Source organism: Helianthus annuus, chromosome 16 (assembly GCF_002127325.2).
Source record: "Helianthus annuus cultivar XRQ/B chromosome 16, HanXRQr2.0-SUNRISE, whole genome shotgun sequence".
NCBI classification, from domain to species: Eukaryota; Viridiplantae; Streptophyta; class Magnoliopsida; order Asterales; family Asteraceae; genus Helianthus; species Helianthus annuus.
Genome location: NC_035448.2, coordinates 203,954,293 through 204,026,381, shown reverse-complemented (window position 1 = coordinate 204,026,381; position 72,089 = coordinate 203,954,293). Strand labels below are relative to the sequence as shown.

At 36.9% G+C, this 72,089-nt stretch overlaps 1 long non-coding RNA gene across 1 annotated transcript; it reads right to left on the bottom strand.

The window, feature by feature from the left end:
• Positions 1 to 27,025: 27,025 nt before the first annotated feature.
• On the bottom strand, positions 27,026 to 30,177 carry LOC110915651. The gene is made up of 3 exons (XR_002579143.2): positions 29,902 to 30,177; positions 28,127 to 28,211; positions 27,026 to 27,423 (listed from the first exon to the last, which is right to left on the bottom strand). It is a non-coding gene; the product is annotated as an uncharacterized LOC110915651 (long non-coding RNA).
• Between the last annotated feature and the right edge of the window lie 41,912 nt (positions 30,178 to 72,089).

Below are 72,089 nucleotides of genomic sequence, written 5' to 3'. Positions count from 1 at the left end.
TTGAGGGGTTTAACTTTATGGTTTAGTTTTTATCATTTAAATTGGGTGGGGGTGGGGGTAGGTTTTTAGGGGTGGGTTAGGTTTTTTTAGGTTTTTTTTTTGGGTTGGGGGGGGGGGGGGTGGGGGGGCTAGGTTTTTTGGGGGTTTAGCTTTATAGTTTAGTTTTTAGCATTTAGCTTGGGTGGGTGGGGGGAGGGGGAGGAGGGATTAGGTTCTTTTAGGTTTTTGGGCGGTGGGGGGGGGATTAGGGTTTTTAGTTTTTTTGGGGGTGGCGGGGGGTGGGGGGTAGGTTTTTTTAGGTTTTGGGTGGTGTGGTGGGTTTATTTTGTTGTGTTCACATTGGTTCTTGTGGTTCTCGCAATAAAGGTGGTTCTCACATGAACCCTACCATATATATATATATACACATATATAGGGGAGGGTTATCTTTAGAACAATAATATTACGAGAATCGTGAGAACGAATGAAAAAACCAATTAAAACCAATTTTTTAATACAAACTTCATTGTAATTAAAGTACATCAAAAAAAAAAAAAAGAATTAACAACATCAAATAATTCATTTCTCCTCTCAAAATCACGTTTAGTAGATTTTTTACACATGTGTAAATATAACAAATTTACACATGTATAAATGGCAAACTTACACAGGTGTAAATTTTCATTATTTATGAATTCACGTAAATTTAAATGTGTAAATTAAATTTCAAACATTGTCTTCGAATAACAATGATAAGTGAAAAAAAATGAATTTGATTTGTTTTTGACAAATTTCTCGTTGTTTTTTTCATTTGTTCTCACGGTTTTCGCAATATTTAGTGTTCTCATTTAAATCTTTCCATATATATATATATATAGAAACGGGATCAGGAGAAAACGCCCAAAAGTGTGAGAACGGTGAGGATGCATCCTGACCCAACACGTGGCGCGCGATATAATTAGGGGGTATGGGCTTTTTTGTCATTTTATCTTCCGCTTTCCCAATTCCGCTTTTCACAATATTGATTTATTTTTGGGGTTTAAGATTTTTTGGCATTAACCAAATTCAATAATTAATGGCGTTTTAATGGTTTCATTATATTAACATTTTGGCCTTTATGGCGTTTTTTCAAATCATATGCCATTGGAACCCCAAGGGATCAGAATATCTCTCTGAATGGCGTTTTTCAAGGCGTTTTAGACAAGATGGCCTATTGTTCTATTATTTTTTATATACATTTTGGCATTTGTGGTATCTTGGCGTTTTACAATTGTAAAATTATATTACAACCACAGGGAAAAAATAGAAGCGAAAAAAATAAATTAAAAATCCTAATCGGATCTCTCTTCACAATCTTCACTGTCATCAGTCTCTCTCTTCTTTAATACTACAAGAACTGTCACCAAATATATGGCGTTTTATGTAAAACTTAACACGGTTTGATTATTTTGCCTGCTCGTCTGTTGAAGTGGCTTTTGTGGATGTTTGGGGACATAGATCTATGACGTGTGGGTGGGTTTTTCGCTTTTTCTTCATCTTGATCTTCATCTTTATAATCATCCCACTCTTCAGTGTCATTGATCTCTTCTCTTCATCCAAGCCTTCTTCAAGAACAAAGAACACAAAATGACATATGACTGTAATCAGTATCTTTTTCTTAAAGATTTGTCCATCTCATGTAGGAAAATCTTACTGAGTTACTCTCCTCACCTAACAATCCATTCAGTGAAACTTCACGAAGAACAATACTGAATATCCAAGAAAGCATATTAGCTATCTTTGATTTTTTTTTTAAATTTTTTGGCCTTTTTACAGTGATTGGTATTTAGTAGTATTGGCGTTTGTTTTTTTTTTAGTTTGATTAAATGGAAGTTGCTGAGAGGTATCATTTTATAGGATGTCTTTTTGGCGTGTAGGTTAGGCGGTGCATTATTATAATAAAGTATTCGTCGTTTCAGTTACTGTTTGTAATTATTGTTTTTGATAAGCTTTTATCTCTGAAGTCTGTAACACGTCCTATCTTTCAAGTTTGGCGTTTTGGACTCTAATATAATAAATTTTCCGTCTCTTCAGTTTTACTATTTTTGTAGTTACCCTTTTCAAGTTTGGTTTTTATTTATTTTCATTTTGGGTTTTTTATAATACTTGTCCAAAGTAATTTTATTATAGTTTGGTAGTTTTTGGGGCCTTTTATGGCATGATGGTGTTTTGATAAGCATTTTGGTTGTGTGGCGTTTTTATTATATATGGCGTTGTTATTATATAACAATCAACTGAAAAAGAAAATAAAAAAATTATAAACAATTGATCTTCCAAATCTTCACTGTCATCAGTCTCTTTCTTCTTTTTTGAATCATCTTAACTGGCTGTTTCGACTTTCGTATGATTCATTTTGTTTTTTTGTTTTTGAAGTAGTTTTTTGTCGCTGTTTGGAAGCACAAAGTCTGAAATCAGCCTCTTTTTCTTGAAGATTTGTCCATCTCATGCAACAAAATGTTATTCAGTTTACATCCTTCAGCCCACAATCTTGAATTTCCAATGAACGATGTTTGATTTTTTAACTTTTTGGCGTTTTACCAAGAAAAATAACGCCACTAAATAAAAGTACCTTAAACCTCTAAATTTGATCATGCTAAAATCAATAATGGTTTTCTGTATGAGATGGACAACATTGTTAATCCTCAGGTAAGAAAGATGTCTGACAATGTTTTCCACCCCATACAGCTAAACTTTATTGACAACAAACCTCAATAATGTTTTTGTATTTTTTGGTGTTATAAATTGGATGGAAGTTGAGGATAAAGTCAATAAGATTTTACTCAATGAAATAGACAATATTCTCACTTAAGGATTTTGTCCATTACATTGAGCGAAACCTTACCGACAACCAAAGTGAATTTCAAATAAACGTTTTGGTTTAGAGGATATTTGATGTTTGGGTTTTTTGGCGTTTCTAAGACGAATGGTATATATTAAATATGGTGTTTGAGTTTTTGTGTGTTTTAATGGAAGGTCTGAAATATTGTATATATAGGATGTTTTTTGGCGGTTTTTTAGGCGGGATTATATTATAATTGAGTTTGGCGTTTTATATCTAATGACGTTTTTAGATTTAGGATGGTGTGTGCTATTGTAGGGTTAAGGCGATAATTTTAATGGCATTTTGTGTAGAGAAGTCAAACGACTTTTTTACCCTTAATGAAGAGCGCCACAATAATAAAAGTGATGTTATTTACGAAAACGCCACCACGTCATCTAGTCCATAGATTGTTTTAATCTGACGATCCATAACCGTTCTCACACTTCTCGCCATTTTCTCTAAATCATGACCCTCTATATATATATATATATATATATATATATATATATATCTGTGTGTGTGTGTGTGTGATTAGGTTCAAGAGTGAACACTAGTGTATTTGCGAACTGAGCGAACTAATCCTAGCCATACACGTGTGTAAATCAATGGTCAGGATTTGTTCACTCAGTTCGCAAATACACTAGTGTTCACTCTAGAATATATATATATATATATGTATATATATATATATATATGTAAGGTTCATGCGAGAACTACCTTTATTGCGAGAACCGCAAGAACCATTGTGAACACAACCTAAAATAGCTAAAAAAACCCTAAAAAAAACCTAACCCCCACCCCCCCCCCAAAAAAAAAAAAAAAAAAAAAAACCCAACCCCCCCCCAAGCTAAATGCTAAAAACTAAAACCCCAAAAAACCTAAAAACAATCTAACCCCCCCCCCCCAAGCTAAAATGCTAAAAACTAAACCCCCCAAAAAACCTAAAAAAATCTAAAAAAATCAAAAAAAATCTAAAAATTTTTATGTTAAAATCGCTACTTTTAGTAACCAAATTTTTTTTTTGCTACTAAAAGTAGCGATTTTTTTATAAAAATATTAAAAAAATTGTGTTTTTTTAGCTATTTTTAGTCATTTTTTGTTGTGTTCACATTGGTTCTCGCGGTTCTCGCAATAAAGGGTGGTTCATAACGGATCTTTGTCCTATATATATATATATATAGATAAATAGTGAAAGTGTAAAATACAATATCCCTTAACGTACAATACGTACGATATAGTGAAATCGCATGTTATAAAAAAGCATGTTGGTTTTTTGATGAAATCGCATGTTTTTTTGTAGCAATTTCGCATGTTGGTAAATATGATGAAATCGCATGTTGGTATATAAAGCAATCTCGCATGTTGGTTTTTCAGCATAAATCGCATGTTCAAAATTGAATTCCCACCAAATCGGACGACTGAGATGAGCGCGTACATAATGTACGATAAGAGCTATTGTACGTTAATCTAACTCTATAAATATATACTAGGTTATAATCCTGTGTAGTACATGGGTCGAATAAATGAATTTTATATACTAAATAATACAACAATAGTGGAGAGTTCAAATGAGAAGAATTAAAAATTAAGAATACAAAGAATAAAGGATACAAAGGTAATTTGAACAAATCATTTAATGAGTCTATTATTTATTTTTGTTATTCAAATTAATGAACTCTAATAATTTAATAAGCTTATCTTATAAAATAGTTGTGCACCTTACACAATAAAAACAATACTGCACATGATCTTACATTTTCAACGTTTCCTACACCAATAAAACAATATTTTGGTGTAGGATACAGAATGTGTAGGACTCAAATACTTTTAAATAATTTTCTGACTCATAACAAAATATGTGTAGGACACAAAATTTTTAAATAATTTTGTCAGTTCTAAGGGTGCACGGGGTGCCTTCGGCAACCCCATGCGGTGAACATATATACCGATTAGGGGGGGGGGGATGCCAACCTTTAGGTGAGTTAGAGAGAGGGAGTGAAATGGGTGAGTGGCTGCCGAAGAGAGGGGAGGAGAGAGGGAGAGCTTGACCAATCAAAAGTTTCCTTTTTTTTTTAAAAAAAAAAAACCAATTCATCTAAGAGGGGAGTGCCGCCATCAATTTAGGGTGTTAGGGGAGTTTAAGAGGGGAGTTGACGTGGCACACGAGGATTGGTTTGGCGTAAGAGAGGGGACTCACATATTAGGTGAGCACCCCTTACACCCTAATAAAATTTGTGTATGAGCCAATACATTAATGATGGTGAAGGAGAAATTTATGATGGCATTAATAAGAATTGAGTAACTCTTCAAAATATTTATTAATATTCTACATCAAAATGTCTATACTACCCTTAGTAATTAAAAGTTGACAAAATGATATCTTGATTAACAACCATTGATCAAAAAAATATATGGTCTAGATTAATTCATTTTTTCTTCTTTTAAGAAGATTCTTCTCAAATGAACCTCCCCCTACAACAATATATCTTTAAAAACCTCATTTATTGCACGGGTTGAATAAATATAATTTTATATATTAAATAATAAAAAGTTATATCTATAAGAACTATATTGTACGGGTTGAATAAATTTAATTTTATATACCAAATAAAAAAGTTATATCTTTAAAACCACGTGTATTACACGGGTTGGATAATATAATATTGTTTACCAAATAATAAAATAATACATCTTTAAAAAACCTCATTTATTACACGGGTTGAATAAATATAATTTTTTATACTAAATAATAAAAAATATATAATTTTTTAGCAATGAAAAAAAATATTTCATATATTAATACAAAGTTTGGTTTTCGTGATAAATAATCTGTTTTATTTAATAAAATCTTAAATTAACAATTTAAATTTTAGAATAATATTTTAAATTTAATCTTTTATTTAAAACTTGTAAATGTAGCGAAATCTCAATAAATTTAACCATTTATTTAAAACTTGTAAATGTAGAAATGATACCAAACTAAACAAAAGGTTCAAATATATAGCTAATATCAAGAGTAAATTACGATTTTGGCCCATGTGGTTATATCACTTTTACCCTTTTAGCCAAAAAATGAATCTTTTACTCTTTTATCCCCAAACACTAACCCCATCCATTTACTTTTAGGAGCCAAAAGGGTTAGGAAAAAAGACGTTGGGGTTCAAAAGGGTTAGAAAAATAGACGTTGAGGGCTCAGATGTTAAAAAATTCCTTTTTTGGGCTAAAAGGGTAAAAGTGATATAACCACAGGGGCCAAAATCGTAATTTACCCGAATATCAAATTAGATAACTAAGTTTGAGTTTGAAGTAAATAGATAAATATAAAAGTAAAAATTAAACTAAATAATATTTAGCAGGAGAATTATCTATAATTAATTAGAAAAGATTAAATTAAAATATTAATTATCCATAAGACATGAGCTAATATGATGACACGTGTCCCAAAGTTGGTTTCTTTTATTATAGTAGACTAGCGGTAAGACCCGTGTGCAAACACGGGTCGTTTCTTAGAAAACCATGCATAGCCCATATTGACAGAGAGTAAAAAAATAATTAGCGCAGACTTATAAAATTGATATACACTAATGGTCAATAGGTTTATTCAATAGCAATTCCATTATGTTAATAGCAAACTACTGGTGTCTATTAACTGTTAAAAACCTCTGTTGCTTTCCAACAGACTTTCCTAAAAAATGTTATCCATTATCTCCAATAGAACTTGCCTGATGGATAGATATTAAACAGATATGCATGTTAGTCAACCTATGTTAAAAAGGTCAGTCAACAGAAATTAAAAAGGTTAGTAAACAGATGTTAAGAGAATAATGTTATTAACAAAGAATTTACTACTCTCATTAAAAATGAGAGCTGCAAACACGAGTCGTTTCTTAGACAAACATGCATAACACATATTAATAGAACATATAGATACGTGCATAGATATTGTACCAAAACGTTTTATCTATTATAGCTAAAAGACAAAAATAAACATAGAATTTCGGTTAATATATCAATTACATACAATTTAACTGTTTACCTAAAAAGAAAATATAAACTGTTTATAGACATACGTACTTCATAGAATTTGAATACAACTTAAAGTTCAAGAAACGTTAACTACAAAAACACAATCACCTGCCTCAACAACTTTCAATAAAACTAAATCAAGGAATCAGCAGATTTTAGAAATCAGCAAATCTTTATTCTCTCATCAACATTTCCGGGATTTGCCCTTTGAATTGGAGCTCAAAATCCAAGGAATCAGTATCATCTTCATCCCTATCAAGCTGAAGGTTAAAAAGATCTTGAAGGTCAACTGGATTCAGACCAAGTGCGTTCTCCCTTGATATCTTTTCAACACTACCATCAGACTTGATCAAAGTCAATTCATGGGTCTGTTTGTCAGACTTCCACATTAGTATTTTTGGATCTGATTGGTTTCTTGGGAGAAGTTTTATTTGAGAGGAGTTTGGCGATTGAGGCCTGCTTGCCAACTTCTGAAGTGTTTGAGCAACTTGAGCTTGTAATTGCAACGAAGCATCATCCAATCCATATCGTAACTGATTTCTGATAGACTTTTTTCTGTACTCAGCATACCTATTTTCATCTTCCTTATCCATCAGTTGTTGTCTTTTTCTTTGGTTCAAGGCAGCAATGGATACATCTGCTGCTGAGAACAGCTTTTTAGATGTAACGGTCTGTCGATGTTTAACAGTCGTTTCATCTTTGTATACTGGCTTTTTAGGAAGGGATGGATCTGTCTTTCTTCTCTCTTCTAACCTACTGTAAGCTAGATCAATAGACTGCTTAGTCCATTTTCCAATTTTTCTAGCAGTCCTAACCTAAGCTGCTACAAGTTCTGCCTTCATTCTCTTATACTTCAACACTTCATCCACTTCAACCTTTTTGTATTGTTTCCAGTTAGGAGCAGATTTTGGCATTTGAGGATCTTTATTCATCTTTTCAATTCTATTAACTTCCTCATTAAGAGCCTCAAGGGGCCAGTCTTTGAAATCAGATCTGTAGGCTTCGTAAGGCTTCGTTTCCATGATAGCGTTGAAGAAATCATTTCTTAATGTCTTTTCAAGCTCAACATTTGGTGACAGATTTGACATATTCTTACTCAGGTCTCTAGCAAAATCTTCCAACTTCTTGACTTCACCAAGCCAATGTTGCATGCGAGCTGATAAATTAATGTCTCCTAGCCCTTTACACTCTTCATTTGCCTTATCTTCTGCTTGCTTGCCCTTTAGCTTCAAATATTCATAAATATTCTTTGGAGTTTCAAATCCCTGAAGAGATGGGAAGGTTCTTTTCGATGGATCATCCTCTATGTAAAATTGAGTCATTTCATCTTGAACTGCAAGCAGTTCCAGAGGGAAAGTTACTCCCACTGATTTGATCTTTGTTGATGGAGGTAGGACGAATGGTTTAGGTGAAGTTTGAATGAACGGAGTAGCTGATAACGAAATTGGTGCGGGTATATCTTTTTCTTTCTTCTCTTCTTCATGCACCATGAATTTTCTCTTTCTTGTATAAACAGATTTTAGAGAAGGAGGAGTTGGAAGAAAAAGTTGCCATGACTGTAAGGGTTGATTGTGATGGAAATTGAAATTGGATAGGATCAGTGGATTGACTAACAACTGTTGAAACAACTGGTGTCTCAACCACTGTTGTCTTAACATATGCTGAAACATTTGTTGCATCAACAATTGTTTCAGTCGAGGTTGGCAGTGGTGATGAGGATTTTGTATTCTGCTTTTTGACAGGTGGTTTTTCTGGTGAGAGTTTTGTTTTAGGTGTATCAGAATCTGACTTCTTAGGTTCAGCAGTGGTTTTGAGTTTCGCAACGGTGGTTGGTTTTTCCGGTGGTGATTCGTTATCTTTCTGTGATTTTCTACTATTTGAAGTTCCAATGTTAAGAACTTCATCTTCCTCTTTTGTATGTTTCCTCTTCTGTTTTCGTTCAATCTCCTTATCTGTCTGTTTGTTAACGGAATCATCAATTCCCTTTTTCTTACCAGTATCAGATTTTCCAGGAGATTTTGCAGAAGTTTGCTTGGAAGGCTTTGAATTTTGTTTTGGCTGATTCCTTGGTGTTGGTTTGCCAAAGTTTTTCATGGAATCCTTTTTCCCTCTTTTCAGCATCGTCTTCATCGTCTTTTTCAAACACAGGTGTAGGGGTAGTACCAGTTAACTTTGCAATGCATTCTTTTATGCTCTTGATGTCAACCTGTGTGTCTTTGTATCTTGCTTCAACCATAACTCTAATTAGCTTCATGTGGGAATTAAGTTGAATCTCAGCCAGTTCCCTTTGAGCTGCAAGAATGGGTTGTACCGAATTCCAAAGCTCTTGGCATAACTGCTGATGAGAAGGTCGACTTTTGAAAACATCCACCAACTGCTTCAATTGATCTTTCATATCAGCAACAGTTGTTTCCAAGTTAGATATCCTGTCCGTCAAATCCTGGTATTTTAATCCATCACCTAACTTAATAGGATCATCTGAATTCCCACCAGAGGTGGTTGTATCTGCTTTTGAAAGAGGAGGTATCTCCAAATTTTCATTAGCAGATGCCCCTTGTTCTTGGTTCTGGGGACTTCCCTCTGCATCAGTGGTTACCTTAGTGATCTCACCCGTGGTTAACTTGAACTCACCAGTGGATACCTTGATAGACACAGCAGTGGTTGCCTTCAAGGGAGTCTGACTGATGAAACTACTGTCCAAATGTAAATCAGTGGATTTGACATTTGTAGTAGCTGCTCCACTTGAAAAACCATCAAGAATTTGCTGAAATTCAAGAGGTGTGGCCTCCTCAACTATTTCGGGGTTAGGTAATTGAAAAGGTTTAGACATAGCTATTGTTGAAGTTAAACTCTCAGTAAAGTGTTCGTGAGAGGGATTCCTATCACTCTGAATGTCAATAGCTTGAAGCAGTGTTACAAACTTTGGTGGAATGGAAGATGAAGGGATTGCTGTTGAAAGAGAAATCTGTGTTGTTGTAACACCTCGAAATTTTGTGTCCAATAATGTGTTGACACGTGTCATGAGTTTACACGTGGCATTAACTATTAAATAAAGGACTAAAGTTGACAAACCTTGAAAGTATGTAAATTCGAGGGTTATATATGTCAACGAAGGGTAAATATACTGTATAGTAACCCTAAACGATGCTCGTACCTTCAAACGAATAAATCATGGATCGTACGGAGCGAAACGCAGAAGAAAGTGAGAGGTTACAAGCTACAGGGGTTAATTGTGTCAACATGTTTAATTTATACCTATGAGTGACCCTTTGACGAACCCGAGGCTTTGTAACAGTAAAATACGCTCACTAGAATATACGATATAAATTTCACGAAGTTTCGTTTTTCAACGAGAAAGTTATGATCAAATTCGTATGAGAGGGGTTAAAAGCGTCAACAATAAAAGTTAAGGCTTTTCGGATAGTAATTAAACTAACCGGGGACTTAACAATGCGGGAAAAAGGCACGAGGCCCTTCGTGGTAAATAATCGAGGGCCAAATCGCAAAGTTACCCCTTCGAAACCGAAAGGTCAAGTTAATCATTACAAAAGATTTGAAAATCTTGGAAATCAGGTCTAATGCGGGCCGCGTTAAGGTTTTGGGTGATTTAATGCGGGCCGCGAGCCAGCTGTTGATTCGTTTTCTGACATTAGGGTTCATGCGGCCAGCGTCCGAGTTGCTGAATCCTAATGCGGGCCGCGTACGAGTCCCAGATGCAGAAACTTTGGACAGATTCAATGTTTGAGCTTGTGAACGATCATTTGAGCATCAATTGAAGTATGGGCGCCCTCTACATGTCCCCTAGCACCTTAGGACACCTGCTGATCATCCATGAGCAATCCCAGAGTGAGTTGTAATGATCTTGAGCAAAGTTTTTCACTATAAAAGGCATGTAGTGTTCCATTGTGAAACACACCTCAAACCTGCCTTCTGATCATTTCTGGAGCTCTCAAGCCTTCTCCTAACATTCTTAGTCGTGCACCAAGCTTCTGTAAGTGTGTCTACCCTTTTGTGGCTTAGTTTTTGCATAGTTTAGCTTAAAAGTCAATCCGTCGTAATTAACGACTGACTTTGCGATAAATCACAAATGGTCCAGTGGTTTGTCAAATCAAAGATAGTTATATGATGGTAATCATGTGGGCTTTAAACCCCTAAAAGGGCACCCTCTGATTCCCACTCTAACTAGTCCAAATGTCGAGTCAAACGTGCTTAGAAAAAGTCAACAGAAATGATATTTTGCGATTTCTTGCATAATCGGTAATGTAGATGATATGTAACCTATTGAAACACTCATAAAACATGATAATAAGTATATTAACTTGTCTAAGCTTGTTTGATCCGACCATTTACTGTTTTGACCCGGTTCGGAGCCGAAAGTCGCAAAAGCTTTGACTTTTACTTTGACTTCAGTTCTGACCCGTTAAAGTTTGATGTAGATATGCCTTAGGACTCTCATAGGACCAGGTTACATGATGGTATAACCCTCTGTAACCGGTTCGTTGTTTGTCCGAGTCTTTTACACATTTCCGTTAAATGCTTAAAAGTTGACCGTAACGCCCTTTTTATATTAAAACGAGAATTTCGGACATGTGAAAGAATCATAACCTTAGTTACTGATTGCTAAGCATGTCCCTAAAATTTCACGTCAATCCGAGGTCCAGAATAGGAGTTATGCTAAATAGCGCAAATTACGGAAACTTTAGTAATTTAATAGCGCAATTAGCATAACGCCTATCTAACCCGGATTTCGACACCAAACCTTTTACTCACTGATGTAAAATAATATTTTGGGATTTTTAAAGATTTTTAATTATTTTTAACCTGCTCATAACCTGCGGTTATGGCAACGGTTCGGTAAATACCGAATATACCCTTTTCGGCCATAACTTGAGTTCTACAAGGTCTTTTGACCCGATTCCAGTTGCTACTGGTTTTAAATAATAAATAAAGTGTTTTAGACTTTATAAACTGTTCGGGAAACTCAGATTTCCTGTAGAACTCAGAAACCTCTTTTATAATCTTTAAAAAGACCGAAATACCCCTACGGGGCATAATATGAACTTAAACTTGTTACGGGCATTATGGAAGGTATTGTACTGATACCACAACCTCTTTAAAGCATATTGACTTAGAAAACCAGTGTAGGACCCTTACGGTTACCCGTTACGCCATTTGCGCGCACGGTTCGGCTTATGTAACTAGTTTACATAAACTAGCCGAAACGGGTCAAACCATATTGTTTTGACCCCAAAATCCAGAGTATGATTATTATACCCATATAAAACGAGTCTTCAAACTTGTTGGGTCAAAATCACACTCCGTTCACGGTTTTCGCCTCTCACGCGATTAAACCGTAACTATCCGTTGAAACTGACCGGTCTAAGCTACGGCTAAATTAAAGACCCGTTAGGATTCTAATAGGTTATATTAAACCTTCGTTCCAGAATAGGAGACCAGTAAAAGCTATCTGCAATTTATTTCGAATAAGGACTTATACTTGCAAAGGTAAATACTTTTAACTTATTTTCCGTTATACGGGCTTAGGTTACGGTACATAGTATACCGCTTGATCGAGCATCAAATTCTCCACCGATTGAGTGGGTAATTGAATAAATTTGATCGGCTCGTTTAAACAGTCTTGTTACTTAAAAGCCTTTGGGGGGTTAATGACCATGTCCCGGATATCCCTGGCATCATTTTACAAAATGGCCATGACCTAAGCGCGGAGTGTAGGCGTACACTCGTCAGTGCATAAATAGTCGATATGGTGTGTCTATTGATCTTTAACCCGGACTTGATCCGGGCTACTGAACGCATAAGGAACATGTAATTCGTTCACAAGATTATATATTTAAATAATTCTCCCAAGTTATAAAAGAGTTTGTGCCTTGTGCATTCAAATCAATTTTAAATAAACATTTTTCAAAAGTGTCGGTTGAATGTATTTACCAGTGTAAACTGACGTATTTTCCCAAAAAGACTAAAAGCAGGTACTATGCGTAATTGGCTGGATATTCTCCTTAGCATCATAAAGAGTCTCGCAAGCTTAAGATGCCTTCGCCTGTTGACAAAACTTATATTTTTATTTGATCCCCTGTGGATACATTTTCGACTATTCGTAATACTTTGATATTGCACACAATGGTTGAAATATAATTATCTTTATGCTTCCGCTGTGCATTCATATATTGTGTGGTTTGACTATATTGTTGCCAACTACGTCACGATAATCCCCCACCGGGCCCACCGGTGAGACACGTGGAAATCGGGGTGTGACAGGTTGGTATCAGAGCCAACACTGAGTGAATTAAACACTAGCCTTTGTGTTTAATCTCAGTTACACAATTGCACATACTTGAGTCTAGACAAGAACATAGGACAAATTCGAATTGTTATTCCAGATTGTCTTTTTATTGTTTGTTGTTATTTAAAGTTTTGAAAGCAGGAAATATGCCACCAGCAATCAGACGAGGAAGAGGAGGAAGAGGCAAAGGGACGATCATTACTCACAATGATTACGAGGCTGGTCCTTCGAACATGCGAGCTCCTTCCAGTACAAGAAGTTAGGAACCACAGAGACGAAGAAGAAACCTCTTTGAACCTGCGAGACATTCCACCTCGCACAGTTCGACACCCTCATACCGTCATTCATTTGGACCAGATTCGGAAAACAATCCCAATAACCCTCAACCATCCTTTATACCTCTCCAGCGATCTGCTTCGCACCGTTCTTATGGCGATCCTTCACCTTTCTTCGTAGGACAGTTTAACCCGGCGGATTATGTCCAAGAGCCAATAGGGTACAACCCTTTAGGACCAGAGGATCACTTTTCTGAAGATAATGCAGTGGATATGGACGAGGATACAGACCCCGTCGAGCCTGCAAGGGGTACTCCCAACCATCCAATCGAGATTTCTGATGGGTCATCCTTTCATGGAACACCCTATCAAGGTCCCGACAGTTACCAGGCGAGGTTTGACCAATGTAATTGGTACTTTACACCTTCACATCATTTCTCGCCTCATGACCAACAGCAACAACAGGATCCTTCTGAGGATTCGCGGTTTGTGGCAGTTACGCCACCACCACCGCCACCGGTTCAACCAGTAATTCCAGATCCGCCAAGGCGTAGAAGATCAGGCGCACGGATGTCTACCCGAGGAGGGGAATTCCATTTTAGCACCCCTCGCCACTCGAGTGCGAGTCACTTTCCGTCAGTACCTGAAGAAGAACCACAATTAGGGGAACCTTCTGGTCACCCTGCAGAGGTGAATTCTGCACCAGTTGCACCACCTCCGCCACCTTTCGGATATGACAATCCGATACCAGCGTACGGAGCTTCCACCGCGTACAATCCGTTTGAGCAGCCGACTCACACGCACTACAATTATAACTATGATGCTGATCCATATGTGGTAGCGGCTAATTACAATGCCCTCCATGGAACCTCTTGGAAACCAGATTACTCAGCTCATGGGTATCCAATACCTCCTAGACCTCCGGTTCAGCAACCGTCGCAGCAGCCACGTTCTTCTCCACCGGAGCAAGAAGAAATACTCCACCGTTTAAACCGTGTGGAACGAGACTTCGAACAAGAACGAAAGAGTAATCGTGGATTTCTCAAGGGCCTAGCAAACCTACTAACAGGGAGGAAGAAACGAGATCATTAGTCTTCTTATGTATTGTTGTATTTGCAATTTAGTCCCTGCGTGGACATTTATCGTATTTCAGTCCCTACGCGGACTTATCTTTTAGTCCCTGCGCGGACATCTATCTTGTATTGGTCCCTGCGTGGACTTGTTTTTCTATAAACCTCTGCGTAGGTATTTATTTATTTAAAAGTCCCGTTTAGGGCAGCGTGTAATCATATTTGAAGTTTATGGAATGTTATGTTATAAATTTCATTTTTGTTATTACTATATATGAAATAAATCAAAAATCATTCCTTTTAAATTTAAATCTGCCTAAATAAAGAATCTTAAGAGTGAAACCTAGCCAGGTGTCTTTATAAAATCCGGCCAAGATGGTAAGACCTGATTAAAAGATTCAGATTTCCTGTTAACCTCTGTCATCATGTTTACGTTCATGGCAGATGTGATTCGTTAAAATCGCAGGCGTCATTCTTGTATAAGAATCCTTCTAAGGATTCCAAAGCCCAAATTAATGATTTATAAATAATGGGTTAAATCATCAATAAAGATGATCATTTATTAAACATCCATTAGCGATGTAGTGCCTACGGGCCAAACTTATTAAACATCCATTAGCGATGTAGTGCCTACGGGCCAAATTATAAAACATCCATTAGTGATGTCGTGCCTACGGGCCATAATTATTGTCATATAAGACAAAAGGCAGTGGTAGTCTATGACTCCTTGTCAGAAAAGGTAAAAGGACTACGGTTCAAACCTTCATGCCTTGATTCTCTGTAATCCCGGCTAATATTATAAAAACGTCCTCGTGACTAGGCTTTTATGCCACTAACAATATTGTTTGTAATTAGGATAGGTTATGTTCAAATCCTAAATAAAAGTGAGTAACAAATTAACCAGATATGGTCTCTGTTTACCATGGTTAATGAATTGCCATAAAAGACAATTCCATAATAAACTCCTAAATAAAATTTTTCGTTATCTTCTATAGCAGATTCAAGTTACCATGGCTGATCCTAGTGGGGAGAATAGTCATTCGAAAGAAGACGAATACGACAACACCCAGGTTCATTTGACGGGCGCAGAATTGAAAGCTCTTGTCGACAATGCTGTTAAGGCAGCCCTGGATCGACAATACGAGGAGTATACTGAATCCCGGAGCAGAACCATATCTAAACTACACTCAAAGCCAAAAACCCACTCAAAATCTCACAGCAAACCACCGTCCAAGCCTAAAAAGGACGATGATAATCACTCGTCCAATGAAAACAGTGTCCATCCAGAAAAAGTGTATACTGATGCATCTCGCGCCAGGGGCTGCACCTACAAGTATTTCGTATCATGCAAACCCCGAGACTTCACTGGGGAGAAAGGCGCGGTCGATTGTATGACGTGGCTAGACGAGATGGACACCGTGGTGGACATCAGTGGGTGCGCAGAGAAAGATGTGGTAAAGTTTGTGTCACAATCATTCAAGGGCGAGGCCCTGGCTTGGTGGAGGTCTCTGGTTCAGGCCTCGGGGAAGTCTGTTCTATACAGCATGACATGGGAGGAATTCATTTCTCTCATCAAGGAAAATTACTGCCCTAAACATGAGGTTGAAAAGATCGAGAGCGACTTTCTATCGTTGGTTATGACGAACCTTGACTGTCAAGCTTACCTCACGAGCTTCAACACGATGTCCCGGTTGGTTCCGTATCTGGTGACCCCGGAGCCAAAAAGAATAGCTCGTTTTATCGGTGGTTTAGCCCCCGAGATAAAGGCAAGCGTAAAGGCCTCTCGGCCAGCGACCTTTAGATCTGTAGCCGACATATCTTTGTCCCTTACTCTTGATGCGGTCCGACAAAGATCGATGAGGAACAAAGAGGCTGAGAAGAGAAAGCGTGAAGATGATACTTCACGAAGGTCGAGCAAGAAACTCCGTGGAAACGGTGACAACAAGAGAGGGTCTGAGTCGAGGAAGGATGGGCAACAGTCTAGTGAGAAGCCCAAGTGCAAGAATTGCAAGAGACATCACTTTGGAAAGTGTAGACTCGAATCAAACTCGCAGACTCAGTCGAAGTCGTATGCTTGCGGGTTATGCAAGTCCAAGGACCACAAGTCCGTGGATTGCAAAAAGATAAAGGATGCAACTTGCTACAGTTGCAACGAGAAGGGGCACATTCGAACCAACTGCCCTAAAAACGCCAAGAAGCCGGAAGAGGCCAAGAAGACCAATGCAAGAGTCTTCAGGATGGTGGCGAAAGAAGCAGTGCTAGATGATAACGTGATCACAGGTACTTTTCTCGTAAATGATATCTTTGCAAGAGTACTTTTTGAGTCGGGCGCTGATAAGTCTTTCGTAGATCATAAATTTTGCAAATTGCTGAATATGCCTGTCAAAACCATAAATGTGAATTACGAGGTAGAGCTAGCAGATGGCACCATAGAAACCGTCTCCACTGTGTTAGATGGATGTGTGATATCCATTAAGAACCACTCTTTTCCTCTATCTCTACTTCCCTTTAAATTGGCCGGTTTTGACCTAGTATTGGGTATGGACTGGTTATCTCACAACCAGGCTCAAATCGTCTGCAACAGAAAGCAAGTGGTGATAAAGACTCCGTCTGATGAATCGCTTACCATTCGGGGGGATACCCAGTACGGATTGCCTGAGCAAGTGACTATGCTCAAGGCTTCAAAATGTCTAAAGAAGGGTTGTGTCATTTACATGGCACATGTGATTTTTGATGAGCCTAAACCGAAGTTAGAAGACATTCCCGTCATTTCGGAATATCCAGAAGTTTTCCCTGAAGATCTACCTGGTTTGCCACCGGATAGGCAAGTGGAATTCAGGATTGATATCATCCCTGGAGCAGCACCTATTGCTAGAGCACCTTACAGGCTAGCACCAACCGAAATGAAGGAGTTGAGGACCCAGCTGGATGAACTGCTAGCTAAAGGTTTCATCAAACCTAGCTCGTCTCCCTGGGGAGCGCCAGTCCTGTTTGTCAGGAAGAAGGACGGATCGATGCGTTTGTGCATCGATTATCGCGAGCTTAATAAGGTCACGATAAAGAATAGATATCCCTTGCCGAGGATCGACGATTTGTTCGATCAGTTACAAGGGGCAAGTTATTTCTCGAAGATCGATTTGAGGTCAGGCTACCATCAACTGAAAGTCAGAGATGAAGACGTACATAAAACCGCATTTAGGACTCGTTATGGTCACTATGAGTTCCTAGTGATGCCTTTTGGGCTTACTAATGCACCGGTTGCGTTCATGGATCTCATGAATCGCGTCTGCAAGCCATACTTAGACAAATTCATCATCGTCTTCATCGACGATATTCTTATCTACTTGAAGAACCGAGCTGACCATGAGAAACACCTTCGTTGTATTCTCAAACTCCTGCATCATGAGAAACTCTATGCCAAATTCTCTAAGTGCGAATTCTGGCTTCGAGAAGTCCAATTTCTAGGACACGTTGTCAGCGAACGTGGTATCCAGGTGGATCCCGCTAAAGTTGAAGCTGTCATGAATTGGCAAGAGCCAAAGACGCCTACAGAGATTCGTAGTTTCCTAGGGTTAGCAGGATATTACAGGCGATTCATTGAAAATTTTTCAAGGATTGCTGCGCCCTTAACTTCCTTAACCAAGAAGAAAGTAAAGTTCGTTTGGGGCCCTAAGCAGCAAGAGTCCTTTGATATTCTGAAGCAAAAGCTGAGCAACGCTCCTGTGCTGACATTACCTTAAGGTACCGAAGAGTTTGTAGTTAACTGCGACGCGTCACACACTGGCATGGGATGCGTACTTATGCAGAAAGGCAAGGTTATTGCCTATGCTTCGAGACAGTTAAAGGTGCACGAAAAGAATTACACCACCCATGACTTGGAGCTGGGTGCCGTTGTGTTCGCACTAAAACTGTGGAGGCATTATCTGTATGGCATCAAGTTTGTGATCTATTCTGATCATAAGAGCCTTCAACATCTGTTTAATCAGAAGGAGCTAAACATGAGGCAACGCCGTTGGATGGAGACTTTAAATGATTATGATTGTGAAATCAGATATCATCCCGGCAAAGCGAATGTAGTCGCTGATGCCCTGAGCCGAAAGGAAAGGGTGAAACCCATCCGAATCAATGCCAAGAGCATTGAGGTGAAGAATAATCTGATTGAAAGGTTGTTAGCTGCACATAGGGAAGCTGTGTTGGAAGCTAACTATCATAAAGAAAAGTTAGGAGTAACTGAGGAGCTGTTAACTCTTAGCAAGGACGGAATTTTACGATTAAATGGACGAATATGGGTTCCAATTTATGGAGGACTACGAGATGTTATCCTCCAGGAAGCCCATAGTTCCAAATATTCTGTTCACCCGGGAGCTGATAAGATGTATCAGGATCTAAAGGCAAATTATTGGTGGATAGGCTTGAAAAAGTCTGTAGCCGCTTATGTAGCAAAATGCTTGACTTGTGCGCAAGTCAAAGCTGAGCATCAAAAGCCGTCAGGCTTGCTACAACAGCCTGAACTCCCCGAATGGAAGTGGGAATGTGTAACTATGGATTTTATTACCAAGTTACCCAAGACAAGGAAAGGAAATGACACAATATGGGTTATAGTCGATAGACTGACTAAGTCAGCTCATTTCTTACCCATCAAGGAGACTTATAGCTCCGACATGTTGGCCCAGTTATACGTTGATAAGATTGTAGCCTTGCATGGCATACCTGTATCTATTATCTCTGACCGGGATACTAGATACACGTCGCATTTCTGGAAAAGTTTCCAGCAATCCTTGGGCACACGTTTGAATTTTAGTATGGCTTACCATCCTCAGACAGACGGTCAGAGTGAGCGTACTATTCAGACGTTGGAAGACATGCTACGTGCATGTGCTATCGATTTGGGTGGTAGTTGGGATAAGAACCTACCATTAATCGAATTCTCCTACAACAATAGCTACCATACCAGCATAAAGGCTGCGCCTTTCGAGGCATTATACAGTAGAAAGTGTAGATCGCCTGTTTGTTGGGCGGAAGTTGGAGATGTCCAATTATCAGGACCAGAGATAGTCTTCGAAACGACGGACAAGATTGTCCAGATTCGAGACCGTCTCAAAGCTGCCCGAGATAGGCAGAAGAGTTACGCGGATCCAAAGCGTAAAGATTTTCACTTCGAAGTAGGTGAAAAAGTGTTACTTAAAGTATCACCCTGGAAAGGGGTGATGCGTTTCGGTAAGAAAGGCAAACTAAGCCCGAGATACATAGGACCTTTCGAGGTTATCGAATGTGTCGGGTCAGTTGCCTATAAATTAAACTTACCGGAGGAGCTCAATGGAATTCACAATGTATTCCACATCTGCAATCTGAAAAAGTGATTCGTCAGAATTCACAATGTATTCCACATCTGCAATCTGAAAAAGTGCTTCGCTGACGAATCACTGGTAATACCCCATACAGATGTGCATATAGATGAGAGCTTGAAATTTGTGGAGAAACCTTTGTCGATTGAAGATCGACAGGTAAAGAAGCTTCGAAGGAAGCACGTACCTATAGTAAAGGTCAAGTGGGATGCCCGTAGAGGTCCCGAATTCACGTGGGAAGTTGAATCCATGATGAAAGAGAAATACCCTTATTTATTTCAGTAAATCTCGGGTCGAGATTTATTTCAAGGGGGGCGAGGATGTAACACCTCGAAATTTTGTGTCCAATAATGTGTTGACACGTGTCATGAGTTTACACGTGGCATTAACTATTAAATAAAGGACTAAAGTTGACAAACCTTGAAAGTATGTAAATTCGAGGGTTATAAATGTCAACGAAGGGTAAATATACTGTATAGTAACCCTAAACGATGCTCGTACCTTCAAACGAATAAATCATGGATCGTACGGAGCGAAACGCGGAAGAAAGTGAGAGGTTACAAGCTACAGGGGTTAATTGTGTCAACAAGTTTAATTTATACCTCTGAGTGACCCTTTGACGAACCCGAGGCTTTGTAACAGTAAAATACGCTCACTAGAATATACGATATAAATTTCTCGACGTTCCGTTTTTAAACGAGAAAGTTATGATCAAATTCGTATGAGAGGGGTTAAAAGCGTCAACAATAAAAGTTAAGGCTTTTCGGATAGTAATTAAACTAACCGGGGACTTAACAATGCGGGAAAAAGGCACGAGGCCCTTCGTGGTAAATAATCGAGGGCCAAATCGCAAAGTTACCCCTTCGAAACCGAAAGGTCAGGTTAATCATTACAAAAGATTTGAAAATCTTGGAAATCAGGTCTAATGCGGGTCGCGTTAAGGTTTTGGGTGATTTAATGCGGGCCGCGAGCCAGCTGCTGATTCGTTTTCTGACATTAGGGTTCATGCGGCCCGCGTCCGAGTTGCTGAATCCTAATGCGGGCCGCGTACGAGTCCCAGATGCAGAAACTTTGGACAGATTCAATGTTTGAGCTTGTGAACGATCATTTGAGCATTAATTGAAGTATGGGCGCCCTCTACATGTCCCCTATCTCCTTAGGACACCTGCTGATCATCCATGAGCAATCCTAGAGTGAGTTGTAATGATCTTGAGCCAAGTTTTTCACTATAAAAGGCATGGTAGTGTTCCATTGTGAAATACACCTCAAACCTGCCTTCTGATCATTTCTGGAGCTCTCAAGCCTTCTCCTAACATTCTTAGTCGTGCACCAAGCTTCTGTAAGTGTGTCTACCCTTTTGTGGCTTAGTTTTTGCATAGTTTAGCTTAAAAGTCAATCCGTCGTAATTAACGACTGACTTTGCGATACATCACAAATGGTCCAGTGGTTTGTCGAATCAAAGATAGTTATATGATGGTAATCATGTGGGCTTTAAACCCCTAAAAGGGCACCCTCTGATTCCCACTCTAACTAGTCCAAATGTCGAGTCAAACGTGCTTAGAAAAAGTCAACAGAAATGCTATTTTGCGAATTCTTGCATAATCGGTAATGTAGATGATATGTAACCTGTTTAAACACTCATAAAACATGATAATAAGTATATTAACTTGTCTAAGCTTGTTTGATCCGACCATTTACTGTTTTAACCCGGTTCGGAGCCGAAAGTCGCAAAAGCTTTGACTTTTACTTTGACTTCAGTTCTGACCCGTTAAAGTTTGATTTAGATATGCCTTAGGACTCTCATAGGACCAGGTTACATGATGGTATAACCCTCTGTAACCGGTTCGTTGTTTGTCCGAGTCTTTTACACATTTCCGTTAAATGCTTAAAAGTTGACCGTAACGCCCTTTTTAATTTAAAACGAGAATTTCGGACATGTGAAAGAATCATAACCTTAGTTACTGATTGCTAAGCATGTCCCTAAAATTTCACGTCAATCCGAGGTCCAGAATAGGAGTTATGCTAAATAGCGCAAATTACGGAAACTTTAGTAATTTAATAGCGCAATTAGCATAACGCCTATCTAACCCGGATTTCGACACCAAAACTTTTACTCACTGATGTAAAATAATATTTTGGGATTTTTAAAGATTTTTAATTATTTTTAACCTGCTCATAACCTGCGGTTATGGCAACGGTTCGGTAAATACCGAATATACCCTTTTCGGCCATAACTTGAGTTCTACAAGGTCTTTTGACCCGATTCCAGTTGCTACTGGTTTTAATTAATAAATAAAGTGTTTTAGACTTTATAAACTGTTCGGGAAACTCAGATTTCCTGTAGAACTCAGAAACCTCTTTTATAATCTTTAAAAAGACCGAAATACCCCTACGGGGCATAATATGAACTTAAACTTGTTACAGGCATTATGGAAGGTATCCTACGGATACCACAACCTCTTTAAAGCATATTGACTTAGGAGACCAGTGTAGGACCCATACGGTTACCCGTTACGCCATTTGCGCGCACGGTTCGGCTTATGTAACTAGTTTACATAAACTAGCCGAAACGGGTCAAACCATATTGTTTTGACCCCAAAATCCAGAGTATGATTATTATACCCATATAAAACGAGTCTTCAAACTTGTTGGGTCAAAATCACACTCCATTCACGGTTTTCGCCTCTCACGCGATTAAAGCGTAACTATCCGTTGAAACTGACCGGTCTAAGCTACGGCTAAATTAAAGACCCGTTAGGATTCTAATAGGTTATATTAAACCTTCGTTCCAGAATAGAAGACCAGTAAAAGCTATCTGCAATTTATTTCGAATAAGGACTTATACTTGCAAAGGTAAATACTTTTAACTTATTTTCCGTTATACGGGCTTGGGTTACGGTACAAAGTATACCGCTTGATCGAGCATCAAATTCTCCATCGATTGAGTGGGTAATTGAATAAATTTGATCGGCTCGTTTAAACAGTCTTGTTACTTAAAAGCCTTTGGGGGGTAAATGACCATGTCCCGGATATCCCTGGCATCATTTTACGAGATGGCCATGACCTAAGCGCGGAGTGTAGGCGTACACTCGTCAGTGCATAAATAGTAGATATGGTGTGTCTATTGATCTTTAACCCGGACTTAATCCGGGCTACTGAACGCATAAGGAACATGTAATTCGTTCACAAGATTATATATTTAAATAATTCTCCCAAGTTATAAAAGAGTTTGTGCCTTGTGCATTCAAATCAATTTTAAATAAACATTTTTCAAAAGTGTCGGTTGAATGTATTTACCAGTGTAAACTGACGTATTTTCCCAAAAAGACTAAATGCAGGTACTATGCGTAATTGGCTGGATATTCTCCTTAGCATCATAAAGAGTCTCGCAAGCTTAAGATGCCTTCGTCTGTTGAACAAAACTTATATTTTTATTTGATCCCATGTGGACACATTTTTGACTATTCGTAATACTTTGATATTGCACACAATGGTAGAAATATAATTATCTTTATGCTTCCGCTGTGCATTCATATATTGTGTGGTTTGACTATATTGTTGCCAACTATGTCACGATAATCCCCCACCGGGCCCACCGATGAGACACGTGGAAATCGGGGTGTGACAGTTGTCACGGGGTTAACCTCTGGGATCTCATCTTCGAGAGGACCCGTTTTGATGGTTTTGGTGGGCTTTTTGGATTTTGTTTTGGTCTTTTTAAGTTTTGTTGGTGGGGGTTTCACAGTAGTGGTTGTAGTGCTGTGATCACCAAGAGCAGTGGGCTCGGCAACAGACATTTGAGGAGCAGTTGTAGACTCATCTAAAATTTCCTCATTCCCCTTTGCTTCAGTTTTGAAAACATCTGACTCTTTAGCCATAAGGCGGTTAAAAGTTAGACTATTCATTTTAATACCTTCACCTTTTCAAAAGCTTTTCGAGAAACATGTTTTTGCAGGTAGTAGCTTAATAGTCTAGGAAACAAAAGAAAACCAGCAGGTTTCCCCTTTTTAATAGCAGCAACTTTCCCCTTTTTAATAGCAGCAGTTTTGCCCTTTTTAATGTTATTTAAATTTGCAACCAAATCAGCAAACAGTGCTTGGGAGTAGTTAAAATCAGTATTTGTCAAAATTGAATACCCCAATGACTGAATTTCCAAAGGTATTTCATTAAAAGAAGTAGTTTTATTTGAGAGACAGATTAAGAGAGTATGGAACAGGAATTTCATCGGCGGTGGAAAATTACCTTTAAACATAGTGGCCTTATTCAACTCTCCATCATATCCCCTCCCCTTCAAGTATGTTTGAATCTCATTTTTCGGAAAAGAAGTCTTACCTGCCAAGTCGTATACCTCAAATGTTATTGATATGGTACTGGGGGTAATAACAACTGATTCACCTCCGACTTTTGAAGTTATACTTATGGCCACATTGTTTTGTTCTTCAATACTCGCATTAACCCAAAAATCGCGAAGCGTCTCTTGGAAAATAGGGGCATCGGCGATAAGAATGACCTTATATTTTGATGATGTAAGAACATCAATCATCGAATGATAGAGAGTATTGTTCTCGGTTTTCTCAAAAATAGCAACGTAGTTATGCGATTTTTTCATCAACAAAGTCATGATCGGAATTGAAAGTTGCGAGATGTTAACGAAGAAGTGTAGAAGAAGAAGGTGGAAACCGGTCTGCTGAATTTTAAACTCCAGACGAAAGTAAAATCTCTGTTTGGGGATGAAACAACGGTTTATAAAGTGAAAGATGAATGCTGACGTGTCAGAAGTTAGAAAGATCTGATGGCTAAAATCTGTCCACGTCACAACCTCTGCTCTGATAATGATGACAGTTGTTGCAAAAACCACTGTTGGCCAACAACAGATGTTAGACAACATTAGTAACTCAGCAGTCCTCAGATTAAACAGAACCTATGAGAACAGACAATAAGCTTACCGAAAATTTGGAAACCACTGTTGGGCAACAACAGATCTTATGCAACAATAGTAAGTTAGTAGTCCTTTCAACAGACTTTTAATATAAAGGAATAAATTGATATTAAATATCAGCAGCCATTTAATGCAAAACATTTAAAAAATAATTTTTCAATAGTAAATATCAAGAAACTGAAAGGACAAATTTTAAACCTCTGCCAAAAAATATAAGAAAAACCCTCTTCATTTAAAGACCAACAATAATCTACATGGCAAACAAAGGCAACTACCACTTCATGAGACACAAATGTTGTAAACAGTGGTAAATCAACAGTTGAGCAATAACAAATGTTCAGAACTGTTGAGCAGTGGTAAATCAACAGCAGTAAAAAACCTCTTCATTTAAAGACATTGAGCAATAACAGATATTCAGAACTTCTATTGTGTTAATCATTGACAATTCTTTGGAAACTGCTGTTGGGAATAACAGATGTTCGCATCAGTAGCAACTCAACAGTCGTTACACAAAAACAGTAATTGTTGAGCAATAACAGATGTTCAGAATTGTTGAGTAGTGGTAAATCAACAGCAGTAAAAAACCTCTTCATTTAAAGACGTTGAGCAAAAAGAGATGTTCAGAACTTCTATTGTGTTAATCATTGACAATTCTTTGGAAACTGCTGTTGAGAATAACAGATGTTCGCACCAGTAGCAACTCAACAGTCGTTTTAAGAATGTTTAGAACTTCTATTGGGTTCATGGTTGACAATCTTTTTCCTTTTTTTCCTTTTCCTTTTTATATCCATTGAGTTTATTTTACAATATTTTTTTCCTTTAGAAACCGCTGTTGCGAATAACAGATGTTGGCAACAATAGCAACCAACAGTCCTTACAAAAAGACATAAATTATGAGAATAGACAATACCTTTAAACAGTGGATGCATCTTTTGCCAAACAGATACTGGCAACAATAGCAACTCAACAGTCGTTACAAAAAACAGGAATTATGAGAACACACAATACCTTTAAACAGTGGATAAATCTTTTGTTAAACAGATGCTTGCAACAATAGCAACTCAACATTTACAATAGCAGATATCAACACTAACAACTGTTGATGCTCAAATCAGTAAAAATAAATGCTCTACAAAGATCAACAATTACATTAAGAACTGAAAAACGAAATTCCAGAGATCTTCAGCTCTTGAACAGTAGTCTTATCCTCATATACTTGATCCCCAACTTCCTTGAAAAAGCAATACTTTAAATCATATGAGACCTACAGAAGGATATGATGACAGTTTTAACTTGTATATTTCTTCAACTCCGATGTAAAAGAAGGATACAATGGTAGTAAAACGTGATGAAAAGATTCTGCACTGTTTTTGAATTCCGAAGTGCAGAAAGACATCACCAAAACACCTCTTCAGCTCCTCAGTTCTTGAACAGTAGCCCTATCCTAATGTAAAAGAAGGATATCATAATCGTAGTAAAATTTTAAATACCAATAAACCGAAAGAACAAAAATAAAATTATAAAAAAAAACAGATTCTCATAATTACCATTAAGTTCTTCATTTATCATAAAGAAGTACTCCACTTTCTGCACTTCAGACTTCAAAAACATTCAGCTCCTCAGTTCTTGAACAGTAGCCCTATCCTAATGTAAAAGAAGGATATCATAATCCTAGTAAAATTTTAAATACCAATAAACCGAAAGAACAAAAATAAAATTATCAAAAAAAAAAAAAAAACAGATTCTCATAATTACCATTAAGTTCTTCATTTATCATAAAGAAGTACTCCACTTTCTGCACTTCAGACTTCAAAAACAGTACAGAAGAACTTCCCACTGCTCGCTCGAGAAAAAAAAAGCTGAAATATATCAACACCTTAAAATAAATATTATCAACATAATCAACAGTTTAAAAGAATTCACAAACCTAAAATAACCCGCAAAGCCAAGGTCAAAGGCGAGTGTGTGAAACAGAGCTACCATGAAACAACGATGTTGGAACAATAATACTGGAACAATGACACTGGAACAAAGAACTGTATCTGAAGATTAACCGGCTCAATCATGAGAGCTATGCATTTGATGTAACGCCCAAATTACACATTCCAAAATGTAATATTATCATACTATTATTTAACAAAATTCGGGCATGACCCGTTCGTAATAAGAACAATTCCCTGTAAGACTAACGCGTAATAACTTAAAATACGACGCAGCGGAAAACAAGAGCCCAAAAATTTCGTTCTTTAATAGACATATCAAACACATGAAGGTTCAAATGCGAAATGCCATATATTCATTAAAACGGATTTATAACGTTTTATAACATTAATACTTCAAAACCTATATGAGTTACACTATGTGACCATTCTACCCCGTACAATCCTTGCTCTCAACTCGAACTAAGTCCGCTTCACTTCAATAAATGTAGAGAAAACCCAAGCGATACCTGTGGACACCACGTACAACCAAACCATTAGTCATTAACATACCATACAACATTAAACTATATAATAGAATTTCGTAGAGCATTCTATAAAGTAGTCGTGGAATTGTCCAAGCGCTTTCTTAAATACTCTTATCCAAATCCAGCTCCATTTCTTCATGAAGCCAACGATCCCATACCTACATTACATTCCAACTCAACGCACATCATTAGTAACCATAAATACTCGAACACTTTGATAACGTTCATGCATATGTCTTAAGCATTGAACATTCATTCACACATACATTCACACCTACGTACTTATTATCATACACACATACATATATATATATATACACTTATATATATACATGCGTACCTTCATACATGCCAATGTTCCTTCCTACGCACAATCAATTAATCACGAATATATACACAAGCTTCTTTTACATGTAGGTTTATGCTGGAATGTCACATTCACAACTTTACATAGTATAGACAATCTATGATTCAACCCACGTGCCCTTTGGATTCCTAGACACATATACTTATAAAATTTCCTACACTAACACGAAACAATCCGTTCATTCACTAACCGACAACCGAATCATATAAAACTTGTTCCTAATGGTCCGGGAAATGTTCCCCTTACATAATGACTAAAAATTCTTACCCAAGGTCTTAACCATAACGAATTTCATTACATTACGCAACATATGCACATAAAATTCGACCCGTTTAAACCCACCAATTTACTTTCGGCTTAAATACAACCTTCTTCAATAATGAGGCATTATTGGCTTTGTACTTCTGATTATTACATGTTCTTTCATGATGTTTCGTAAACATAAGTATTAAAATCTATTTAACCTACTAAAAAGTGAATCGAAATTCACTTACCTCGAGTACTCCAATAAGTGTATTTGTCACCTTGCCTTATCTTGACCCGTTACCCTCCTATGCTTGACCTCTCCTTGACACGTTCCTATTATCTCATTCCATTAGTATACATAATCATACGCATCACTAATCACACTTCTATTCACGTGTCAATCGCTTAACGAGTTCAACATGTATCATAATACTACAATGCTAATCAATCTAACAATTTATCATTCCATCAACACAACAGTCATACATGAGCTTCTAGCATGCATAATTATGTATTTACATCATGTTCGTTATTCTTTCAAAATTCCATACTTAGAATGATAACCTTTTCTAAGTTAGGCAACTTGCTTCATATGTTAAACATTTCATACCATTTCTTAACACCTTGGTTTTTACACATCCATTCTACTATTTTCTATCAACAACCCGTTTCGACCCGTTGGTGCAATTATATGCATAAACTAGTTGGTAAGTGTTTTAGACACTTAAAACAATCAAATAACTTACTAATAATTTATTAAAATCAGTAGTTCATGATTCATACAAGTGTGCATAACAATACAACTATTTTTACTAAATATTTATACTAAAATTTGTGCAGCAACTTTCTGCGCAGCAGCTGTTCACGACACATTTTAACCCATTTATCTTCTGATTCAGTTCTTCATGTTCAAATATGAAATGATCTACACTCAGAGATCTTTCTAAGCATATAAAGATCGTAACACTCGGACATTCCTATGATTTTATATGATTTTTACAAAATCAGCACAGAAGCTGAAATGCTTCCAAACAGCTTGCTGTCAAAACGAATTTACTAACTTTTCATGCTGTTTTGACCCACTAAATCTCATAACCAGCCTCTTATGACCAAATATGAAATGTAATATGCGAAACAACCTTTTCAACAATATAAGGCTCGTTGTCTAACTCCTAATAACGAATGAGATACGGCCTTTACAAGATGACTATCTAAGGCTGTCAAAAGTGACGAATTTACTAACTTTTCATGCTGTTTTGACCCACTTAATCTCATAACCAGCCTCTTATGGCCAAATATGAAATGTAATATGCGAAACAACCTTTTCAACGATATAAGGCTCGTTGTCTAACTCCTAATAACGAATGAGATACGGCCTTTACAAGATGACTATCTAAGGCTGTCAAAAGTGACGAATTTACTAACTTTTCATGCTGTTTTACCCACTTAATCTCATAACCAGCCTCTTATGGCCAAATATGAAATGTAATATGCGAGACAACCTTTTCAACGATATAAGGCTCGTTGTCTAACTCCTAATAACGAATGAGATACGGCCTTTACAAGATGACTATCTAAGGCTGTCAAAAGTGACGAATTTACTAACTATTTTACACAAACTTTGTAGGCATTTTATCAAACACTTGGCGGGTTTCGCATTTAAAGCATAATGTACAAATATTCTCATGTTCATCTTCCTAATTTTTGTGCTCACTTGCCATTAACATCTAATTAAAACTCGCATAACTTCACACCATACTAAATCTAACTGACAAAAACCAATAACATAAATCATAACACTTTCGAATTTGCATAAGATTTGACATGGGTAGTATACCCATGTCGCCACCCTACCTATAGCAAATGGGTTTTCCCCCAATATTAATCATAATCAAAATTAAACATACTTTGGCATCTACACATTCATTATAACTAACATTCATGCTAAAATCTTACACTATAATCACATATTACACAAAATCCACTTGATCAAACATCATTAAAATACCAAAATTCGACTTACATGATGGTAGAAACGCTAAAGTGATCGAAAATCTTGGTTCATACATTAGTTTAGCCCTTCAATCCCCCTTCAATTTGATGGATTTTGGTGAAACTAGGGTTTCACCTCACCCTCTGTCCCTGATCGATCGTATATACACACACGCACACTCTATGTGTGTTTTTAATTTTTTTATACTTTTAATGTTTTAAGTTTTGCCACTTTACACATTTGGCCCCTCAAGAATAATATGTATATTATTAAGACCAAGACTATCCTTACTTGTTCATAACTAGCTTAAATTAAATTTCTCATGGAATTTGGGGTGTTACATTTGAGTAAGAGAGATATGATCGAGAGAGATAAATTGAAATTTGAATGTGGAGCCAAATTCATATGTAGATATGAGCGAGAGAGATTTGAATGTGAAGCCAGATAATTATATCTTATTTATAGGATTAGAATTAGAATATATATGGTTTGAATTTTGAATTTTGAATATGGAGCCAGAATTTTGAATTTTGAATGTGAGAAGAGGTTTTTGGAATTTTCAATTAACATCAGTACTTTAATTTAAACGACCAGGGCAGACCTTTGAGTATAAGGCAGACCAAGGCAATGGTTTGATGTGGGCCAACTTTGAATTTTAAAGTTTTTTAATATTAGGCTTTATGATGTAATAATGAGATAAGAAAAGCCTTGTTGGACATGCTCTCCTGCTGACACATCAGCTTTTCTTATGTTATTGAGATTTCTCCTTTTATGTAAAGTATAGATAAATACACACACATTGCAGCTTATTAGTAGAATAAATATATAATCCTTGATGTTGTATAATCTTATCTAATTTAATACACATAAATAAAGAGATACATGATATAGATATTTGAAGTAACCATTTCAAAATGTATAAGGAATATTGATAATAAAATGAATTTATTTAGATAATTTGAAGATAATTTTATATGAAGTTAATAGATTATTTATATATATCTTTGAACAATAATAGGAATAAAATAGTAGATATATTATATGAGAATTACCTTTTAGATCTATTGTTTGTTCTATTTTTATCACTTATTAATATTTATATAATAAATATTTTTAATTAAAAACATAAGTATTTATAATTAAGTAAGAGAGAGAAGGGTGGGAAAACAAAAAAAATAAATAGTTTCATTGAATAATATGTGTCCCTTTAGGTTTCTTTGATCATATTGTATATGTAAAAATAATTATATATAAAAAATATTTTAAATACATAATATAAAAATACTAATACTTTATTGTTCAAGGGATTAAATGGGTATTTTCAAAAGGATTAATCACGTTTCTTTTGGAAGATATTCTTCCAACAATCACATGGCACCAAGAAGATATTATTTTAATATTGGGCAATTTGAAGTCTTGGTTGCTTTAACATAATTAATTAATTAATTAATTAAGAGACCTAATAGTTTCACCAATAACCTCATAATATCCAATAATCACCTGCAGGACCTTGTAATTTATCGAATATAATTTATGATACAATAACAAATAGCAAATTTCACTTATTGATGAGCATCACATCAACTATACAGAAAATCACAATATTTCTTTGGATAATTCAAGATATAAGGGTATGTTTTGTGAAATAACTATCTACCCCAATAACTAGTAAAAAGTGTTGTTATCTCATAGCCAAGTCCACGTAAAAAATAACTAAACACTTACAATAATAATAATAATAATAATAATAATAATAATAATAATAATAATAATAAAAGGAACAATATGATTGGTTGAAGAAGGTAGTAGCCCCACATGTTTGTGCCCTTGGCGCAGTTATTGGGCTAGCGTTGGTACCCATAACGCCCATGAATGACGCCCTAGCCTCGTGTTTGTCGCCCTAAGAAGCCGACGTTGTCTCTCTGCCATTCCACAACGAATGGCCCAAAAGTAATTGTGAATGTTACGTTGGCCAGACAAACGTAACAAGTTGAATAGTTACCGGCTTTATTTACCATTTATTTCAGAAAGCTTCTTTCCGATTTATCATTTTTGTTTAAACATTTGAGTTGTGGAGTCAAAATTCTAAAATTAGGGTCACAAAATATTCATCACGGCTATTATCTATATATTAAAAAAAGAATGCAATCAACAGTCTTTTTAATATATTATAATACAATAAAATATTAGATACAGTTTTTTTATAGTTTTATTATTTTAATACTATAATAATTGTTATTTTCTTTACTTTTTAAGTTTGATAAGTTTTGTGTTAACCGATACTTGTTCTGTTAATGACAATTTAAAAGGTAAAAAAAAAAGTAACAATGATATGCCCTTATACTATAAGAAAGTAACAATGATAGGCCCTTATGGTATAAGAAATTCTTATAACAATGATATGCCCTTATGCTATAAGAAAGTAACAATGATATGCCCTTATTAGTGATGGAAGGAGAGATTTCAAAAACAATCGTGTAGTTTTTTATTTATTTTTGTGTATTAATATCTATCATTTACTTCCATAGCATATAAGGGCTATTTATGCCTTTCAATTAACATATTAATTATGTCTTTTTAGTGATAACTCTTGTTTTTACTCTAATACATCAATAATTCTAAATACTCATCCTTGCCTAAATTTGAACCATATATCTCTCCTCTAAGAGGCATAAGCCTCTACCATGTAGGATAGCCCCACATTGGCCCATGTTAATCATGTACCTATCGTATATCTCGACTTAGATCATACACAATTGATAGTTCTTGGGTGTTTTTATGGGAGGTAAGGTTAAGCTAGAGGACGGAAGGGATGATGTGGACTGTGGAAGCTAGAGAAGGGGGAGAAGTTCTTGTCATGTTGCGTATAATAAAAAAATGACATTGTGAGAGAGGAGGGGGAGGAGAAAGCGGGTAGTTTTTACGAAAAAGATAAAAATTGTCAGTTGAGCAAGAGACTAAAAGAGAGACTAGGTGTCGGATGTTTTTGAGACCTAAAAAAAATAAGTACCAATGTACCATAGTGAATGCTTTAAAACTTGTTAGTATTTATCACTACCTAAAAAAATAAGTACCATAGTGAATGCTTTAAAACTTGCTAGTATTTATCACTACCTTAATTAGTATCATAGTGAATGCTTTAAAATTTGCTAGTATTTATCACTATCTTTAACTCTAGTTTATGTCGTAAATGGTTTGACACGAAAAAAACAGTATAATAAAAAAAATGATGGTTACGCTTTAACTTTTCGATTAACTAAAAGGATCGACTTAGTTAAGATTTGTGAACTCTTAACCCTTTAATTCTAGGATTTAATTAGAGGCTAGAAGCATAAGGACTTATGTGTAAACGATAGCCCTTTGGTGGTCGTTTTGGTGGCCGTTTTGGTGGAGTGTGGATCCTTCGTTATCTTTTAATTTCTTAATAGTGATAATGACATGGTTATAAGATACTCAATGATTAATTAATATATTAATTAACTTATCATATAAATCGTATATTAGAGTTATATTACTATATATTACTATATATTAATAAGGGAAAAGATCAAATAGGAAGTTTATTTTGGCTAGGAAGTGTAGGAAGCAATAGGATTAGGACATGTGACAACATTTAAAATAAAGAAAAATGGTATTTTAGTCAATTCAACCCTTTCTTCTTCCTTTTAAAAACCCAGTAACTTCAAAACCCACCATTTTCAAAACCCACCATCTTTAACCATTTCTTCACTTTCTATCTCAATAATCACTACATTATAGTTCGATTTTCATCACAAATCAATGATTCAAACACCCGATCAACGTGTTCTTCAGCTTTTTTTGAAGAAAACCCAGTTTAATTTCATAAAAAATCTCGTTTTTTTCCGGTGATTTTGAAGATAATCACTCGATTCGTTCGATTCGAGCGCTGATAAGTGTTTCTATCATTCAAACTTCGTCAATTGTTGAAGAAATCACTTCGATCCATGTAAGAAATTCTTTAATTTCATTTTTACGATCTGGGTTTTTGATTTAGTCATTGCGTTTTACGATCTTGGCGGGGGTCCGGGGGCAGCGCCCCTGGTAGCGGGGTCCAAGGGGCAGAGCCCCTGGCTGGGGTTGATTAAATTGTTGTAATAAAAATGCATCAGAAAAATTAATTTTCTGTAAATTGCCTTTGGAAAACTGCATTCGTAGACAGTGTTTCTGGTTCTGTAAACAACAGGTTATGGTCATTGCGTTTTAGTTAGATTCTTGTTCTGTGAACAACAGTTTCTGGTTCTGTGAACAACAGTTTCTGGTCATTGCGATTTAGACAACTTCTGGTTCTGTGAACAACAGTTTCTGGTTCTGTGAACAACAGTTTCTGGTAATTGCGTTTTAGACAGTTTATGGTTCTATGAACAACAGTTTCTGATCATTGCGTTTTAGAAATAAAACTCTTTTTAAGTGTTTTTACTCATTGCGTTTTAGGTAAACACATTTTTATGTGCATTCAGTTCATTGCGTTTTAGAGAGAACAGTTTCTTTTGTGTTTTTAGGCCATTGCGTTTAAGAAATAAGACATTTTTATGTGTTTTCTAGGCATTGCGTTTTAGAAATAAGACATTTTAAGTGTTTTGGGTGCATTGCGTTTTAGGTAAAAGACATTTCTTTGTGTTTTTGGTGCATTGCGTTTTAGAAAAATGTCATTTTTTAGGTTTTTTTTTCATTGCATTTTACGTAACTGGAGGTTTTTCTATTGCGTTTTACGCAACTGGGTTTTAAATATATTTTTTTAAAATATAGCAATAGTATACTCGTTTTAAAGATTAAAAACGCTCGTTTTTTGGTGCAATTTTTATAAAAAAAATAATGTCATATGAAAGAGTTATTAAGGTTTAAAAAATGGGGGGGGGGAATTGGAGGAGAGAGAAACTATTGTGCTAGATTAACTAGAATGCCCCTAACAAACCCACGCGCCTCTTTTTTTTTTTTTGCTTCAATTTCATTCATTTAATCTTAGCCATTGATTAACTAAATGGATGGTCAAGATCACTTCCTAGCCTTCCTAGCCAAATAAACTTCCTATTGTATCTCCACCCATATTAATAAACATTACTATTACTATTACTATATATTACTAAACAAATTGAAATGAATAGTGATTTCAATATTATAATAATATATAGTTTTTAATACTTTTATTATTTTAATATTATAATAATAGTTATTTCCTTTACATGTTAACTTTAATCCTTTTTTAATATCAGGGGTTGGGATAAGCTTGGTGTCAACCGGTATCGAACAAGTACTGGTATCGAAAATACTGGTACGGTCCTGTTCGGAATCAGTACATGAAGGTAAAAACCGACACAAATACAGAAAACGCCAAAAGTTGATGCCGAATTGATATTGGAAATCTTTTGGTTCAGGAAATTCAGTGCTGCTACCCGGTACCATTTGCTCATCCCTGATCACAGTTACCGTACGAACAACGGTATCGTACAACTTTTTTTTGTTGATTGTCTTCAACTTTTAATTTTTTTTCTTTTTTTAGTTTCAGGGGTAGGGATGAGCTCGGTGCCAACCGATACAGAATCGGTACTGATACCGAAAATACCAGTTATGGTACCGGTATATGAAGGTAAAAAACGGTAGTGAACCGGCACCCGTAACACCATAAGTCGGCACCGAATTGGTACTTCAGATCTTTCAGTTCGGCAAATTTGGTACCGGTACCCAGAACAATTTGCTCATCTCTGACCACGGGTTTCATACGAACAACATCGTTACCATACAACTATTTTGGTTGATTTTCTTTCAGTTATCTTTTAGTGTTTTTTTATACATTTTCTTTTTATTCTTGTCAGCAGTTCCGTTCGCAACACGTTCGTAGTGATTTCAAAACACATGTAAACACAGACTAAATAACAAAAGAAATTCGTCGCAACGCGGCGAACTTCTTTAAACCTAGTATATATTAATTAATAACTTTAGATATTGTAAACATATGGAGTTAGGATGAGATAAGCATCTATTTATTAGATCACAGAAAACTATATGAATTATATATAATTATTGTATAAATCATATAGTTTCATTTACTAGGGGAATGATCCACTAAAAAGTGAGTTTTGTCTAAGTAGTTTAAAAAGAATTGTGATGATAACATATGACACTCCTTATAAGTTGAAAGAAAAGACATTTTCATACTAAGAGCCTGTTTGGCTAAGCTTATTTAACTCAAAAAGCACTTTTTGTGAAAAGGATTTATTTACTTATGACTTTTTGAGTAGAAGTTTTTAAAAAAGTGTTTGGATAAGCTTATTGGGTGGGAAAAGTAAATAAGTCAATAAGTTGTTTTGTTAAAAGTGTTTGGCTTAGCTTATTCATGTAAAATTACCAAAAAGGACATTCTTTTAATAAATCAATAAGTTATTCTTTTAGGGTAGAGGGTATTTGGGTAATTTGTGGATGAAAAGTTATAAGCAGATTTTGAAAAGTCCCAATCTCATGACTTTTCAAAACTAACTTATATGCTGCTTATAAAAGTCATTTTAAAAACACTTATTAGTTTACCCAAACAGATTTTTTGCTTATTTGCTTTTCAAATAAGCAAATAAGTTATAAGTATCCCAAAATAAGCTTACCCAAACAGGCACTAAAACATTTTGGTCCTTATAACTAGGAGTGTGAAGATGACATATGACACCCCTTCGTCAACAGTAGAAGGGAAGGGGCAGGAGATCGCACTAGGTTTGTGAGTTAGAAGAGTTATGATCGTTCATGCATGCATATTAATTAAGAAGGGCATAGGGCGGTTTCGGTTTTAATTGGGCCACACGAACTTGGGCCGCAAGGAGGGGTTTCGAGTTGGGTAGAGTGTGTTTCGTGTGAGATATAGTGGCATGAAGGGAGGTGCCTTCGTGTGAACATCAAGGGGCGAAGGTGGTTCGCACGGAGGGGTTAAGGTGGTTTGCACGGAGGGGTGTTTGGGCCGCAACTAGCTTAGGCCAAAGAAAAATGGACGGTTGAGGTTGGGCTTCATGCTAGCGAGTTAGTTTGCGGACTCTCGGGTTGAGTTGTGTGACGAGTCTAGGTAACCACGTATATAGGCTCCGAATAATTATGTAATGCGATGTCTCGAGTTTAGATAATTAATGATATATATATATACACACACATTTAAGAATGTAAGGTTTAATTCGTACAGTGTGTAAAGTCAAACGTATACGAACATAAACAAGTAATCATGAAAGTAACGGTGTTAACCTCGGAAGTACGGGTTGTCATATCATCCCCAAGTTGAGAGAAATTTCGTCCCGAAATTTGGCAAGCAGTCGCTGAAGAAGTTAGTGCGCTTGAGAATTTTCGTGGGGTGTCACAGCTACCCTCCTCTCCTTTTATTAACAAACATGTATTTAACTAGGTTAAATGTTTCCTAGTTACTATACTCATGATTTAACTAGGTTAAATATATATATATATATATATATATATTCACACATCTAATATTTTTGGGGCGTTACACTTTGTTCGAATATTTGTACGTTTAAGCATCCATGAGTATGTTACTCTAAATGTCCATAGTCGATCAAATTCATGGGAATAAATTTGAATTAAGACTATTGTGAATGCTTGATTGTTCATGGGATGAAGGCACAAGGTGTTGAGGATAAAGATTCACAGATAGTCATTAGAGAATGAAATGGGACGTAACTTGCTTTAAAACTTTCTTCATGGATCAGTGTCATAAGAAGTTTTGGAATGGTATGATCTTTAAATCTTTAGACATGAGAATCATACTACAACTAACATTAGTGTAAGTTTGTTCTTAGATCTTATGTAACACTACATCGTATTGGGAATAAAACTAAAGCTAAGCGGGAGTTGTATAATGTTGAAGGCATTCTGTATTTCCTAATGCTTTAAGAAGTTGAACATTCTAATACCCTCGTAGACTCAAACTGGTATGAATGTGCAATCGCACTCGAACTGAGAGTAGTTTGTCGACCAATTTGAATCGGAGACGAGTACAAGTGGCTGAACAATATATGAGATTGAAATCAGATGCATGTCTCATGTTCAATAAGTGTTCTATACTAAAAGGATCGATAGATAAGGTTACCACGTCTGTATACTTGATTAGTAAAGAGTGACTTGATCACAAAGGAATAGTTGATGAATGTAATACGTCATACCTTGTTAGGGGTCGTGCGATGCAGCTAAGCATCCAACTCTGCCAACGTTAACGGATATAATGGAAAATAAATCCAACTGGGAGATTGTTGGAACTAGGTGTCCAATTATCGATTATTTACCGCTGCTATTGAGGAACGATCCAAAGATTTACACTTTGGATGACGAACAAAGAGTGATATTTAATTGTTAAATATTATAGATCATGATAGCGGATAATTAATCATGGAGAACGGGTATTTGGTGAAATACTAGAAACGTTAATTGTTTGAGAAACAATTAATTTGCTGGAAACAATTGGTGTTGTTTAAAGAGTTAAACAAGAAAGAATTTATTATTTAGATTATAAATTAAAAGGATTATTTTATTGAGAATGAAGTGAAGTCAAAAGCGTTTTGACTAAGCGGAGAATAATCGTCATTCGACAAAAACAAGGATCGATTATTTTTAAGATAAAAATTATAAAGAGTAGTTTTATTATTAGATAATAAAACAAGGTCAAATGGTTGACCGGTAATTAGTAATAACTAAGGGATTAATTACTTAGAGAGAAAGCTAATAGTTAGTGCGCTAAAGGCAAGTTAAGAATCTATAAATATAAGCTTAACCTAAAACTCTAATTGCACAATTGTACCAGATACACAATACAAGAGATAAACCTAAAACCATGGCTCCAATCTCTCTCCCCTCTCTCGCCGACTTACACCTCGCCGACCACCGTGAGATTCTAGGATCCGATGGGATTAGACGGAGTTTTGGCCCCGATAGAACCGATTCGGTAGAATATTGTTGATAAGAAAGGAGTAAAAGCAAAATAGTCATTGGTTGAATGCTTGCATCATTCATACTGAAAGAATTTACATCTTTTACAAGTTGGCGAAACTTTGGAGACATTTCACCAACATTTCCCCTCTCGGAACCAAAACTTGTCAAATGAGGAGTCCTTATGCTCTATTTATAGGCAAAGCGTATTCGTCCGAAAGCACCTGGGACGAGAGGGCTCTATCGTACGAATGCGCCTCGGACGACTTGATGTCCATTTCGTACGAATGTGCCATTCGTACTAATCTATACAATATTCAACACACACTCTATCTAGGCTATTCGCACAGTGGCGGACTGATGTGCACAAAATGCAACGTATAAATTACATCAATTGTGGCATAAAACTAACCCTTTTTTAGTACTAATGTTAGAAAAAGTGTGCTTTTGTCTTCCTTTTGTATTTTCAGGATTAAATGAGCTCAAATGAACAAAAGAAGCAAAAAGCCAGCTAAATCTAACATAAATACAAGAAAAGGAACAAACGTGGCATGCCCGACCTCTCGACAGCATCTTCCCAAAGCAAAACAAGAAGACAGAAGACTGAACACGCCCCGTGCTCAGTGAGCACGGGGGCGTGCCCAAGTGTCAGCAGAAAAGACAAAGTGGTAGAAGCTTCTATTGCCCACCACGGGGCCGTGCTCAGCGGACACGGGGGCGTGGTCAACTGTTGCAGACACATTTAATGAAATTGCAAATTGAAATTAATGAAGAGAGAGAGTCGGATGGACACGGGGCCGTGCCCGAGCTTCTGTTCAGCCTATAAATAGGAGTGCTTGGAGCTCTTGCAACTCATCCCTTGGCACACCACCTCTCTCACACTTCACCCACCACCCACCACCATCACAACACCATCATCCACCACCATCATCCATTGTCCATCATAGAGTGTGTGAGTCGTCTCGGGATCCAAGATTGATCGTAAGAGTTCTTGACAATCAAAGGCCATATTTGCCTAAGTCTCTTACATCACTTGGTGAAGACAAGTGTTTAGTGTATTACTTTTTATTTTTAATCTTTTGCACTTTTTAATTGGTTTTGTATTAATAACTTTAATTACTAGTTTCTTATGTTGAAGGTGATTCTTCCTTATCGTTTGTCCGTGGTGTCTTGGCATTATTTTACTGTCTATATAAAATAAAAGATTTTCACCATTCATATCTCCACGGTCTATATGGAGGTATGTTGGCTACCTGGTCGGGGGTTAAGGGAACGGTTTGGTAAGAGTCTTGCCAGTGTTCAGTGTATAGATCCTGCAAAGGACCTGGGTCAAATTTAGTAGGACCTCCTTCAATACCCAACGGTATTGGATGGCGGGGGTCCAAACTCTTTGATCCCCTCATAAGTTAAACTACTATTAAAACATTAACCCGGCTACTTAGGACTGTATCCCTGCTGACTCAGACTACTTAGCCGAGGGTAACGTCGCCTTCAAAAGAGGGGCCTACCACATTATGCATTAATAATTTAATTAATTATCTTTCAATAATCCGACCCTTTAGGATTGTATCCTTGCTGACTCAAACTACTAGGTTGAGGGTAACGTCACCTTCAAAAGAGGGGCCTACTACAATAACTAAGATAATCTCTTAAACAAGTGCAAAAGTGCGAAAATAATCAAAGGTTACACTACACATGAGTCAGATCCAAGTGATTCATCTTGTCTATCTGTTTTTATTTTTATTTTATTTTCAGCATTTTAGTTAATTTTATTTTTCTAGTTTAAAAACCTTTTTCTAACATTTTGATTTGGTTAGACGTTGAGGATAAACCGGTACTAAAAGCTCTTGTGTCCTTGGACGACCTCGGTATCTTACCAACACTATACTACGTCCACGATGGGTGCACTTGCCCATATGTGTATTTAGTGTTAGTAAATATCGTGTTTTATAAATTTAAAACTTGGCTAAAAAAGTGTAAAAGGGCTTAAAATATACACCTAAAACATATACACGCTTACGCACATCAAGTTTTTGGCGCCGTTGCCGGGGACACAAGGATTTTAAGAAAGTTAGGAATCAGCGGCCTAATCATTTTTTTTATTTTTTTTTATTTTTTTAGGATTTTCTTAATTTTTTCAGCTTCTGCAGAACTCAGCACGGGCCGTGCCCAATCATTGGAACTGGCAATCCTGTTTTAAGTCAGACAGTAAGCTGAACACAGGGCCGTGCCCACTCAACACGCCCCCGTGCCCGAGATTCAGTTACTGAAAACAGAACCGTAAGATCCCGACGGTTGGTAATTTCTGACACAAACATGAATGATAATGATACTTTTTACTTTCGGCACTCTTATGGTACGTGGTGTCAATTATGTGGCGGCGGTCATAAAGAATTAGAATGCTATTTTCTAAACTATAAGCCCCACTATATAGACCCATCGTTTTCCTGTAGCCTTAAGAGGGGCGAAAGTAAAAATAATCCTTATCTCTCCCTCAAATGTGCCCAACCAGATATTCTAGGAGAAATGCTCATCGACGAACTATTTCAACTAGAAGATCTAGTTCTTAATTGGTTAAAAGAACTTAAGATGGATTTCCTTAATTCATCTTAAGACGATGACCAAGAAGAATTGTTGGGGTCGCATTCAAATAAAAACAACCTCGTTGCTCCCGATAATACCTTCCACTCTAGCGAGGACTTGGACGATAGTCGTCCCTGTGCCGATTGTGCCGTGAAGGATTCCCCATCGACTTCGTTAGATGCATACATAGACCTGAGCGATTCGGCATACACCTTCTTTAAGGAGAACCGAGAAAGGGTTGGACTTGTCCACCTACATTTAGCATAGGAATCACCCTCACCGACAACCTCTTGCGTTCTCGTCTTAATCTAGAGCAATTAAGGTATCTTAGGCACTTTGGGGTTGTTCCGTCCAGTAAGGAACCGCCCGATCCGGATAAGTTCCTTGAAAATAGACAAACTCCATAAGACAGCTTTCAGACACGGGGCTGTGCCCAGGTCAACACGCCCCCGTGTCCACCAAAAGATTCTCTTCTGATTTCATCAGAATACGGACAAAAATGTGTCAGGATTCTGTCTGCACACGGGGCCGTGTCCAGCCAACACGGGGCCGTGTCCAGCGTGATGTCGTTTTCTATAAATGCAGCAAGATTCCTGCTCATTTGGACCACTTCAAAAGACAGAGATTCCTGGTATCTTCACTCATACTATCCTAGGTATGTTCTAAAAGAAGGTTCTAAAAAACCATCTTGTCTTTTCCACTTTTGTTCATTGCCTCCTCCTTCAATTTCTAATCACTACCTCCATTAAAGCTTGGAAGTTTCATGATTCCAACCTTTATTGTGATGTTTGTAAGGTCATTATTCAAGGAATCTTGCTTAAAATGAGTTGTACCACTCTGTTTTGAATTATTTATGCTTAAAATTTACCTACAAACAAAGAAAATAATTTAAAACTCCAAGATTCCTGGCTTTAAAAACCTGCAGACAACTGGACACGGGGCCGTGTTCATTGAACACGTGGCCGTGTCCGAGGTACTGTTTCATAAAAATTGAGTTCTTTTTCGGTCTGTTTTCCCATAATGGCGAGCAGAGCAAGTGGAACGTCTTCATCGCACTCAAGGAGCAACCGACAGGGGAGGAGGTCATCAACGGTGGAAGACTCTCTTGTAAACTATGTTTACGCCTTAAGAGAGGCTATTGATGAAATGACGAGAGTGGAAGAAGCATTGGTCGACCGTATCAATCATCTAACGGTGGGACTGGAAGGGTGTCTCCGGGAGGTCAACCTCTTGCACCAGAGGTTGAACATTCTCGCATCTCCTCCTTTGGTACCTATAATAACCCAAAAGGAATGGAACGTGGTGCCTGAAGTCATCATACCAGCCGAGTGGTACGCCATGCACCCGGGGCCTCCTCGAGACATATTACAAGAGGTCCCGGTTGGTGTTTCCCCTCCTCCGCAAGATGTTGAGGAAAACGAAGCCGCCTTCTTCCTCCCAAGAGAGATAGAAGAATGGCTTTAACAACATCTAGGAAGATAACCCTCGGCCAAGAGTCCTACTACACTCCTCAATACCGGAAAACTAATTCCGGGATTTTGGTTCTTAATGAGAATGTAGGACTCCTTATGATAATTTTATGTATCACTTGACCTACCTAGTTTAGGACTTTTAACTTTTTATTTCTCTTCTTTGTTTTTAATTTTCTAGGAACGCTATGTATGATTTTAATGAAATGATAGTTTTAATGTTTGGATGGTGTTGTAATGAAAAAAACACACTCGAGATGGTCAAGGATAACAAGGGAAACGAGGAACATCACCCCATGCACGAAAACAGGGCCATCCGACAAAAATTTCTTCATTACAGCAAGTTCAGCATGGGCCGTGTCCGCCCAACACGGCCCCGTGCTGCACAATCTGCAGAAAACGCCCAGTTCAGGTAACTGGACACGGGCCGTGTTCACTGAACACGCCCCCGTGTCCAGGCTTCTGTTCCTTTTTACTAAATTTTGACACTGGCACCTGAACACGGGGCCGTGCCCGGTCACCACGGGGCCGTGTCCAGAGTGCCAGTAACATAAAATTTTGCTTTTTGACACCTTTCTACACATTCAATCAACCTAAAAACTCATTTTTGGGACACATTGAGGACAATGTGTAATTTAAGTGTGGGGGGGGGGGGATGCCAAAACTTTGAATCTTGCAAGTCCTAATTAACAAGCCTTACACAAAACTCTATTGGAACCGCTAATCACCCCAAATTTTTTCAAAAATTTTTCATTTTTTTACTTGTCTAAGTTTAAGTTGGGAATTTCAAGTTCTAAAAAAAGGTTATATTTTTACAAGTTTACAACCGATAGCGTCGTGATAAAAAGAACCAACATAAGAAAATTATGAAACGACATGATAAGCTTAGTTAAAATTTGATTATATATACTTGATCACATAAAATCCTATTCCCACAAAAGACAATTTTGAGCCTTTATTGAGCATACAAATACATATCTTTACACTAAATGCTCATTTTTTCGTTTCTTGTGTGAATAGACACTTGGTTCGTACGACTCTAGAACTTGCCACGACAATGCATTCCCGGTCCTTACCAACTTAAACCCAAGTAAGTAAATGATGGAGGCATTAGGACTAACCTTTTTTCTTTCTACACCATTATTTTTCAATTTTTTTTACCACCTACCCAAAATCCCCCTAGTTAACACCTTTGAGTCTAAACCTTTTCATTTCTTAACCCAAAATAATCACCCTTTTTACCCACCTAAACCTTTTTATTTTAACCCTTTCTTTTAGTAACAAAGCTCTGTTTTTCTTATGACTTAAAAAAAATTGATGATGAAACCAAATAAACAAACAAGTTCATCAAAAAATTACTTTGTTTGAAAGAAATGGTTCATCAAAATAAAATTGTGAAAAATAAAAAGTCTTTCAAAAACCGACGCTTTTTACGCTTTTCGCCCTTTCACTAACCACTAACCCAACCACCCACCTTTAGCCCAAGCCTAACCCTTCACCTCAAAAATCCTCTTGATATTTACAAAGGTATATAGTTAAAAAGGAGGAGGATTGATTGCTTGGCAAGCTTATGGTAGGAGTAAGTTCCATGCCGCTCTCGAGTGATTCACTAAAAATACACCTTCAGGCGAGTGTTGAGTGATCCCCCGTGAGGTATGTGAACTTGTATATAAATGGAATTTTAAAAAGGTATGTTATGCCCTAATAAGTAATTTATCCTATGAAACGTTTTTAATAAATCATGACGAATAAGATTGTAAATAAATAAAAATAAAACCTAAATAAAGAATCTTGGAAATCCCGACACTCTATGACAAGCCCAAAAAAAAAAACCTTCTCTTCTACCCATTCCATTTGGGAGTGAAAAAGCCACATTATAAAGAGTTTTGCTTGAGGACAAGCAAAGATTCAAGTGTGGGGGTATTTGATGTGCACAAAATGCAACATATAAATTACATCAATTGTGGCATAAAACTAACCCTTTTTTAGTACTAATGTTGGAAAAAGTGTGCTTTTGTCTTCCTTTTGTATTTTCAGGATTAAATGAGCTCAAATGAACAAAAGAAGCAAAAAGACAGCTAAATCTAACATAAATACAAGAAAAGGAACAAACGTGGCATGCCCGACCTCCCGACAGCATCTTCCCAAAGCAAAACAAGAAGACAGAAGACTGAACACGCCCCGTGCTGAGCACGGGGGCGTGCCCAAGTGTCAGCAGAAAAGACAAAGTGGTAGAAGCTTCTATTGCCCACCACGGGGCCGTGCTCAGCGGACACGGGGGCGTGGTCAACTGTTGCAGACGCATTTAATGAAATTGCGAATTACAATTAATGAAGAGAGAGAGTCGGATGGACACGGGGCCATGCCCGAGCTTCTGTTCAGCCTATAAATAGGAGTGCTTGGAGCTCTTGCAACTCATCCCTTGGCACACCACCTCTCTCACACTTCACCCACCACCCACCACCATCACAACACCATCATCCATTGTCCATCATAGAGTGTGTGAGTCGTCTCGGGATCCAAGATTGATCGTAAGAGTTCTTGACAATCAAAGGCCATGTTTGCCTAAGTCTCTTACATCACTTGGTGAAGACAAGTGTTTAGTGTAACACTTTTTATTTTTAATCTTTTGCACTTTTTAATTGGTTTTGTATTAATGACTTTAATTACTAGTTTCTTATGTTGAAGGTGATTCTTCCTTATCGTTTGTCCGTGTGGTCTTGGCATTATTTTACTGTCTATATAAAATAAAAGATTTTCACCATTCATATCTCCACGGTCTATATGGAGGTATGTTGGCTATCTGGTCGGGGGTTAAGGGAACGGTTTGGTAAGAGTCTTGCCATTGTTCAGTGTATAGATCCTGCAAAGGAGCTGAGTCAAATTTAGTAGGACCTCCTTCAATACCCAACGGTATTGGATGGCGGGGGTCCATACTCTTTGATCCCCTCATAAGTTAAACTACTATTAAAACTTTAACCCAGCTACTTAGGACTGTATCCCTGCTGACTCAGACTACTTAGCCGAGGGTAACTTCGCCTTCAAAAGAGGGTCCTACCACATTATGCATTAATAACTTAATTAATTATCTTTCAATAATCCGACCCTTTAGGATTGTATCCTTGCTGACTCAAACTACTGGGTTGAGGGTAACGTCACCTTCAAAAGAGGGGCCTTTTACAATAACTAAGATAATCTCTTAAACAAGTGCAAAAGTGTGAAAATAATCAAAGGTTACACTACACAAGAGTCGGATCCAAGTGATTCATCTTGTCTATCTGTTTTTATTTTTATTTTATTTTCAGCATTTTAGCTAATTTTATTTTTCTAGTTTAAAAACCCTTTTCTAACATTTTGATTTGGTTAGACGTTGAGGATAAACCGGTACTAAAAGCTCTTGTGTCCTTGGACGACCTCGGTATCTTACCAACAATATACTACGTCCACGATGGGTGCACTTGCCCATATGTGTGTTTAGTGTTAGTAAATATCGTGTTTTATAAATTTAAAACTTGGCTAAAAAAGTGTAAAAGGGCTTAAAATATACACCTAAAACATATACACACTTACGCACATCACGGACATACAAAATATGAACCAACAGATTCCCCCTGGCCGTCACTGTCGAATCTTGATCTTTGAAAATGAGAGTCGTGTTATGAATATTCTGCAACTTCAATCAGGCATGTTGAAATCTTCGATCGAATCCCCCTTAATTGATGATTCGGGCTTGCATTATCTTCATTATGCACAAATTCCCCCTAAAATGAATCTTCATGTCTTTGTTTGCACATTTCACGACCCCTCCTCTGATTTGCTGTACTGCAATCTTCATGATTAATCACCAACTTGAAATTAATCAATGCAGCTTCTCTGTTTCGGCTTTTAACCTCCTTTGCATTTGGTTTTTGATTTACCATTTCAGCTCCGTCATGCATTCCGCCTGTTTGATTATCTAATCTTCAAAAACCCAACCGATAATTGATAGAAACTTCGAAGACCACACCGGTTAACTTCAAGTCTCTGATTACTCACGAAAATTTGAAATCCCGTTCGTATTCATCTTTAAGCACCCACCTGAATGATTGATCGGCGTAAACGGTAATCTCCACAATCAGAAAATCTTCATCGGATAACAAATTATCTGGTAACGCATTCAGATCTCAGAAATATTCATCCACGATCAGATTAAATTTTTCCTCTTCAGTCGCGATAAAAGATGTATAGTCTTCTCCGCTAGTTCCGGCAGCAACTTAACCAACAAACATCATCATTCCCCGGCTGTTAGTCCGAAAAAAAAATTCATCTGCTCAAATATTAACCATTCTTACACTTTAGACTATCACAATGCTGTGACATCTTATAAGTATCCACAATACTGTTGCATCTCTTGATGCTAATCCTGCTGACTGGCTTGATGAAGACCCGGGACTCAAACCCTCAGACGTTAATCTGACTCTGATCTGTAGAGTCTGAACTTCCTATGATCACGAAATCACGAAACCAGATCCTATGCATCCTTGGACAATCTAAAGTCGAAACCACCCGAATGCTGTTGCATTGTCACTAATTTAAAAAATGCCAGAATTTCAATATAATCTATGAAATTTTTATTTCCCCTCATTTTTGCAAATTCTGATGTCTATTCACTGAATTCCCCCTCAAATTGAGCAATTCAGTCCTCTTTTATCTCTGAAAAACTCAACTATGCCGAAAATGTGTCATTTTGGCCTCCAAAAGTCAGTTTTTCATCAATGCGGATTTTGCGTTAAGGCCCATTAATAGTTAGATAACCTAGATGATAATCATTCTGCACCAGTATCATGACTACCCCACTATTTTCCACAATTTGTGATCGAATCATCAAATCTGTTCTCTGAAGCTCCGGACGGTGTCCCCGAACAACCCATCTTGGTCGTTAAAATTCGAAAAAAAATTTCAATCACCAAATTTTTTCTGGAGACTCATCTCGTCATTGCGATCAAAAAATGCCTTTGTTTATTTGACCCATTCGTGCGAATGGGTTGATTTTGGAACGAATGGTTTTTTGAACGAATGGGAGATATCCTCTCGTGGAGGTCACTTCGTACGAATGGGAGAGCTGCCACTTCATACGAATGGGAGAGCTCTTTCGTACGCAAGTGACTGATCCAATCTCACGAACATTCCCAATCAGATTTTTCAATCCAGAATCTTTATTTCTGCGAATTTCATGATGAAACTTCACAAATATGTGCGAAAATCAATTCCGAAACTTATGATGTCTTCAATTTCAAATTCCATCCATGAATTGACCTTCAATTTGATGTTTATTTGATCTTTTATGTCTAACCCCCCCCCCCAATCCAAAATTCATGAGCGTAGGTGATTCAATCAACTGTTAGATCGATTGAATCGGTACCGTAGCTCTAATACCAATTGAAATTCCAGGATCCGGCGGATTTGACGGAGTTTTGGCCCCGATAGAAACGATTCGGTAGAATATTATTGATAACAAAGGAGTAGAAGTAGAATAATCATTGGTTGAATGCTTGCTTCATTCACAGCGAAAGAGTTTACATCTTTTACAAGATGGCAAAACTCTGGAAAGATTTAGCCAGCGTTTCCCCTTTGGGAACCAAAACTTATCAAATGAGGAGCCCTCATCCCCTATTTATAGGCAAATCCTATTCGCACGAAACTGCCTGGGACGAGAAGGCTCTCTCGTACGAATGTGACTCGGACGACTTGATGTCCCTTTCGTACCAATGTGTCGTTCATACGAATGGGTACAAACATTACAAATCCAACCCGTTTTCACACTAATATATACAATATTCAACACACGCTCTGTCTAGCCTATTTGCACAGTGGCGGACATACAAAATATGCACCAACACACCGCCCCTCGCTCCATCGCCGACCCACCTCTCCGTCCGGCCACTTCTCCAGCTCGCTGCCACACACCACCATCACCCACCGCCATTTTTTGCAGATTCAGATTAGATCCTTTCATGGGATCTCGTGGTGTTTAGCTGATCGTGATTCGGCTCACTAGCGGAACTGTTTGTCGCAATTATCTGAATAGACTGTAATTGGATCGTTGACAGGAATAGTTTTATCTGTTTAGTGTTTTATCATGCTTCTGCATCTGATTAATAATTAAGAGTTGTTGTTATTATTATTATTACTACTACTATTACTATTATTATTTCATGTAAATTTGTATTTTATAAATTAAAACGGATACCCAGAGTTCCCATCAACAAGATCAATATACTAAATTACTGTAAAAGGTACTTATATACATAAAGATATATACTTTTAACATATTTATATACATGATATATACTTTTAACATATTTATATACATAAAGATAAATATATAAACATATCTATACACATAAAGATAAATACATACACAAAAACCATAGTTTCTGCCCTAATTTCAACTACACAACTAGATATTAAACAAATTAAGGATATTATAATTACTCACTAAAGATGTAATGAGATGACGACATTTTTCGTTTTAGGTTAGCTCGCACGACACTATTACCAGGCAGGTGGTGGTAACGCGTGAATTTTGTATTGAATTAAATTACTTAATATAGTAAATATTTTACTTATTAAAGATGTAAAAATATGACAATATTATCATCAGAGTTGGTCGTAAGTAGCGGCGATGGAACTATGGTGCCGGTTGGTCGTGTGGCGTTGTTGCCTGGTTTAGTTGGTGGGGTGTTAAATTTGAAAGGAATGAAAATTGGGCATGATGCTGTAATTTAAGATCTAATAACTACTTACTAATGCTACACGTGGGTTATTTGTCGGTGAATGATAACTAATTACTTATAATTTACCATAACAAATATGTATTTCATAAATGCATCAACAATGGTATCTATCTGACTTCCGTCGTTGATTATGAATTTATTATTAATAATTTAACTTAAAACAAATATGTATATTATTAATGCATCACAATCTATAATCCATCCATTTAATAAGAATTTCGTTAGTAATGTTATAGGTGTGTATGTGTTTCTATGTGGTATGTACATGTGTATATATATGGTTTGTGTATGTGTATCTGTGTGGCATGTGCATGTGTATCCATGTGATATATGTATCTTTATCTATGTGGTATGTGCATGTGTGGCTATTATGTGTATGTGTATCTAGCTATGTGCTATGTGTATCTGCGAGATAGGTGTGTCTATTTGTATCTATGTGATAGGTGTATTGTAACACCCTAAAAACAAATTTAGTAATTAAACTAAATTAACTAGGGATGAGCGGGTAAAATACCGTTAGTGGTAAAAGGTTAACCCATAAACATTATGATTTAAATAAATGAATCTAATGTTAAATAAAGGTGAGTAAATGTCTTTAGAAAATAAAGTTTATAAAAGGCTCGGGTTATCGGGACTTAATCTAAGTCGGTTAGTAAGAATCCCAAACTTGGTAAATTGAAGAGTTAATTACTATTTTCGTTCCTGTGGTTTGTCAAAAATCACTATTTCAGTCTATTAGTTTAAAAATTGCGATTTCAATCCTTTTGGTTTCACTTTCGTAACCATTTCAGTCCACCTCCGTTAACCCCATCCATTTATTCTGTTAATTTACACGTGAATTGACCATAATTCCCTTATTAATAAAAAACAAAAAGATATCTAAATGAGTTAATTACTGTTTTCGTCCAGGTAGTTTGTTAAAAATCACTATTTCAGTCCCTGTGGTTTCAATTTCGTAACCATTTCAGTCCAGTCTCCTAACACCGTTTATTTTACCGTTAAGTTTTTAATGAAATACCTAAATTACCCTTGTGTTAATTAAATAAAAAACCATGAAATTTAAAAGATTGTATTCTAGGACCCACTTATTAAAACACAACCCCACGCTACCCCACCCCACTCCATCTCTGCTCTCATTTCCGACAAAAGTTTTCGGTTATCTTCTCCGGCATCACAACCCCACCCTCTTAATGTCCGACGACCCATTACCCTACCCCAATTAATATTTTCCTAGGAGCATCAATTAACATAATAACTTTGAAAAATAATGCTTACCTGAACATTTTCTCATTCTAAAATCCAAAATTAAAATTTTGGAACCATATATGTAAAAATATTGCTAGACTTTTACTTCTACTGAAGCCATGGTGGGTCGAATCCGACAATCCAATTTAAGTCCATATGTCATACAACAATAAAATCATATAAATCCAATAATAAAATCATATAAATCCAATAATAAAATCATATAAGTCCATATTTAATTAACATAAGGGTAATATAGGTATTTCAATAAAAAACTTAACGGTAAAATAGACGGTGTTAGGAGACTAGACTGAAATGGTTACGAAAGTAAAACCATAGGGACTGAAAACACAATTTTTAAATTAATGGACAGAAAAAGTGATTTTTGACAAACCATAGGGACGAAAACAGTAATTAACTCATTCATATATCTTTTTATTTTTTTATTAATAAGGGCATTATGGTCAATTCATGTGTACTTAATAGAATAAATGGATGGGGTTAATGGAGGTGGACTGAAATAGTTACGAAAGTGAAACCACAGGGACTGAAATCGCAATTTTTAAACTAATGGACTGAAATAGTGATTTTGACAAACCACAAGGACGAAAACAGTAATTAACTCTAAATTGAATTAACATGTTCAGTTGACAATTGACATAAAGTGTATAACTAGGAATATTAACCTAGTTAATAATAGTTGTTTATTAGTGAAGAATAATTGAGTTATAAACCAAAATATTAATCTAAACCTAAGGGACTAAAGTTGGAAAAATGTGAAGTTAAAAGATTAAAAGCTTAAATAACACTAAAACACACACTTAGGGGGGGGGGGGGGGGGTTGTGTGTGTGTGTGTGTCTGGTACGAGATGAGAGAAAGAGAACAAGGTTTCTCTTTTTAATCAAGTGTAGAAATTCAACAATAATCAAAGGTGAAATCAAGTTGCATGTTGAAGAATTTAGGCTATCTAACATCTAATAAGCCAAAGGTATGTTACAATTTCACTTTTGGTGGATTATCTAGTTTAGAGAATCCATGAAATAGAAAGGTCAAGTGGAAATTGTAGCAAGATAATGTAAACTGATGTCGTATTGGTGTTTATAAACATCATACTAACTCGTATGTATGAACTACTTGAACAAATTATGAATTTTGTTAAGTGTTTATAAGTGATTAGAAGTGAGTTTTGACATAAGAGTTGAATCCATGATTATGATGGTCAAATTTTGTATTCTCTTATAATAACTGAAATTGCATGTTAATTGATTGTTACTTGAGGTATGAAATGGTTGACGTGTAATGAGGTAGTAGGATAATGACAAATTGAGCTAATAAGAAAAGCTTAAAAATTATGCACATAAGGTGTTTGGTGAAATTCCTAAGTGAAATCTAGATGCTAACGTTACATGAAAAGCTTTTCTCAAGAATCCTATGAATGGTTGTTAGCAAGTAAATAGCTTAATATGATAGCCTAAAAATGATGCCCACCAAGTATATGATAAAATACCTAAATGAGTTCCATGAACTTGTTAGTACATTTATATATGTAAAATGGCCTATAATAAGATCGAAAAAGAAAGATGGTATAAAAGTCTATAAGGTGTGATGGTCATGATATAGGATGACTAATCTAACCATATTGTGGACGTTATGTGATAGTTTGACTCTTGACAAGCTAGGTGGGAGCTTGGAAAGGAATGAGTCAAGCGGGTCAAAGACGCGAGAATGCATGATCGGGAGCAAGGTAAGTAAAACTTATCCCTCTTATAATAGAATCACTATATAAGAAATGTGAAGTAGTTGGAAATAAACAATAACTTGTTAAAGTCGAGACCCATGGTGTAGACCAAATGGGTCAAAATGGGTAAGATTATGTTAGATCACACTTTGGTGATCAAATAAAAAATTTTAGAATTTACACCCTAAGGTGTAAACCAAAATGGGTCAAGCAAGTAAAAATGAGTTTTTGGTGTAAACACTTGTTGACGCGAACCGAAACGGGTCAAGCGAGTAAAAATGAGTTTTGGTAGTAAACCAACGAATTATACAAAAGAGACCCTATGGTGTAACGGGCCAATAAGTGAAATGGCGAGTAAATCACATGTTAGTGATTAGACAAAGAAATATGAACAGGAGTCCCAATGGGGTAAGCCATAATGGGCCAAATGGTTTAAAATTTGTGTTGAATCACATCATGGTGATAAACAATATAAAGGTTAGTTTGAAATGCAAAAAAAAAGGGTAAGCCAAGAACATATCAAATAGATAACCGGGTCAAACGGGTCGAATGTTGAATTTATCACCATTCGAACATGATATTTGATGCTTGTTTGTTAAGTTTCAAACTTACAAGTAAGCATGATGTATGGGCATGAAATGTCATGGATGGCAATTAGAATCGCTAGGTATTGATAACGAGTCATGGTTTTGACTTGCGCCAAGTATGTATAAAAGGTCATTCTTTCGGTAGGGGCTTATGGCTCGACTAAAGAGGGATGGGTCAAATTTGGGTATTAGATTAACCCAAGTGAAGTGCATTTTGGGTGAAACAACCATTCGAGCCAAGGTCGTGTCCGTTATGTGAAAATATGATGAAACAGACTAAAATGTTTTGGGTGATGAATTAGGCAAACTACCACCAAGGTAGATTTAAAAATGAGTTTTTTTGAAAGAATTGATCATTTTGGTAGTATAAGAAAATAAGAGGCATGAACTTGAATGCATAATGCCTCCTTAAGGGTCGGGTAAAGTAATTGAAAAATAAATTGTTGGAGACTAGAGCTAGCCTGTTCAAGTCATATAACGGGTCGTAACCTAATCAAGTTTGGGTCTTAATTGGGTTTCCGGAATTCGTATTGAAGGAAATATATATGAATTATGACGTAATGAGGTTTTTGGACTATTTATAAAACATTGTGGCTAGTGAACCAAGAATTATGGCTAGTGAGTCAGGCATAACTAAAGAGTCAGGCATTATGCCTAATGAGCCAGGCATATATAGTGAGTCAAGAATTATGCCTAGTGAGTCAGGCATAACTAAATAGTGAGGTATTATGCCTAGTGAGCCAGACATAACTAGTGAGCTAGGCATGACTAATGCATGACTCATTAGTTATGCATGGCTCACTAGGCATAATGCCTAGTGAGTTAGACATAACTAAAGAGCCAGGCACAATGCCTAGCAAGCCAGACATTTTGCCCGGACGAACTGAATTTGTTTTCTTGTCGATTTTCCCACTTATTAAAATAAACACTAACCGTTTTGTGGATGTTTATGATAAGTAAAATCTAAAGCAATCGCTAGACAGGCGACCAAGCATGCGAAGAACCGAACACCATTAAACTACTATATTCATGGAGACATTCACGGGAAGAATAGAGCATGATCATGCATGATAAAGCTTTCGAGTTTAAAACTCTATTATTCTAAATTGTAAACTATGTATAATAGTCCATTATGTCGAATCGTCTGCGTTGTCAGTCAACCCAGACTTGCTTAAAAAAATTTGGGATCTAATTATCCACATTTTTCTAAAAATTTATATATAATGGGTTAGAGGATTACATGTATGTGTATCTATGTGGCATCTGTGAATCTAAAAAAGTCTCGGTGACCAACCCACTAGTGTGTGTGTGTAGAGAGAGAGAGAAAGAGAGAGAGAGAGAGAGAGTGAGAGAGAGAGAGAGAGAAAAGGGAAGGGTTATAAAACATGTAGTCAACGTTTGGTAAGAAATTACACTTATAATATAGTGGTCTAGTGGTATAGCGTTTACCCTTTAAGAACGATGTAAATTTAAATTCTCACAAGAGAAGGTTAAGTGGTATTTAAATGTAAAGAAAATTGCTATTAAAACTGAAAAGGACAAAGAATTACAAAAATTGTATTAGCACTTAAAATATCATGTCATTTAAACAAAATGAAAAATTGAGAAAAAACGTAAAATATATATAGTTATATCAATGTAGTAGAGTTTTCAAATAAGAAGAAAAATTTTGTAAGAATAGGAAAAAAAAGTTTTAAATCAATAGAAATATTTCATTTAGTATATGTATTTAATGTTATTGTAAGGGTATATAGGTAAATTTATAATTTTAATTAATTTACTGTATTCCCTTAAATTAGCTAATTAATCAAACTTGTAACTCATTAAAAAAAACTATTTTGAAGACAACCTAATTTAAAGTGAATGACAATTTTTGTTTATATGTGTAAGATAAAGTGTAGGATAAATTTCGATATGTATATGATAAAGTGTATAAAAATTTAGATATATATATATATATACACACACACACACACAAAGTCCAAATTTCCTAAAAAGTGTAAAAAGTCATAAAATACCAAAATTTCAACCATAAAACACACAAAAAACCCACAAATAACAAAATGAATATTACTAAAACATTATATATGTGGGTTGTGTTTTGTGTTTTAGATTATAAGGTTCTGATTCTCGAATGACAAACATTATTGTGTTTTATGTTGTTTAGTATGTTGTGTTTTATATTCATAGTTTTACGATTGTGTGTTTGAAGTTTTTTGGACTATTATGGTTTAAATATGGTGTTTTAGTGATCTTCCCTCTGTTATTTGTGGGTTTTAGGTGTGTTTTATGGCTAAAATTATAGTTTTTATGACTTTTTACACTTTTAGGAAATTTAGACTTTGTAGCCGAACCCCACGATATAAATTTTGAAATGTTTAGGATAAACTGATTTTGCCTAATTAATAAGAGAAAATAACTAGGGCTGTAAACGGACCGAACGAACACGGACAAGGCCTTGTTCATGTTCGTTCATTAAGGAATGAACATGCTCGTGAACGGTTCACAAACGCTTACCAAACGGGATTTCTTGTTTGTGTTCTTTATTTAGGAAATGCACATGTTCATGAACTGTTAATGAACACTTACCGAACGTAGACGAACAAAAACCAATGTTCATGAACATAAATGAACACAAACGAACATCTTATATTCATTTAAAAATATAATCTGGTTTTATTTATCAGAAAATTACGAAGAATCCGACCAATTAAATAAACACTTAACCTAATTAACACAAAAATTAAGAAGTTTGTCAAACTTAACACAAACTGAAATTGGAATGATCAAATGGGGGATGTTGTCAGAGACAGATAGTATAACTATGGTTTCAAAATTTTAAAACCAATGCCAATAACATATAACATAATTTTATTTTAAATGAACGAACACAAATAAACATAAATGAACACCTTACCGAACGTTTACGAATGTAAACAAACGAACGCAACATTTGTTCATGTTCGTTTGTTTAGCTTATCGAACGAAATTTCTTATTCTTGTTTGTTCATTTATTAAACGGACGAACATAAACGAACTTCCCACCGAACAGTTTACGAACTGTTCGCTGAACGTTCCGTTCATTTACAACCTTAAAAGTAATTAATGATATGATATGTAAACTATTTATTATTTTACCATGATATTTTTTTTCTCAAATGATTGTCCATGGCTTTATAGCCTAGTGGCATATTGGGGGTAAGATATGGCTTAGGAACCATGAGGTTATGGGTTCGATTCTCACAAGGGGGTTTTTCCTAAATTGATTGGGTTTCCTCCTGAATTGATGTATAGCCATTATGCCTAGTGGAGATGGATATGATCGGGTGATTTCATTGGCGGTACGATAATACTCCAGTGTTCTGTTAGTGATCCTAAATTTATCATTAAAAAACCGTGTTAAACTTAAAATAATAATTATATGATTATTCCTTCTCTCAAATATAGATTCATTTACGTGTATGACATAGATATAAGCTAATGATTATATACTTTAAAGCGCCTACACGGTTTGAGGAGATAAACTATGAAAACAACCCTGACATCCACGAAAAGAATATAATAATTGAATTTTGTAACTTAAATTCAAATATTTAATAATTAATACGCTTTTAGGTGGTGTGCATGTGGGTGGAATACTTGCTTGTTACACTTAAAAGCAACAAAGTGAAGGAAAGCTAATGGGGATTGGGCTTTTATGCTTTTCACCATGAATAATTTAATGATAAAATTGTATGCATTACTTATGGTGATATTAGGTGCAATAAATTCAAAAATATTCGATACATGTTCACATCCCATATTTCAATGTTTGTGTTTGCCCTTCTTTTTATCCAAAGCAACTATTCTAAAATGCCTCATTTAGTCACTAATTTTTTTCATTTGCTTTTAAAAACACTAATTTTTCCACTTAAAGCTTGTATGGATAAATACGGAGAGCACGCAGTGCATTGTAAAGAGCTCCCTGGGTTCAAATATCGGCATGACTGGGTGCGAGATGTTTTGTGGGACATCCTGAGAAGAGCTGGGATTTCATCTAAGAAAGAGGCTCCTGTGAATTTCCTTACGGACCCTATGGAAGGGAGATCTACTCTGCGACCAGCAGATCTGCTCGTCTTTGGGTGGGCTAGGGGGAAACATGCTTGTGTTGACCTCACGGGGGTTTCCCCTCTGGTTGGTTTAAGGGAAAACGGGTTTGTAGCTGGACAAGCAGCAAGAAAGGCAGAATCGAAGAAAGTTGACAAGCACGCTAAAGCTTGTGCAGAGAACCAGCATGTTTTTGTCCCTTTTGCCTTTGACACATTTGGCTCCCTAGCGCCAGAAGCTATCCAATTCCTGACCAGGGTCCAACAGGTCATCCGCAACAATTGCTCGGCACCAGGGGGACGGGATTTTGTCTTTGGCAGATTAGGGTTTGCAATTCAGAAAGGGGTGGCGGCGCAGCTTGTTGCCCGTCTACCTTTTGTTTTGATGTAACTTGGCAAGTATGAATGAAAAATTATTCATTTAAAAAAAAAAAAAAAAAAGTAAACTTAAATACTTACACATCACTCATTTAATTACTAATGTTTTTCATTTACTTCTTTAATATTATGTTAATTTCTTACCTGTGTTAGTATACTAATTATGCTTCTTTAAGAAAGACTTGTTAAATATAATGTGATATATAATTCAATAAGGTTGTGTTCTAAATGTGTAAATTAATCACATGAAGAATTAGATAGATAGAAAACCTAATGATATACCGACCCATCTCATTAAAGATCATGTATGCTATCCACATTAAAACCATGTGTAGTGGTACAAATGAATAATGCCTTTACCCAAGGGCGTTGTACGATACGTGTCATCCCAGTTAGCAAAGGGACATTATGGGGCGTTTTTCATATATGGGTGTAGTAGGATAATTCCCAATAATGCTCCATCAATAATTACCCAATTATTATCTTTTAAAAAAATAAAACAAATAATATTACTTGGAAGTTTCTTATTGGACAAACAAATAATGCCCCTAGTATGCACCAACGTTCTTTAAACAACGCCTCCCCCCCCCCCATTTTCTGAAAACAACGCAAAAGAGGCGGTCGGGCGGCGTTAAGAGGTGTTTTTTGAGGAAAAAACGCCCCAAAACCCCCTGTTACGGGTGGTCTAACAACAAATTATAAACATGGTCTGCACACATGTGTAAAGAGTAGCAACAATGTTTAAAGTTGATATTTTATTTCACACACACAAATGCAAACATATTTTAAATAAATTCAAAGATTTAGTATACCAGTATTTGATAGAGGAGCTATTTCATGAAAAAAAAAATTCATTTTGAAAGCATATTAATTTTTAATTTTGCCATGCGACTCAATCTTCTGTATTTTAGACATTTGTGATAGTTGGACCAAACGTTTATTATTGTTCAGTTTAACCTGCTATAGGGATGATATTCCGATACCATTCAACTTTTGATTAATCTAACATTACGAATGAAAGTTTTCATGTAATCAATTACGTAACCATGAGTATTATGGTTTGACACTACAAATATAAAAATAATGAAATTAATAAAATGGGGTGTTTACTTCATATCTTAGCAAAAAAGTTTGTCCAAAAAAACGAATATTTTACCTTTTTAATCTCTTTATCAATTGTTGAACGTAACAATTACGTAGGAATTAGGTTCACTTTTTATTAAAATATATAACAAAATATATAATAACGACACTCTCGTTATTTGTGGAAAATTTTTCTAGTATAATACCGGTTACAAAAATAAACAAACGAATATAAAATACAATTTAATTGTACCAATCTTGATTCAAGCCAACGTCTTTGGAAGAACTTCAACCGCACCTTATGAACTGCAACAATGAACATACAAAAAGATGAAGGTTTTGGTTGAGGCACGGGGCCCTTAAAACAGATTCCGCGCCTCCTCTCAGACGGTCTGTTTCCAGGATACAACAACCTAAGCAGTAGTTGTACTGCCGGAGATGACTCTCACGCCCGAAATTACAACGGGTATGATTTGGTGTTCATATTTTTGTGGAAAAGTAAGAAGTTGCAAAAGAAATACTTAAGAGATTAACTTCTCTAGTTTTCCTTTGGAACAAATAGTACTTCTGTGTATATTTTTCTATCTTTTCACAATGGACCATTGTGATTATATATACACCAAAGTTTTACAATTAAAACTCATTTAATCTTGTAATCAACAAGATATTAAACAGGAATTAATGTTTTTAATTACAAGGTAATCAATCTTGTAATAAACATGTTTTAATTGTATTAAAGCGGAATTAAAGTAGTCAAATATAACTCTCGTGTCAATTCATGACATTCTAGTAACCGGTGAAGACCGAGTTGACTGGCTGAACCGAATCGCGCGTACAAGTGTGCACCACAGTCAAACCCGCTCCTACATGGAGTCGCGCGCCACACGGATGTCACTACGCATACCAGGACGCCACCTGGTCATGCACCATCCATACTCGTGCGCCACCTGCACTCTCCGCCCTAGCCAATGACGTGCGCCATGCGCCTAAGTAGCTCGCGCCGCATCGACATGCGACATGCCATGGCATCCGCCTACGCCACCCTAGGGTGCGCCATAAGCGGACCCGCCATGTATCTGACCACGCGCTCATGGACAAAAATACAAAGACGGTGTGCGAAGTTCAAAGTGCACTACATAGGGCCTATAGCCCACTGCACGCGCACATGTGTGCATGAGTAAGGGTGCTCCGCACCCTTTAGGGTCCCCACTAGTGTTTGTCTTTAAGAAAACAATATACAAGGAGTGCTCCTCCTTATAAACCACTTTAAGTTTTGTCATCCCACCTATGTAGGACAAGTTGACAAAACCAATCCATTTTATTCATCTTTGTTTGTTCCAAACATACAACTTCAAGCTTCGATATCTCATTCATCTTAGCTCTATTTGGACATAGTTTGAACACAAACCATAAATAATTAATTATACAACACATATATAAATATTATTGATATCCAAAATATTTAGTGAAATACTCATTTTCATTAAAATTTCCAAAAATCCCCCACATGAATGGAGATCGATTAAAACACACAAAATTCCCCGATGAAAACTCGAGAGTCGAGTATTATAGGATAGGTAGGTGTAGCCTTTGAACCTTCCTTTGTGAAGCATACTTAGCCTACTAGGGTTTTGTAGACGTAATGTCCTTGAACAACCCCCCCCCATTTGTGTAAACGACAATATACATTCACACAATACTTTCCCTAGCCGGGCCATCTCCTCATTTTCGTCTCCAATAATGGTCATGGGGCACTTTCCTGGTTCTGCGGGAGCTCTAGGAATTATGCCCTAATTCCATTCGAAGCGACCACACTTCTCTCCAACATAGGTGATTTCCCTTTAAATCATTAAAAGCATTATGGTTCATTATGATTTACATGAATCATTTAACCACATAGTATGCTTAGCCTCACAACAATGTCACTGGATATTATAGGAATGGACTAGGACGTATTTAAACACCCTTTTATAGTTTTGGGGGGATATATGAACATATACACTAGTTTATATATAAACATATATATTAGCTATGCCCCCACAGTGACTAACCTTCGGTTCATGATTAAGTTTGCCTATTGAACCTAGATCTTGGGATCTCCAGTCAACTAGGTTAGGTTTCCCTCATGTCCCTTTTCCATGGCTTTAGTCTCATTCCACAACCTGATCTCTTATCAACCCACTAGTTGTTGGATCCAAAATTATCTTTGACTTCGCTAAGTCACCAACGATAAATTAAATTGCGATCAGTTGTTCTAACGTGTTCTCGAGTCACTAGTCACTTTTGCCTTTTAGTCGAATCATAAGACTTATAACTCGTGATCTCAACCTGGATCCAGTTATGTACCTTGTCTTTAGAATGATCTGAAGCTCAATTCATGGCTAAACACGTTTCACCATGCCTTTGGTGTGTCATAACTGACATCTTACTAGATTTTGAATCTAACCAATTGGCATTCGAGTCTAATCTACTCGATTGACTCCATATAACCATTGTGTACTCCACTTGGTCATACGTTTGCAATATATATTAGGATTTCTAAAATCCTTTGTCACACCCTGACTTTTGCGGAAGCGTGATTATGGTGTGACTTTCTTAATATCATTGCATTCAATCCTAACATCAACTATATGATAAAACCATAGGTTTGTCATCCATTACATAAGTGTAAAACATAAAAACATCGTTTTAAAACGTAGATTTCAGATTCAAGTTTTACAAATCTTACAAATTGATTATGAGTTCATTAAAGACTCGTCAAAAAGTTATTGAGTAACACCAAGGTTTGGAAGACATGTCTCGTCCAGGAATAAGACACATTAACCAAATCAAAGACCATGGATGACAGCTTTATTCTTAACGCAACATAAAAACTTCCAAAGCCCGCCAGATCCAGTTATAAATTCCCTGAAATACATGTAGTTTGAAAAACATCAACAAAAGTTGAGCGAGTTCATGTGTTCGTTTGTGTGTATGTATAAGCCTTTGAAACATTGTGAGTATGTATGTAAGTCCCTGGTATGTAGCAATAAGGAAAAAGAGATCACCAATGGTTTGCAAGGCCATTGATATGTGTGAAGTGATGCAGGAAGACTCAAACCTAGCAGATTTCGCACCGGGCTTCCGGCTGTAAGACATAGTCACCACGTGGTCCACTTAGCAGACTCAGGGGTGGGGCTCGCTACACCCAAATAGATCTATCACTCATGCCCATCAGTCCTACATCGAGGATTGATGGTCTTAATCTCCCTACTCATTCACATGATCTAGTAGTAACCCTCCTTAGCTAACCATACCATGTATAAAATGTTGGTAATAATCGTAATATGTATTTCACTCCCGAAGTATAAAACTGAAAACAGTTAAGAGAATAGGGGGAGCATGAACTCACTGTATTGCGTCTTCACAATTGTAACTCAAATCCCTTCGGCAAACACGACTACCTACAAGGTACTGATGTCTATTAGACAGATGGGTCGTGCCTTGTTTTAGTATTTACGTGTTCGAGTTACGTTCCTTTTATGTTCCCAATATTATTACAAGTTATAATTATTTGCTAAAATAATAATTATTTTAACTTTAAATTATATTTAGTTTTGGAATAATTTGTTAAACGATATTTTGTAACAATACTTCTCAAGTATTTCCTTCTCAAGGATGGGGGTATCTTATACATGTATCTCCGTATTCTTGTATTGGTATATCTTGCCATGTATTGACGTCGTATTTCGGTGTGTACGTACTTTCTAAACAAATATTCGATATATTCCCAAAACAATATAGAGTTAATAGCCAAAATGGTCCCTGAGGTTTGGTCACTTTTGCCACTTTAGTCCAAAATCCAAATTTTTTAAATCTGGGTCCCTGAGGTTTGCATTTTTTTTGCCATTTTAGTCCAAAAATGAAATCTGGTCAGATTTCTCAAAAAAAACCTCAAGTTTTGTCCTTTTGCACAGGGGTAAAATGGTCATTTTCATTTTATTATAACTAATTATTAATTAAAAATAATAAAACCCCTCAAAAAAATCCTTCTCTCTATATAAACACACACATCTCTCTCTCTCTCTCTCTTCACAAGCACCACCACCACCTCTCTCTCTCCCTCTACTCCTCTCTGCCGCCACCACCGCCACCACCACCACCTCCTCACGCCGGCGACACTAACCTCCGTGTAAATCCTTTATTAGCTGCTACTCATCAAGCTAACGGCAGTAGCAGCATTTACAGGTGTAAATCGACGAACAACAACAACAAAACCGCCTCTGTCTCTCTCTTCTCCCTCTCTCTCTTCCGGATGGATCTAGGTTGTTTGTAGGTGGTTGGTGATTAGGGTTGTTTGCAGGTCGTTTGGGATTAGGGTTTTGGTGAGGGTGGTGATGGTGGAGACGGTGGGGGGTTGTGATGGTGGATGGGGTGGTGGGTTTAATAGTGGTGGTTTGCAGGTTCTTGGGATTAGGGTTTTCAGTAGGGGTGGTGGGTTGAATCGTGTTGGTTGCTAATTTGGGTTGTTGCAGGTTTGGGGTTAGGGTTCCGGTGGAGACGGTGGTGGTGGGAGGGTTAGTCGAAGACGGTTTGCAGGTGGTTGGTGATTAGGGTTGTTGCAGGTTTGAAGGTGGTTGTGGTGGTGTGTTGTTGGAGGTGGTAGGTGAAGGAGGGAGACAGAGAGATGGTGGTGGTTGTGGATTAATGGTGGTGGTGATGAAATTGGGTGCAGGTCTGATCAACCTGGGTTTCTTGTTGCAGGTTTGAAGGTGGTTGTAACAAACATGATGATCAAAACTTTGAACCTAGTCCTTTTATTCACCACGAGGCTGTGATGATTTGTCACACCTTGATTTCCACGTGTCTCACCGGTGGGCCCGGTGGGGGATTACCGTGACGTAGTTGGCAACAATATAGTCAAACCACACAATTATATGAATGCACAGCGGAAGCATAAAGATAAATATATTTCAACGTTAAATGTAATATCAAAGTATCACCATTGTTGAAATAAAATCCACAGGGGATCAATAATAATAATAAGGTATTGTTCAACAGACTTCAGGCATCTTAAGCTTGCGAGACTTCTAATGATGCTAAGGAGAAATCCCAGCCAATTACGCATAGTACCTGCATTTAGTCTTTTTGGGAAAATACGTCAGTTTACACTGGTAAATACATTCAACTGACACTTTTGTAAAATGTTTAATAAAATTGGTTTAAATGCACACGGCACAAACTCTTTATAACTTGGGATAATTTATAGTTAAATCTTGTAAAGAATTACATGTTTGCTATGCGTTCGGTCGCCCGGGTCGTGCCGGGTTAAAGGTTAATAGACACGCCACAAAGCATAAAGCCGTGGCGGGAAAACCAACGGTTATACCTTTAATTAATATAGACACAATGCCGGGTGTACGCCTACACCCGGATGTCGAGGTAGTGGCCATTCGTAAAATGATGCCAAGGATATCCGGGACATGGTCATTAAGCTCCCAAAGGCGTAAAGCCAACAAAACAAGTTTTTAAACGGGTCACATTGATAATACCCAACTACTAATGAGTTGGGGTCAATTGCCGGACCAAGCGGTATTTTAAATACCGTAACCCAAGCCCGTATAACGGAAAATAAGTTAAAAGTATTTACCTTTGCAAGTATAATTCCTTAATTGAAATAAATTGCAGATAGCTTTTACTGGCCCCTAATCTGGAATGAAGGTTTAAATTAACCTATTAGAATCCTAATGGGTCTTTAATTTAGCCGTAGCTTAGACCGATCAGTTTCAAAGGATAGATACGGTTTAATCGCGTGAAAGGCGAAAAGCGGAAATGGAATGTGATTTTGACCCAACAATTTTGAAGACTTGTTTTATAGGGGTATAATAATCACACTCTGTATTTTGGGCTCAAAACAATATGGTTTGACCCGTTTCGGCTAGTTTATGTAAACTAGTTACATAAGCCGAACCGTGCGCGCAAAAGGCGCAACGGTTAACCGTAAGAGTCCTACACTGATTTCCTAAGTCAATATGCTTTAAAGAGGTTGTGGTATCAGTAGGATACCTTCCATAATGCCCGTAACGAGTTTAAGTTCATATTATGCCCCGTAGGGGTATTTCGGTCTTTTTAAAGATTATAAAAGAGGTTTCTGAGTTCTACAGGAAATCTGAGTTTCCCGAACAGTTTATAAAGTCTAAAATACTTTATTTATTATTTAAAATCAGTAGCAACTGGAATCGGGTCAAAAGACCTTGTAGAACTCAAGTTATGGCCGAAAAGGGTATATTCGGTAATTACCGAACCGTTGCCATAACCGCAGGTTATGAGCAGGTTAAAAATAATTAAAAATCTTTAAAAATCCCAAAATATTATTTTACATCAGTGAGTAAAAGTTTTGGTGTCGAAATCCGGTTTTAGATAGGCGTTATGCTAATTGCGCTATTAAATTACTAAAGTTTCCGTAATTTGCGCTATTTAGCATAACTCCCATTCTGGACCTCAGATTGACGTGAAATTTTAGGGACATGCTTAGAAATCAGTAACTAAGGTGATGATTCTTTCACATGTCCGAAATTCTCGTTTTAAATCAAAAAGGGCGTTACGGTCAACTTTTAAGCATTTAACGGAAATGTGTAAAAGACTCGGACAAACAACGAACCGGTCACAGAGGGTTATACCATCATGTAACCTGGTCCTAAGAGAGTCCTAAGGCATATCTATATCATACTTTAACGGGTCAGAACTGAAGTCAAAGTAAAAGTCAAAGCTTTTGCGACTTTCGGCTCCGAACCGGGTCAAAACAGTAAATGGTCGGATCAAACAAGCTTAGACTAGTTAATATACTTATTATCATGTTTTATGAGTGTTTAAACAGGTTACACATCATCTACATTACTGATTATGCATTAAATCGCAAAATCGCATTTCTGTTGACTTTTTCTAAGCACGTTTGACTCGACATTCGGATTAGTTAGAGTGGGAATCAGAGGGTGCCCTTTTTGGGGTTTAATGCCCACATGATTACCAACATATAACTATCTTTGATTCGACAAACCACTGGACCATTTGTGATTTATCGCAAAGTCAATCGTTAATTACGACGGATTGACTTTTAAGCTAAACTAAGCAAAAACTAAGCCATAAAAGGGTTGGCATACTTACAGAAGCTTGGTGCACGACTAAGGATGATAGAAGAGTGCTTTGGAGCTCCAGAAGTGAATTAGAATGCAGGTTTGAGGTGTGATTCATTTGTGTGCAATGTAGTGCCTTTTATAGTGAAAAATTGGGCTTAGGATCATTACACATCACCCTACAATGGATCATGGATGATCAGCAGGTGGCCCTGGGTGCTAGGGGTCATGTAGAGGGCGCCCATGCTTCATTAATTGCCTCAATGATCGTTCACAAGCTCAAACAATGCATCTGTCCAAAGTTTCTGCATCTGGGGTCCTTACGCGGCCCGCATTAGGATTCAAGCAACTCACACGCGGGCCGCCTGGATCCTAATGTCAGAAACCAAATCTACAGATGGCTCGCGGCCCGCATCAGCTCATGCATATCTTCAACGCGGCCCGCCTGAGGGTTAAATTCCAAGATTTTCAAATCTTTTGTAATGATTAACCTGACCTTTCGGTTTCGAAGGGGTAACTTTGCGATTTGGCCCTCGATTATTTACAATGAAGGGCCTCGTGACTTTTACCCGCATTGTTAAGTCCCCGGTTAGTTTAATTACTATCCAAAAACCCTTAACTTTTATTGTTGACGCTTTTAACCCCTCACATACGAATTTGATCATAACTTTCTCGTTTTGAAACGGAACTTCGCGAAATTTATATCATATATTCTAGTGAGCGTATTTTACTGTTACAAAGCCTCGGGTTCGTCAAAGGGTCACTCAGAGGTATAAATTAAACATGGTGACACAATTAACCCCTGTAGCTTGTAATCTCTCACTTTCTTCCGCGTTTCGCTCCGTACGATCCATGATTTATTCGTTTGAAGGTACGAGCATCAGTTAGGGTTACTATACAGTATATTTACCCTTCGTTGACATTTATAACCCTCGAATTTAGATACTTTCAAGGTTTGTCAACTTTAGTCCTTTATTTCATAGTTAATGCCACGTGTAAGCTCATGACACGTGTCAACACATTATTGGACACAAAATTTCGAGGTGTTACATGATTTCACCTAATCCGAGTCAAAATTGGGTCAACATTTGAGATTTTCCGCAGCTTGGCATGGCAGAATCGGAGGAGGGCAAGTGCGCTTGCAACCTCTGTTTGTAGCCATGGCGATTATTCCTCCTTGTTCCCAATGTGAAACAGATCTGAGCCTCGTTTCTTTTTACAAATCGGTTTTTGTTTTGATTTGTTGTTGGAGCCTCGTTTCTTTTTACAAATCGGTTTTTGTTTTGATTTGTTGTTGTCTGTATTTTGATTTTTGTGATGGTTTCTGGTTTTGTGTCGTCGGCGTGACGATGTGGCGGTGGTGGCGGCAGAGAGGAGTAGAGGGAGAGAGAGAGAGGTGGTGGTGGTGCTTGTGAAGAGAGAGATGTGTGTGTTTATATAGAGAGAAGGTTTTTTTTAGGGGTTTTACTATTTTTAATTAATACTTAGTTATAATAAAATGAAAATAACCATTTTACCCCTGTGCAAATGGACAAAACTTGAGGGTTTTTTTTGAGAAATCTGACCAGATTTCATTTTTGGACTAAAATGGCAAAAAAAATGCAAACCTCAGGGACCCAGATTTAAAAAATTTGGATTTTGGACTAAAGTGGCAAAAATGAGCAAACCTCAGGGACCATTTTGGCTATTAACTCAAACAATATATTTTCAAGTCTTACTTAGAAAATATATATAAACTTATCTTCTCCAAAAACACTATATCTCCCGAAAATATATATTTTTCCCAAAAATCATATATCTTCCAAATATACTAAGAAAATATATTTTTATCTCCCAAATATTGCAGTTCCTCTAACTGCTCTAGTTCAGAAGAACAAACCCTTTGAATGGGGTTCTAAACAAGAAGAAGCATTTCAGACCTTGAAGCAGAAGCTTTGTGACGCACCTATTCTAACTTTGCCTGAGGGCAATGATGATTTTGTCGTTTACTGTGATGCATCGAAATTGGGCCTTGGCTGTGTTCTGATGCAAAGGAACAAAGTCATAGCCTACGCATCAAGACAATTGAAGGTACATGAGAGAAACTACACCACTCATGATCTTGAGTTGGGTGCAGTTATCTTCGCTCTCAAAATCTAGAGACATTATTTGTACGACACAAAATGCGTGGTTTTCACTGACCACAAAAGTCTTCAGCATATCTTCAATCAGAAAGAACTCAACATGAGGCAAAGGTGTTGGGTCGAACTCCTAAATGACTATGATTGCGAAATTCGCTACCATCCTGGTAAAGCGAATGTTGTGGCTGACGCATTAAGTCGTAAGGAACGTACTAAGCTTCATTGTGTTCGTGTTCAATCTGCTATTCAAGCTCGATCTTATATCCAAGCACGCATTAATCAGGCTCAACATGCTTGTGTTTCACAAGATTTAATGGGTAAGGAATTACCCTATCACATTAAGCCTGATCTTATGCTGAAAGATGATAGATCGTATTATTTCGTGGACCGTTTGTGGGTCCCAAGCCAAGATGATCTTCGCGCCTTGCTTATGGATGAGGCCCATAAGTCTCGTTATTCTATTCATCCTGGCTCAGACAAGATGTATAAGGATCTTCGTACTCGATATTGGTGGCTTGGTATGAAGAAAGACATTGCCTTATACGTTTCAAAATGCCTTACTTGTCTCAAGGTTAAGGCTGAGCACCAACATCCTTCTGGTCTTTTGGAGCAACCAGAGATTCCAGTTTGGAAATGGGAAAACATCGCTATGGATCTCATTACTAAACTTCCGCGCACTAAGAAAGGTCATGATGCCATCTGGGTAATTGTTGATCGTCTTACTAAGTGGGCGCATTTCTTGCCAATCCGTGAGGATTTTTCTGCTGAAAGGATGGCTAAAATCTATGTGGATGAAATCGTATCTCGACATGGTGTTCCCTTGAACATTATTTCTGATAGAGATGCTCGCTTCTCTTCTCGTTTTTGGAGAACCATGCAATCTGCTATGGGGACCCAACTTAATCTGAGCACAGCATATCATCCACAAACAGATGGCCAATCTGAAAGAACAATCCAGACTTTGGAGGATATGCTTAGAGCTTGTGTGATCGACTTTGGTGGTAGTTGGGATTCACATCTTCCCTTGATTGAATTCTCCTACAACAACAGTTATCACTCTAGCATCAACATGGCTCCTTTCGAGGCTCTCTATGGTCGAAAATGTCGTTCATCAGTCTGCTGGAATGAAATAGGTGAGGCTGAGCTTACTGGACCTGACCTCATTCTGGAGACAACTGACAAGGTTAAGAAAGTTCGTGATAACTTACAGACAGCTCGAAGCCGTCAAAAGAGTTACGCGGACCAACGAAGCAAGCCCTTGGAATTCCAGGTCGGTAATCGTGTATTACTTAAGGTCTCACCTTGGAAAGGTGTGATCAGATTTGGAAAGAAAGGAAAACTTGCACCTAGATACGTTGGACCATTCAAGATCGTCGAAAGAATCGGTAAGGTAGCCTACAGACTTGAATTACCTCCTGAACTTGGAAATGTTCATCCAACCTTCCACGTATCCAATCTCAAAAAATGCTTAGCTGATGAGAACCTCCACATACCACTTGACGAAATTCGTGTTGATAAAACACTACATTTTGTTGAGAAACCTGTGGAAATTATGGATCGTGAAGTCAAATGGCTTAAACGCAAGTGCATTCCGTTGGTTAAAGTTCGTTGGGAATCTAAACACGGACCTGAGTTTACTTGGGAACGTGAAGATCAAATGAAGGCGAAGTATCCGCATCTTTTTCCACGAGTTTCCTCTAAACAAATTTCGGGACGAAATTTCCGCAAGTAGGGGAGACTGTGACATTTGTGCTTGTAATCATTGTGAACAATTCAGTTATCAATGAAATAAAGTTATTTGATCCCAATGTTTGTTTGTTTGTGTTTTATGTTTTTCATGTTTTGACTTTTATCCAATTTCAAACTCTTTATCGCTTTCTTGAGAATTATACGCAAACTGGTGCGTAAACGTACTCAGTTTAATGCGAAAAATACTCCGTAACATCAACTTATGCTTAACATACCTTAAATAACCTTAACATAACTTAGAAATAAGTTTTGAAGGCTTTGGTATGGCAAAATGTAGTTTATTCGCCTACAAGGACTAAAATTGACAAACTGCGAAAGTATGCTGTAACAAACGTTCCGGAACATGCCATAAGTTAAACACACCCTAAATATCCTTTACATAGCTTAGAAATAGGCTTTGAGGGAATCGGTGTGCTAAAATAAACTTTTGGGTCATTCAGGGACTAAAAGCGTCAAAAAGTGCATAAGTTTGCATTTTCGCGCATAATTTACGTTCTGAATACATCCGGACATCCAAAAATTTATGTAATCATTAAAATATTATGTTTTAGTGATTGGCTTGTCAAAAATCCATTTGTCGCGCAATTTGGACCGTTTTGCGTCCGTTACGACTTCCGTCGTAATTAACCGAACAACGCAATCGTACGGCCAAACGAACCAACATCCGGCATATTTTTGAGCATGTTTCATGTTCCCTATGCTTTAACATCCTTGTAGAGCTTAAAAATGGGTTTGACGGGTGTTAGAAGTGCCAAAACACGACCATACGTGCATAGGGACCTAAACTGCCAAAATTGAAACATAGCTGGTCTGCAGGGTCCTTACGGACCGTATGGGGTTGCTTACGGTCCGTAAGCCATGCCCAGATCAGCAGAAAGTGTTTTCCAGCTATTTCCAGCTTGATCCCACCTTTGCACATGGTTTTGGGGCATTTCTAGGGGCTCCCCTGGTTTTGTAAATCTATGGGCTCGATGTGTAAGGCTAGGATTGAATCTCGGATTACGAGGAACGATCCTAACGGCTCTACCAAGTCTATAAATACCCTTCATTCTCTTGTGCAAAACCTACTTGAATTCTGAGATTTTCTCTAAGTTGAAGTGTAGAACACTTCATACTTGAGAAATACTTGGAATATCAATCTTGCGGGGACCTTCTGTAAGTATTCTTTCGTGCTTTTCGTTCGTTTTAGCGTTAAAGTCAAACTGTGTTTGACTTTCTGCATTGACCAGTTTATGGTCAACGCGAAGTTCGTTTGAACTTCATAACGTGAGCGTAATCAAGATGGTTATAGTCCCTAGTGACTATACCTACTGATTACCACGTTATCTAGGCTCATTGACGAGTCGTAGTTTCGGCCAGAATATGTTTTCTCGCGTATTTTGTAACCAAACTACTCTAGGGTATTAAAACCGTTTGTTTTAATACCAAACCTGTTTTATAACTTTACTAAACATGTTCTAGCATGTTTAGCTCGTCGCTTTTAGTATTGTGCTTGTCTAGGGTCGTAAAAGTAAGCGATCTAAACAATCGCTTATGCTTACGAACCCGACCCATTTGGTCGATCTTTAGGATTTGACCAAGCATATTAGGTGACCATAGTTATATAGGGAACAACCTTCCGAGGTTATACCTTATGGTCACGTCGTTTAAGTAGTTGTATGATAAGTAGTACTTATGCCTTAGGTAAATTACCAAAATGCCCTTTTTACGCTAAAATTCATTTTAAGCCTATGTAACATAACTTTTGACATATAAACTGATTTGGCAACAATATTAAACATATTAAGGCATATCTTTCTTGTCATAGGGCTAGTTAGGCGTTCCAAACGCGTTTTACGCGAACGACGCGTTAAAGTGGCGTAAGCTACCTAAACGGGTCGTAACGGGTCAAAAGCACTTAGGATAAGTTTCGTTTTAGTATGTAGGCTTTGTTAAACCATATTACATAAGTTCCCACACTTATTTGGTTTACGAACCCTCATACTGCCCGATCCTCCGATAGGTCCGTTTATTAATATAGATGCCTATATTAGGTGTCGTTTGAATACGTGATCTTCTAGCTTTGCTTGGTGGATATCTAAAGTATATGGAGCAATCTCAAGTGAGTACATAGACCCCTCTTTTACTGTTTTTCAAACATTTTGGGGTGAAACACATGTGCATACTTTTTACTTTCGTGCTTTCCTGTTTTCACATCATACGCCTGCTATGTTTGTTAGTACACTATTAGTAAATGATTTCATTATGTTTTGCTATGTATGTTATCTTAGCATGCTAGCACATTGATTTCATTACATTATTTTGCTATGTATGTTTACTTGGCATACTAGCACATTGATTTACATTACATTTTTGCTATGTGTGTTGACT